The sequence below is a fragment of the Pygocentrus nattereri genome, chromosome 2, assembly GCF_015220715.1.
Source record: "Pygocentrus nattereri isolate fPygNat1 chromosome 2, fPygNat1.pri, whole genome shotgun sequence".
NCBI classification, from domain to species: domain Eukaryota; kingdom Metazoa; phylum Chordata; class Actinopteri; order Characiformes; family Serrasalmidae; genus Pygocentrus; species Pygocentrus nattereri.
In genome coordinates, this window is record NC_051212.1 from 33,146,594 (window position 1) to 33,216,925 (window position 70,332).

The 70,332-nt window shown below is 39.6% G+C and overlaps 8 protein-coding genes across 12 annotated transcripts in view; 7 read left to right on the plus strand and 1 right to left on the minus strand.

Annotated features, from left to right (window-relative positions):
• The window catches only part of LOC119264824, a 7,062-nt gene extending 4,420 nt beyond the window's left edge, over positions 1-2,642 (minus strand). Inside the window, exon 1 of the mRNA XM_037543858.1 lies at positions 2,600-2,642. Coding sequence (XP_037399755.1) covers positions 2,600-2,642 — 43 coding nt within the window. The remainder of the gene's footprint in view (positions 1-2,599) is intronic.
• An 8,721-nt stretch (positions 2,643-11,363) lies between these two features.
• LOC108411037 lies at positions 11,364-18,046 on the plus strand. Of its 3 annotated transcripts, none has more exons than XR_001856538.1 (8): positions 11,364-11,434; positions 11,526-11,867; positions 12,022-12,366; positions 12,500-12,601; positions 12,702-12,736; positions 12,916-13,039; positions 16,827-17,042; positions 17,394-18,046. XR_001856538.1 is itself a non-coding variant. In XM_017682397.1 (7 exons), exons 1-6 carry the CDS (start codon positions 11,395-11,397, stop codon positions 13,036-13,038), a joined length of 987 nt encoding a protein of 328 aa, XP_017537886.1. In that variant the 5' UTR covers positions 11,364-11,394; the 3' UTR covers position 13,039; positions 17,394-18,046. The 3 variants fall into 3 exon arrangements, 1 of the variants encoding a protein (XP_017537886.1); XR_001856539.1 differs by having other exon boundaries at positions 16,853-17,042; XM_017682397.1 differs by lacking the exon at positions 16,827-17,042.
• Positions 18,047-23,941: 5,895 nt separating this feature from the next.
• On the plus strand, positions 23,942-29,895 carry LOC108411021. The gene is made up of 8 exons (XM_037543864.1): positions 23,942-24,024; positions 24,127-24,468; positions 24,625-24,966; positions 25,113-25,217; positions 25,316-25,350; positions 25,518-25,631; positions 29,533-29,776; positions 29,876-29,895. Exons 1-8 carry the CDS (start codon positions 23,985-23,987, stop codon positions 29,893-29,895), a joined length of 1,242 nt encoding a protein of 413 aa, XP_037399761.1. The 5' UTR covers positions 23,942-23,984.
• Positions 29,896-35,120: 5,225 nt separating this feature from the next.
• On the plus strand, positions 35,121-37,399 carry LOC108411026. Its single transcript, XM_017682391.1, has 6 exons — positions 35,121-35,169; positions 35,618-35,947; positions 36,086-36,427; positions 36,576-36,677; positions 36,780-36,814; positions 36,985-37,399. Exons 1-6 carry the CDS (start codon positions 35,130-35,132, stop codon positions 37,204-37,206), a joined length of 1,071 nt encoding a protein of 356 aa, XP_017537880.1. The 5' UTR covers positions 35,121-35,129; the 3' UTR covers positions 37,207-37,399.
• Positions 37,400-44,080: 6,681 nt separating this feature from the next.
• Positions 44,081-45,944, plus strand: LOC108416293. Of its 2 annotated transcripts, none has more exons than XM_037535097.1 (6): positions 44,081-44,155; positions 44,241-44,582; positions 44,737-45,081; positions 45,207-45,308; positions 45,382-45,416; positions 45,592-45,944. In XM_037535097.1, exons 1-6 carry the CDS (start codon positions 44,116-44,118, stop codon positions 45,682-45,684), a joined length of 957 nt encoding a protein of 318 aa, XP_037390994.1. In that variant the 5' UTR covers positions 44,081-44,115; the 3' UTR covers positions 45,685-45,944. The 2 variants fall into 2 exon arrangements, with proteins under 2 accessions (XP_037390994.1, XP_037390999.1); XM_037535102.1 differs by having other exon boundaries at positions 45,395-45,416; positions 45,592-45,719.
• Positions 45,945-53,969: 8,025 nt separating this feature from the next.
• LOC108411022 lies at positions 53,970-59,641 on the plus strand. The gene is made up of 6 exons (XM_017682386.2): positions 53,970-54,018; positions 54,481-54,810; positions 58,328-58,669; positions 58,818-58,919; positions 59,022-59,056; positions 59,227-59,641. Exons 1-6 carry the CDS (start codon positions 53,979-53,981, stop codon positions 59,446-59,448), a joined length of 1,071 nt encoding a protein of 356 aa, XP_017537875.2. The 5' UTR covers positions 53,970-53,978; the 3' UTR covers positions 59,449-59,641.
• A 5,990-nt stretch (positions 59,642-65,631) lies between these two features.
• LOC119262576 lies at positions 65,632-67,480 on the plus strand. The gene is made up of 6 exons (XM_037535535.1): positions 65,632-65,704; positions 65,790-66,131; positions 66,286-66,630; positions 66,755-66,856; positions 66,930-66,964; positions 67,140-67,480. The coding sequence occupies exons 1-6, from the start codon at positions 65,665-65,667 to the stop codon at positions 67,230-67,232; spliced, it is 957 nt and encodes a 318-aa protein (XP_037391432.1). The 5' UTR covers positions 65,632-65,664; the 3' UTR covers positions 67,233-67,480.
• Positions 67,481-69,795: 2,315 nt separating this feature from the next.
• LOC108416294 overlaps positions 69,796-70,332 on the plus strand; it is a 12,002-nt gene continuing 11,465 nt past the window's right edge. For both annotated transcript variants that reach the window (XM_037534906.1, XM_037534902.1), the window contains exons 1-2: positions 69,796-69,868; positions 69,954-70,295. In XM_037534906.1, the coding sequence (XP_037390803.1) occupies positions 69,829-69,868; positions 69,954-70,295 (382 nt within the window). In that variant the 5' untranslated portion in view covers positions 69,796-69,828. The remainder of the gene's footprint in view (positions 69,869-69,953; positions 70,296-70,332) is intronic.

The following is a 70,332-nucleotide window of genomic DNA, read 5'->3' on the forward strand; positions in this document are numbered from 1 at the left end:
CCTCCTCTAGCTGCACAGTAGAGCAGCAATGCCTGCAAAACTGCCTGTTTTGACATTTGACTGAACACAGATGCTCGTTTTCTTCAGTAATCTGGGCACATGGATTGGAGAAGGTATTGCATCAGTGATCTGAGTTCGCTAACATTAATGTTAGGTTAGCTAGAATATTATTTCACAATATATTAACAACAATAACAATAATAATAATAATAAGTAGTAGTTGCCCATGAAGACATATAACAATAAAGAATAATGGTACATATGTACTTTTAAACTGTAAAATCTATCTAACTTATCATTAGCTAGCTGAATCTAACTTTCTCTTGTCTTGCTTCTCTTTGTATACACATTTGATCTTTTTTTTTGCTACATATATTTGACATTTTTCAAATAATCTGCAGTGAAAATTGGTCACTATGGGACAGAGACTCTTATGATCCCAATAAGTGTGTCCAGTTACATTTAACATGTACTGTTGAGTCTATGCTGTTTGCTGGGGGATGAATGACTAAACATTAGCAAATTCAACAAGCAAATTTGACACAGTCAGTTAAGAAACTGAAACTGAAAAGATACTGGCTTCTGCAACAAGACATTGATCCAGAACATACCTGAAAACCAAAAAAACTACTTTAAGAAATAAAAGCTTTTGGACTGGCCCACAGAGTAAACTTACTTGAATATCACTGAAAATATATGAGTACATCTTAAACAGGCTGTGTATGCAAGATGGCCTAAGAAAATAGTGTATAATGCTGTGCAAGAAAGAGTGAGCAAAAGGATAAAAAGGATAGAAAGACTCCTGGCTGGCCTCAAAAAGCATTTACAAGCTGGAATATTTGCCAACGGGAGAGCTACTGACTTACACTGTGTGCACAATTATTAGGCAAGTGAGTATTTTGACCATAATATGATTTTTAGGCATATTTTCTAACTCCAAGCTGGATAAACTTGAATGCTTAATGGATTTAAGCATAGCAGGTGATGTGTAACTGTGTAATGAGGGAGGCTGTGGCCTAAGGAGGTCAACAGCCTATATCATGGTGTGCATAATTATTAGGCAGCTTTTTTCTTTAGGCAAATTGGGCCAAAAAAGAGATTGACCTGACTGTGAAAAGTCAAAAATTACCAAAAGTCTCTCAGAGGAATGCAGAACTCATAAACATAAAATCAAGGATAAAAAAAAAAAGTTCATCAAATGTAAAGTAATTGTGCAATAACATTTGTGGAGAACATATATTTTTTTAAAAACTTTTGCTGCTCAAAACCCAAGAAAATACGTAATTTGTCCAGGGATGCCCAAATTTTTGCTTATAACCGTATCTATATGTGCCATTGTCATAATGTATTTTTAATCTATTTTTCTTTATTTTAGTTACTTCAGTTACTTCACCCCTACACAATCGCCATTAAAACTCTGAGTTCATCTGGACCTCAAAGCCTGACAGATAGAACCAAAATAATGAGAATAGCACTTGTGAAAGAAAGATTCTGTTTACTAAGGATTCTAGTATGACAATGTACAATATGGTGGAGCGACTGAGAGCGCGTCACTGCGGTAACGTTTTTTGTGCTATCAGTTTCTAAATCGACAAAAACGGTAAGTGGCTGAAATACCATGGCTTCTGCTAGTTGTTTCTTCTGCGCAGAGTGTGGCATGTTTAGCCCAACGCCCTTTTCCGCCTCTAGCGATAGCGATAGTGGCTGTGTTTGTGCTAAGTGCCAGCTAGTTAACTGTTTGGTGGAGAAGGTCGACCAGTTAGAAGTGTGTATCTGGGGATTATTAAGGGATAGGCATCCAGATGCAGCGTTAGCAGCTCCGGGTACCCTAGGGAGAGTTAGCACCCCCTCAACTCCGGCGTTAGAGCCCTCACTGCAGGGCGAATGGGTGACGACTCGGCGGTCTAGCCGGAAAGCTAAGGCTAATGCTAACGCTGAGGCCAAAGCTAGCCCACCGGAACACCACGCTCCTACGATTCGCGTGTCAAACAGGTTTGCCCCGCTCAGTGAAGCATCCACCGTAAAGCCTGTTAAAAGCACTCTGGTCATAGGAGACTCGATTGTTCGACACGTGAAGTTAGCTACTCCTTTAGGGGTGCCAGTGGTTACAGTTAGATGCTTATTGGGAGCCAGAGTGCCGGGCATTAGTGGCAATCTTAGATTAGCTGATAAGAGATATTCAAGGATAGTCATTCATGTAGGGGCCAATGATATCCGTCTGCGGCAGTCTGAGGTAACTAAGGCTAATATTAGAGAGGTGATTAAACAGGCCGAGACGATGTCCGATGCCGTAATCTGCTCTGGCCCCATCCCAATACGGTGCGGCGCATAAGCCTACAGCAGGTTTACTGCTAGGTTTTAAACTGCTGGATGTCCAAGTGGTGTTCCAAAAATCAAGTGGGCTTCATAGACAATTGGTTGTGTTTTGAGGGCAAGCCTGGTCTTATAGGTAGGGATGGTGTCCACCCCACGCGGGAGGGTGCTGCCTTACTTTCGTGCAGCATAGCACATAGTCTTTTAGTTAGTAAGCAGCGTAGTGTAAACAGCTGCTGACAGTCCAGAGCCGGGACCAGGCCGCAGACAGACAGGATAAACCGACCGTCTGCGATCCGCCTTGAGGCATCACCCAAGATCAGCTTCATAGAGACTGTGTTTTTGCCCCAAATTAAAACAAAATTTAATCATAGAAAAACTCAATCAGTCCGTTTAAATAACCTAACCAACATATATCCATGTAGATGAATATTTAGCTTTAAATGAAGCCACGCCTGTAGGCTATAATTATGCACATAGGCCAAGATTATCAGGCAAGGGAGGTGGAGTCTGTGTAATATACCAAAATACTCTCGATATCAGTCAGAAACAATGCGACACTTTTACTTCATTTGAGGTCCTCTCTATTCACGTCACAAATCCGGTCACAAAAAAGAACGCATTTTCATTATTTAACATTTACAGGCCACCAGGGTCATACTCCGAATTTATAAAAGAATTTAGTGACTTTGCTGCAAACCTGGCTGTGTGCAACGATAAAGTAATAATTGTAGGGGATTTTAATATTCACTTTGAGAAGGTAGACGACCCATTAAAAAGGGCATTTACCTCAATCCTAGACTCTGTTGGTTTTACCCAAAATGTAACAGGGCCTACACACTACTGTATACAGGGCCTACACACTACTGTATACGTTAGATACGTTAGATTTAGTTTTGACACTAGGTCTTAACATAGACAAGTTTAATATCTTACCGCAAACCACAGCGATCTCCGACCATTACTTAATTTCATATGAGCTACGACTTAGCCATAATATATATACGTCCCCTCGTTATTCAATAAAGCGCTCAATAAAACCTTCTACCGCCCTACAATTTATAGAAAATCTCCCAGAGTTATCAACCCCAGTCTACCACTGCATCAGACCCAATGGAACTAGATTTACTAACCGATTATTTAGAAAATACCTTACGATCTACTTTAGAAAATGTGGCCCCACTTAAAATAAAAAGAATAAGGCAGAAAAAGCTCGCCCCGTGGTACAACAATAAAACCCGGACCTTAAAACAAACAGCTCGGAAATTAGAGCGGAAATGGCGTCAAACCAAACTGGAAGTGTTCCACACTGCCTGGAAGGACGGCCTTATAGAGTATTGAAATGCTCTCACTGAAGCTCGCTCAGCATATCTGGCCTTGCTGATCGAGAACAATAAATATAATCCTAGAGTTCTGTTTAATGTGATTTCCCAAATCACACAAAATCAGGCAGGTACTGAACCAGAAATTCCAGCAACTCTCACTAGTGAGGTTTTTATGGACTTCTTTAATAATAAAATTGAAAATATCAGACAACAAATTCAACTCACAGTATCAAATTCAAATCCAGCCTGGCTGTCATCTGACTTGGCTGATATAGAACAAAACACAGCTGTAGAAAAGAGCCTGGAAACTTTTTACCCACTCCCACAGCTGGAGCTAGAGAACATTATCTCCTCTGCAAATTGCACAACCTGCATACTGTTATTATAAACCCTATTTCAACTATTGTAAACTTGTCCCTTAGTCTGGGCCATGTACCCAAAGCTTTTAAACTAGCAGTTATCAAACCTCTGATCAAGAAACCAAATCTTGATGTCGTTGTTTTGTCTAATTACAGGCCTGTTTCTAACTTACCGTTTATATCAAAGATCTTAGAAAAAGCTGTGGCCCTCCAACTTAGTTCATATCTACACAAGAACTATATATATGAAAAATTCCAATCTGGATTCAGGCCACACCACAGCACTGAGACGGCTCTAGTTAAGATAACTAATGATCTTCTTCTTGCCTCTGATCAAGGCTACATACTGTATCTCTCTTAGTGCTACTTGACCTTAGCGCGGCTTTCGATACAGTAGACCACAACACTCTCCTAGAAAGGTAAGAAAACATGGTTGGAGTCACAGGGACGGCCCAATCATGGTTCAGATCTTACCTATCAGAACGTTATCAGTTTGTTAGGGTAAACAATTTATCTTCCAATTATTCAAAAGTGAGATTTGGAATTCTGCAGGGGTCTATATTAGGACCATTACTATTTACACACTATACATGTTACTGTTAGGCACAGTTATAAGTAACCGTGGCGTAAACTTTCATTGTTATGCAGACGATACGCAACTGTACATATCAGCCAAACCTGATGACCAATACAGGTTAAAGAAAATGGAGGACGTGAAAGGCTGGATGTCACGCAACTTCCTCCTATTAAATAGTAACAAAACAGAGGTTCTCCTTCTGGGTCCAAAATTAGCAAGAAGTAAATTACCAGATTTAACCTTAAATCTCGCCGACTTTCCAGCCACACCTGGATCAGCAGCAAAAAATCTTGGCATTATAATAGATTCAGATTTATCATTCGATCAACACATAGGCAGCATCACTAGGACAGCTTTTCTACATCTTCACAACATTGCCAAGATCAGAAATGCCCTGTCCCTGCGTGATGCAGAAACACTAGTACACGCTTTTATTACTTCTAGGCTAGACTACTGTAACGCACTACTGTCAGGATGCACGAGCAGGAATTTAAACAAACTCCAACTAGTCCAAAACGCCGCAGCCAGGGTCCTCACTAAAACTAGAAAATTTGAGCATATCAGTCCAGTGCTATCATCACTTCATTGGCTGCCTATTAAACTCCGTATTGATTATAAAATCCTTTTATTGACTTATAAAGCCCTACATGGGCTCGCTCCCGAGTACTTACAAGACCTTGTTTCTCATTATGAGCCATCACGACCACTCAGATCACAGAGTGCTGGCTTATTAATAGTCCCCAGAATTCAGAAGGTTTCAGCTGGGGGAAGAGCTTTTTCTTGTAAAGCCCTTAAACTCTGGAATGATCTTCCAGAAACTGTTCAGGACTCAGACACAGTCTCAATCTTTAAGACTAGGCTGAAAACTCACTTGTTCAGTTTAGCTTTTGGTAGCTAATGTTCCCCCTTAGATAAAGGCAGCAGATCCAGGGGTCCATAGACACAGGGAATTATAGTAAACTGAGACGCCGTTGTTGTCGTCCCACTGCTCACACGCGGTCACTCAAATTTGTGGACGGTGGAGCGGAGGGATGCCAGACTGTTTCAGAGTGTTGCCTGTTTCTGGTTCTCTCCTTTTAGTTAAGCTGTCATAGTCAGATCTGCCGGAGTCATTAGCCACACTCTGGAAATGTTCACATTCTCTGTTTTACGTACAAACAGACAGAATAAAACTAATTCCCTCTCCCTGCATTTTTTTCCCCGAATATACAATCGCCCACATGTCTGGCTGGACACTGAAGGACGACCGACTGCCGAGCCCTCCTGCTATCCACTTCTGACCAGCTGCCCATGCCCCAGCTGCCACCTTTGCCTTGGACTAGCTGCCCTATTCCTATTACTAACACTACTGCTATTAACATTAGTAGTATAATCACTTGTAGGTAGTTTGACCAGAGGAGGATGGATCCCCCCTGGTGAGCCTGGTTCCTCCCAAGGTCGCTCTCAGGAGCTCAGTGAATTCCAGCATTTTACCATGAGAGGATAAATCCAGTTGTGAAATTTCCCTACCAAATATTCCACAGTCAACTGTCAATGGTATTATAACAAAGTCAGCAACTCATAAAATGACAGAGCGGGGTCAGCGGATGCTGAAGCACATAGTGCGCAGAGGCTGCTAAATTTCTGCAGAGTCAATCACTACAGACCTCCAAATTTCAGGTGGCCTTCAGATTAACTCAAGAGCAGTGTAGACAGCTTCATGGAATGGGTTTCCATGGCCGAGCAGCTGTATCCAAGCTTTACATCACCAAGTGCAATGAAAAGTGTCGAATGTAGTGAGGTAAATTGCCGCCACTGGACTAGATAGACTGGACTGGACTCCACTAGATAAGTGGAGACGTGTTCTCTGTAGTGACGAATCATGCTTCTCCATCTAGCAATCAGATGAATGAGTCTGGGTTTGCTGATTGCCAGGAGAACAGTACATGTCTGACTGCATTGTGCCACGTGTAAAGTTGGTGTAGGGGGGATTATGGTGTAGGGTTGTTTTTCAGGAGCTGGGTTCGGCCCCTTAGTTCCAGTGAGAGGAACTCTTAATGCTTCAGCAGACCAAGTGATTTTGGACAATTTCATGCTCCCAACTTTGTGGGAACAATTTGGGGACGGCCCCTTCCTGTTCCAACATGACTGCACACCAGTGCAAAAAGCAGGTCCATAAAGACATGGATGAGCGAGTTTGGTGTGGAAGAACTTGACTGGCCTGCACAAAGTCCTGACCTCAACCTGATAGAACACATTTGGGATGAATTAGAGTGGAGACTGAGAGAGCCAGGCCTTCTTGTGCAACATCAGTGTCTGACCTCACAAATGCGCTTCTGGAAGAACGGTCAAAAATTACCATAAACACATTCCTAAACCTTGTGGAAAGCCTTCCCAGAAGAGTTGAAGCTGTTGTAGCTGCAAAGGGTGGGCCGACATCATATTAAAACCTATAGATTAAGAATGGGATGTCACACAAGTTCATATGTGTGTGAAGGCAGACGAGTGAATACTTTTGGCAATATAGTGTACATGTCTATTAGGGACTAGACATTTTCTAAATGCTTTGCAAGAAATGTAGTTTGTAAATTAACAATGTAATATATAAAGACAACTGAAACACTTCACAGCTGTGATCTGTAGCTGTAAAAACAACATCCTGTTTTTTTTCTGTGAGTTATGACACACATTAAGTGCATGTGCAGCAATGACCATGGGCTAAATAACGCAGACACAGTGAGGTTCTGGCTAGATTGAAAATTATAATAGCATCAAAAACAATACATGCAGATCCAAGGGGCAGCACTTTTTAGCAATGTTTTATCACAATTCCATCCATTTTCTAAGCCGCTTCTCCGTCAGGGTCACGGGGGGGAGCTAGAGCCTATCCCAGCAGTCTTCGGGCGCAGTCCATCACAGGGCAGACACACAGACACAGACAGTCACTCACACCTAGGTACAATTTAGCATGTCCAATTGGCCTGACTGCATGTCTTTGGACTGTGGGAGGAAACCGGAGAACCCGGAGGAAACCCACGCAGACACGGGGAGAACATGCAAACTCCACACAGAGAGGACCCTGATCACCCGGCCGGGGAATCGAACCCAGGCCCTCCTCGCTGTGAGGCGACAGCGCTACCCACCACGCCAACGTGCCGCCCTATCACAATTCCATCATCGTATATATATAACAAAACAGCAATAGCACGTAACACTACATGATCCTAGCTCTGAACATTATAAGGTTAACAACAGGGAGTCTGCTTGTCCACAGCAGATGTTAGAAGGACTCTATCCAGAGTCAACCCATGCAATGGAGAGTATACCAAGCTCTGTGCTCAAGAAATGATTAGATATTTTCATTGACATCTTGAACATCTTTCTGATGCTTTACTTATTGACTATTGCCCCTGGCACTCAAGTAGTCATAGTACTTTGATAAGGTCACTTAAAAACCACATGGACCACCATCCCAACAGATACTCATGTATGAAGGCTGTTTATTGACTTTAGCTTGGTATTTAACAATAATTCCATTCCACATAAGTTGCAAAGAGTCTCCTGGGATTAGTGTGCTTAGCCTACTGCCGTTCACCTTGGTGACACATAACCGTACTTCCAAGCACAGCTGCAAATGCCTTAAGTTTGCTGATGACTGAGAAGTAGTGGGTCTCATCAGCAACAATGATAGGACAGCATGCTGAATGGAGGTGGAGCAGCTAGATTGTTGAAAAGGCAACTGTCTTATTATTGGAGTTTCCTTCAATGTGTGGCCTGCTTTAGTATTTCAATTTGAAGAGAATAACCAGCGTGGAAGCTAACCACATGGTTTATGTTTTCATTTTAGTAGACTTCAATTGAGCTTACCTTACTCACTAACAGTTGTCACGATTGGCCCCTCCCAGTCCTGTCCATGTGTTGTGTTTTGTTTTTTAGTCCAGCCCCCTCGTTTCATGACTCCGCCCCTGATTGTCTCCACCTGTTTCCTGCCTGTCCCTCGTTTACCCTGTGTTATTTAAGCACTGGTCCTTGTTCTGGTTATACTGTGTGTTATTTGATTGTGTTGTTTGTTTGAAGTACTTCGGATTTCTGTCCATTTCATCATGTCTGACTTCGGACCGTTATGACCCTGATTTTGTATTTGCCCACAATAAAAGTCGCTTATCTCAGCGTATGCGTCCACCTCCTCGCTCCCAACCATTGCAACAGTAGTAGACAGCAACTAAGTAAATGTAATTCATTACTGTATTTGAGTAGTTTTTTGGTGTTTCTGTAATTTACTGAAGTACTTTTATTTTGGGCAACTTTGTACTTTAACTCCACTACATTTCAAAGTCAAATATCTTACTTTTTACTCCACTACATTATCAGTCGTTTCTTTTTGTCTTATGTGTGCAAAAAAACGCAACATGTCAAAATGAAAGAACCATGAAGCAAGAACATCAATTAGGGCACAGTGCACGCTTTTTTTTTTAGCTTGTTTTGACCTGTTAGACATACCAACCCAGTGCAAGCACACAGTTCAGCTTCACTGCAGGAGCGTGTCTATTCAACCTAAATGATGGAACTAACCTAACTTTGTGTAAGTAGAGCACAATATAGAAATATGTACATATTTGCAGTTGTGACTGTAATATTTTGTAAGATTTTACCTTGAGTATCTCTACTTTAACTCAAGTACATGATTTGCATACTTTGTCCACCACTGCTCACAAACAGGCCAAACAGAGACAAAATGTTACTTAGTCACTTTAGGTAAAGTAACACATGCAGTGCTACCTTGCTTTAAAGAATGCATATTGCTGGTTGGCAGGACTCATGCAACTGCAGGTGTGAAAAGCAAACACCACAACCGTCTCCAGTTCTATTTCACACCCTTTTCAAACCACAGCACATCAGCACCTCTCCCGCCAAGCCCTGCACCGTGAAGAGAATGCGAGCTGACACTGATCAATTTACACAAGTCTTCATGCAGATTATTGGAGTTATGTGAGGTACATTACTGCTTCAAATGCTCCACAACATTACTCATCCCCAAAAACAGCCACCATCACAGGGTCGAACGACTCTAGGCCCATCTCTCTGACCTCGGTCTTCATGAAATCCTTTGAGAGACTGGTAGCAGCACACTTAAAGGAAATGACAACCCCCCTCTTGGACCTTCTGCTGTTTGCATATTTGCCAAAAATATCCACAGTGAACAGGGACCTTCCCCACCTTGACCAGCGAGGGCCTATGCAAGAACCCTGTTTTTACACTCCAGCTCATTAACATAATTCTTATTAACATAATTCTTCTGGAATTGTTCCACAATAAAGTCTCCCAATGTAGTGTGCCTACCTCCACCTGACAGTGGACCATTTATGAATGATTTTCACACATAAGCATGAGTTATACGACGCACTGTTTTTGTAATTAATGCTCATTTTATCTTATTTAGTATTGGTTCCACTTATTTGGCTGCTAAACAATGCACTTTAAATACTCATGAATCTGTGTGTGAATGTCTAAAGGAATGGATGTTTATGCTACTGTATCATTGTGATAAAACTGAGGTATGGATTTCTGTGTTACTATAAACATGCATAGAACTCAGGTATTGATGTTGATCTTACTATGTGTTGTAGTTCTTGGGTATGGATGTCTGTTGCCAAATTAGTGTGGTAAAACATGGATATAAACATCTATATTAGTGTATGACTGTCGAACTAAGTTCCAGTTTATAGTTAGATTTATTTTGATATTTGCATCTCTATTTTCATCCATGAACTTCCTTGTTGTGTTAACCTTGTGTTAAACAAGACTTTATGACCATGAAGTGCTTGTAATGATGTACATGCTGAGCTTGGTGAATGGACTGATATAAAAGCAATGTAGCTAATGATGAAATGAATAAAGTCAGTTGAAACACTACCATGAAGCTGCGTTACAACAGTAAAAAGAAATAGTTCTACTAAGAGGTATATTGATGATGCAATATGTCTTCGAGAAACAATGATAAGAATGTTTTGCATATTGAGTAACCGTTTATCCTATGCTACCCGCAGATGTGTGACTGGTACCTGACAAAAAAAAGCAATGAAAGAGGCTTTCAGTCACATGACTCTTCTTTTCAGTTAATTCTAATGTGTAATTTTCTGTTGGTGAGGCCTGTGTTCAAAGAGTTAAACAGGGACAGGTCAGAAACATCAGAAACATTTTCTCTTAACACCCCCCTCCCCCCTTACACCCACTAAAAGTTTCCGCTCTTCTACAAATTAGCATGAAATAAAACTAAAGATAGCAAATCATTACCAGTTGTGTTAATATTCATTGTTCTCATTTGATGTTTTTTAATATTCATGAGAACTGACAACTGTAACTTAAGCAGCCTTACCCTCAATTTTAACACTGTTTCTCTGGTGTGAAGCAATGCTGACCACAAGGCAGTGCATCACAATACCAGTGAAACACGTGCATGCATCAAGACACGACAGAAGTGTGTTTTATGCAAATAGTTTAAAGACTAAACCTGTCAGGTATTCAGAATAAACAACAATTTATTGCTAGCCTTCACTCCTCCACTGCATTAAACATTGCAGATTATGACATTTTAAGTCATTTAAGTCACCATCAAATCTACAATGTATATTTCTACTGAACATCAATATACAGTGAAAATGTAGCAGAGATATGTATTTTATTTGAAAGGAACTTGACACTGTTTTGGTGTTTCCTTACTAATATGGGACCAATGAAAGTAGCACGCACCTTTAAATCGTCCAATCAGGTATGACACAGGGCTGGAACTTCCACTGAATAGACCTCATTACTTCACTGCCTTGTTGTCGAAGCAGCGACAATGTTCACACTCATCATCACTCTCTGCCTATTTACAACAGGTAATTGAAATTTTAAATTTGTTTATATAAAATACTAAATATTGCACACTATATTTCTACTGCTAATGAAAGTATTGCACATTTTTTTCAGTGAACACTGACACCTCTGAGCTTCAGGTACAAACTGTGAGAAGTGGAAGTAACGTTACCATAAAATGTGGCCATAAAATGGACAGTGACAGTAAAACTGTGTTTTTAGCTTGGTATAAGCAGAGTTTAGGAAAAGTGCCAGAGTATGTTGTGAGATCGTTTGGGGATGAAAGGAAACCGAGATTTACACAAAGTTTTAGTAAAGAACGTTTTACTCTGGATGAAGAAGCATCTGGTCTCATTATTAATGGAATAAAGGAAGAGGATGCTGGAACTTATTTCTGTGGAAAAGTAAAGCAAAATTTTGTAGAGTTTGATTCTGGGACTCTTTTACTTTTTGAAGGTAAACTGCACTTTCTAACTTTACTGCAATATCTGTAACTTTTATTTCTGTTCATTTCATTCCACTTCAAGATTTTAAGTTTATTGTTTATTAAGTTTTCATGCCTTTGTTGTTCGTATTATTTCTGTTTTGTTTTTGTCAACTGATTTAAAAGCTGTGAAGACTGACCAACATCATGTGACTGAAATGGTGATCAAGACTGGAGACTCTGCTACTCTCCAGTGTTCAGTACAGTCTGTTAATTCAAACTGTTCAGGAGATCACAGTGTGTACTGGATCAGACATGGATCAGGAGAATCTCACCCAGGAATCATTTACACTCATGGAAACAGGAGTGATGAGTGTGAGAAAAGCTCTGAGACTGATTCTCCTACACAGAGCTGCGTCTACAAACTCCCCAAGAGAAACCTCAGCCTCTCTGATGCTGGAACTTACTACTGTGCTGTGGCTGCATGTGGACAGATACTGTTAGGAGATCAAACTAAAGTTACTCTACAAGGTGAGTCTAATGATAGAATAGAGCTTCTGTTCTATAATGGAATTTATCTGCATGCTAATGTTTTACAAGCAGCTCTTGTTAAAGAATACATCATCTGATACTAAAGCAAGGTATTTGTGTTCTATAATTTCAGAAAATAGCAGCTGGATTATCATCACCCTGTCAATATCAAATGTAATATCCATTATTATGATCATTGTTCTGATTGGGTTTCTACTTAAGAGTCAACAAAAAGGTTCGTTTTGGTTTTTACATTCACTATATAACTATTGTGCTCAAATTGAAATCACTTAATGCATGCAAACATTGCTTTTTTATGTTGTTGTTCTGTGAAGGTGCTACAAACACCCAGCAAAGCCACACTAATCAGGTAATCATGTCTATCATTAGTGTTCATGTTTCTTGAAATGAAGACAGATCTGTCTCTGAAACTGCAGTATGTTTATTGTTATATGTCAATATTTGCAGATTACACATTTCTTACTATATTTGCAACACTTGCTCTCCATATGGTCTGTAATGGTTTGTAATGATTCTTGTGAATCTCAGGCTGAGGATGCAAAGGTCGTAACCTATGCTGCCCTGAACTTTCCTATGAAACGTCCCTCCAGGAAGCAGATGGAAAGTCAACCCATAGCTGATGGGAGACAAGCACCGACAGCATCACAATAATGTAATTATTGCCACAGTGGAACATTTCTATTTCAAATACCACTCAGTCATGTTCAACAAGCAAATCTGTAAACAGGCATAGATTGGGATGGGGGTGGGAGGTTCATGTTTCTTCCCAATGTATCATTGTGAATTAGCTTTTTAAAAGCGTGTTGTCATTGCTTTTGGTAGAGTCTGTAACAAACAGAGCTAACTTCACTTTTAATGGAAAACATGTAACATGTAATCCAGATACAAAAATATAACTGTATTCCTTTGCACTTACAGAAAAAGTTCGATCACAGGGTATTATCACATTAGAAGGTAAAAGTGTAATTACCACCAGGATTACATTCAAACCCAAAGTCGTCTCCATTCACCAAAATTTGCTGTTTTAATGATGTCCCTTGAATTAGGCAGATTTTAAGAGCTGAATGGGAGGAGAAGGGCCCTGCTTTCAGGAGAGATTTGTGAAGAATACCCCTCAGAAGCAGCAGTTGACAATCTACAGAAATTTACCATTTTATTTTTATTGGCAGAACTATTATCTCTATTAGTTTTTTCTAAAGATATTTGAATCAGGCTTTTAACCAGGAGACCAGCCAACATCAAAGTACACTGATAAGATATGTCACCATAAACTACACAAAAAGCTGAACCTATGAGTTCAACTGTTCATGTGCAGTACTCAAATCTAACAGTAACAGGCAGCAGCATCTAGACTTCTGAAAAACAAAAGAAGATGAAGAGTTTAACAAATCAAGTTTTATCCCTCTCAATCTTTCTACTCACTTCATCTTACTTGCTCCACAAAGGAGGGTGGTGCTTTTAACTCCTCCTTTGCAAAGGACAACAGGCTGTAGTGGTTATGGAATATGAAACGTAAGTTAACGCAAACCTGCCAAACTTTTGGCTCAGGTTACTTTTTCCAATGTTATATCATTTTCAAGCTGGCTTGCTTGTTCACCAGGCATTTAAATTGCCAAAGTAACATTAGTTTATCTTGCCCATGTATCGCAGATTGTTAAACATGACTTTTTATAGAACCTTACAGTTCACCCCTTCAAGGCCAAAGTTTTATTACACACTTCTGTAACCTAAGAATACCTCAACTGCTTTGCATTGAACTTCCTGTAGTTACTGAATAATAAGCCTTAGTATGTAATAAGCCTGGTATTTAAGGGGTTACAGTAAATATGACATCAGATGATGAGGATACTGACAGGGAGAAAGAGAACAGCAGATCTAAAGATCCTAAAAAGAAGCTTAAGTCTATGCCCCCCAAAACTTCTTCACAAATTATCAGGAGCAATGGATGTGCCTATGTGATGTGTGTCTATAAAGGTTGGTTCAATTATTTAATTATTGAAGAAAATGTAAATCCTTAATAGCAACTTCGGTTTAATTCACAATTGACAGTGTTTTACATCATATTTTGCTTTTTTTGTAACAATACAACATACGGTATCTCACAAAAGTGAGTACACCCCTCACATTTCTGCAAATATTTTATTAGATCTTTTCATGTGACAACACCCTATAAATGAAACTTGGATATAACTTAAAGTAGTCAGTGTAGATTGACTCTGAAAATAACTCAACACACAACCATTAATGTGTAAAGAGAGGTCAGCCTGTCATCAACTCAGTCTGCATGGCCGTTGTTCCCAGAGGGAAGCATCTTCTGAAGCTGACACACAAGAAAGCCCGCAAACAGTTTGCTGAAGACAAGCAGTCCAAGAACATGGATTACTGGAACCATGTCCTGTGATCTGATGAGACCAAGATAAACTTGTTTGGCTCAGATGGTGTCCAGCATGTGTGGTGGCGCCCTGGTGAGGAGTACCAAGACAACTGTCTCTTGCCTACAGTAAAGCATGGTGGTGGTAGCATCATGGCCTGGAGCTGCATAAGTGCTGCCGGCACTGGGGAGCTGCGGTTCACTGAGGAAAACATGAATTCCAACATGTACTGTGACATTCTGAAGCAGAGCATGATCCCCTCTCTTCAGAAACTGCACCGCATGACAGTTTTCCAACACGATAACAACCCCAATCACACCTCCAAGGTGACAACTGCCTTGCTGAATGTTAAAGGTGAAGGACTGGCCAAGTATTTCTCCAGACTTAAACCCAATTGAGCACCTGTGAGGCATCCTCAAGAGGTGTCTGAGATCCACCAGCTCCGTGATGTCATCAGCGACCTGTGCAGCTCTGGTGAATTCCATGGCCTAGAGGTTTAAGGCAGTGCTAGATAATAATGGTGGTCACACAAAACATTGACACTTTGAGCACAGTTTGGACACGTTCACTGTGAGATGTACTCACTAATATTGTCAGCTATTTAGGCATTAATTGCTGTGTGTTGAGTTATTTTCAGCGGACAGTAAATCTATACAGTTGTACATGCTGTATACGGGCTAGTTATATCCAAGTTTCAGTTCTTCAGTGTTATTTAAAACATTTGCAGAAATGTGAGGGGTGTATTCACTTTTGTGAGATATGGTGAGTTAAATACTTGAAAAGGAAAATATATGTTGAAATATACAAAGTAAATAATTTCCATTTTTGTTAAATAAAGTAAGTAAAATAAGTAATCTCTTTTGGTTGTCAGTCTGTAGAAACACATATCATATAGTTATATATTAATCAGGATTTGTAAAAAATGGTTTTAATCAGGTGTACCGAAACTTTTGACTTACACTGAATATTATAGCCCAGTGCAGTAGCACAAGTAATATTGTAGAATCAGATCAAATGTTGACCCGTCACTTCAACAGTTAAAATTACAATTATGAAGAAATGCCACATGAAGGGGACAAAAACATTTAAAAATGATGGTTGTTACAGATTCAGTCCCTAGAATGAACTCATTCTTCCTACAAGCACATGATTTGAGACCAATTCAGGCAGATATCTCAGTCTGACTACACTCACTATAAAACACAACTTGCCATTAGCTGCTCCAGACCATGCCGGACCACTGTTTAGGAAGATGTTTCCTATTAGTGAGATACCGAAACAGTATGGCTGTGTCACAACCAAGACAGTCTGTATGGTAAAAACACTGGCCAGGAATGATAATAAGTGCATTGCAAAAGCAGTGAAACAGATCTCCATACAGCCTTGCTACAGATGGGAGCCCAGATATAGTATGGAGGACATAAAAATGTACCCCTCTAGTTGTGCCTGCCATCTAAAACCCCCAGCTTAGTTTGAACATTCAAGACTTTTTTTCATGATTTAATAATATCTGGACAAAAGCAGCAAGAGAAAGTCAAGTCTTCTAGCCATACAGATCATGTGTTATGCAGAGTTGAGGAAGATCCTCAAGCTGGCCTCCACATGATGGCTGTCTCTGGGCCAGTGACTGCAACAGTGAGATCTTCTTACTGTTTTCTTTGAAAATGAGGTGGATGCAGGAAGAAAAAAGGCTGAGCCCTCGGGTGCTCCTGCACACTTTGCTGCAGTTTGACTTGAACAGACTTCTCTTTAAGCAAAATGAAAATGGAAAAAAGAAGAAAAAAAAATACAAAAGAACCAACAAAGAAGTCGGTGTAGGTATCAAGCCAACCAGCACAAGGGAAAAATCAGCTACCTCGTGAGGATCCCTCAACTGTCCATGACAACCTTTATCCAGTCATGGTAACTTAGAGGCAGAGCTGTTTTTCAAAGATACGAGGAAGTTCTTTTCATCTGCAGCTGACATGATTACCAAATTTTCATTTGGGGATGGGCTGCTTATGCATGCTATTGTGGCAGACAGCTAAGAGGCAGTCTGAAATTCTATTCTCTCTGGTTCTTTATCAGCCTCTTTCTTTCTATTCTGCCTGAAGAGGTCACAGTGGATCAAGTGGAAGATGAGTTCAGGATATATCAAACGACCAGCTGACAAGATAAGTGCCTTGGTGACAAGAAATGTGAACACGGCTGCAATTGGCAATGTGTGTCACATGGAAAGCGTCAGTGATGCTCAGATGGATCAGAAGCGTTACACTATTGTGCTGCCTAAAATATTTTCTCAAGGTTGGCAAGTATGAACTTGGTTTTCCATAATACTACAGCAGCATGTTGACCTGATCTGGCAGTAACTCTTTTTGTTCTCATTTGTTGCTACATAAAATTCTACAGTTTGAGTAGCTATAAGATGTAATACTGACGTGGGCTAACATTAATTACCAATTCAGAAACATGGAAAGAGTCTCCTGAGCAGAAAAGTTGGTTTCATTTTCACACGTATGGTTTCTTTCTTCAATAGTTTTTAAACGATGTGCACAAAATGTTAATATTTGTGAATTATCATTTGTAACCAAGACAATCAACTCCTACTTATCTTTCCTGTAAAGGTAATGCATTATGATCCCATTAATTTCATAGGACATGCTGATTTCTGCCCGCACCCTGACGGAGAAGCGGCTTTGAAAATGGATGGATGGATGCTGATTTCTGCGTACGGAAGGAGCCATTGAGAGTTGAGGGAGCATCTATAAATTACGACCATGAAAGTCCACGCAAGCAACATCGATATAAAACCTTATGAACTGGTAGATTTGTGTTCAGATAGAACACAAATGATGGGCAGTGAGTTTTTAGAATGCTCTTTATTTATAATAATTGCTTTTGAAGGGTCTCAAAGTAAGATGTAGAGCAGAGTGGTCTTTATCCTGTTGTAAACAATGTTGTTGTCTTTTGTTTGTTTGTTTGTTTGTTTGTTTTACCAAATAAGGCAAATAAGGAAGATATGGGGGCACGTAAGTCCCAGGAGAGCAGTATAGTTTTTAGCTATATTGCATTTGATCCAAAGTACTCGATCATTCTACAGTAATCATTTGTTTCTATGTTTTAGTATCAGAGCTTTTCGTCTCAGTTTAACAAATAATTATTATTGTCCTGTTAAAGTTTTTTTTTTTTTTTCTGGGCAGCTGCTTTGATTTATGAAGATGTCACCTTCTTGTCACCGTTAACCATTTCTGTAAATGTGAGTGATTGTTTCTTTGAGGCTCAATATTAAAGTCACCTATGATCTATCATTGTATTTTATAAAACAGCACCGTTTTTGTGGTTGTCTTCAGTTAAACTCTTGTTGGAAAAAGTCTTGCTGAAATAATTTTTGACTTGTCTTTATTTAATTACTCAGATATAAAAAGACAAGCAATCCAAAACTAGTAGGAAATAATTAGATTACATTACTTTTTAGAGTAATCCTTTAGATCATGTTACAAATACTACCATTTTAACAGGTAAACCGTATCTGCAATGGAACAATTTTAAAGTTACCCTTCCAACCCTGATGAGAAGAACTTTGCAACCAACCAGTGGTAATGTAAGAAAATGTAAAACATTGCCAGTTTGTTGCCTACTGCAGGTTTGAGACCTCAGGATTAAAGGAGACCAATTCTGTAGCTGTTAGCAACAGCTAACTAGCTAATTTAGTAGGTCTAGCAGACTTCTCATCTAAAAGATTGCTGTTAATTTTAGAGCAAAGCTTCTACATCTAAATGTATATGTGTGTCTATGTGACACCCATGGCAATGTAGACAAAAACCCTGACATTAGAACTTCATAGTGAGAGTATGATGATAAGCTTTTAACATGGAGAAAATCAATCTGACATTTCACTGTTCTTGGTTAACCAATTGCAGTCTTAATAGGCTTGAATATAAACGCAGCTGAATGAACTCAAAATATACAGTAGATTATTCTGTACAGTATATGCTTACATGTTGAAACTATTTAGTAGTTCTTTAGTAGATCTAGACTCTAGCTTCTATCAGTTTTCTCTCTTTTGTCCATGAGCTCACATGAAAAAGCAAATAGCTTATTGATTGGAAGTATACCGTAATAAAGGCTTTATAATAGTAAAGTGCATGTAATAACACCTTAGTCTCCATTGCAGGGGTTGGTGAGCCATCTTATACAAATGTTAACGTTAACGAACTTAATAAAGTAGCCCATTAGAGCACTGCTGTTACGTAGTGACAGCAACCCAGACGCTTACAGATGAAAGATGGTATGGTTTAATAGTAAACCCAGCACCCAAAGCCAAAATGGACAAAACACAAAAGAGTAGTCAGAGTTCAGTCAAAACAACCAGCAGAAGTACCAAAAGGGAAAGGCAAAAGACGTAGTCAAAACACAAAGCAACAAGTTCATAAACACGGTCAAACAAATAATCATACAGTTAAAATTCTGGAGACTGTAAGCGCTGATAGGAGCGCAAGCTGGAGTCCAGAGTCACGTGATCTCCCAGTGCATTCTGGGCGTTGGAGTTCGAATCCGATTGAGTCAAATGTGTGACAACTGCATTATAAATGTGAAAAGTTTTGCTCAGAGAGAGATTTAAAGTGCAACATGTCTCCATAATATATTCTGTATATCCTCTGAATATTTGAGATTAATTTCATCTATAAATTGAGTACAGACTCATTTGTATATTAATTGCAAATATCTTTTTGTGAACTGTGAATTTGGGACTGTTTTTTGTGAACGATTTTTCCAATAAAATCATGGATGGATGACACAGAAAAATGAAATCTGTATTGTGTTTAATTAAAAGACAGATTAAAACTCAGATTAACTTCCATGAATCTTGTCTTTATTAATTCTATGCATATATTATTTATAAACATAGTACCAGATTCTCTGTTCTCTGTGCTCACTGAAAGACAACTGTAGAGTAAAAAAACAAATAACACTTTAATTACATTTTTTTTTACAGACATTCACATCTTTGTGAATAAAAGGCCATTTTCTCAGTGATGATTTTTAATCTTATAATCTCTCATCATCTGTCTTGATGGAGGGGGCAGGGTAGGGGTGTGGCCATGGTGTCATGTTGGAGAGCTCAACAATGGCAGAGGATAATATAAAGAAATTATACATGTTGGACTTTTTAATTATTTACATTAAAATACAGTTTAGTGCCCAATACAGTGACTAAACCATGAACATGTGACAGCCAAGTATATCATAACACAGCTTAATGTTGTTTAACACAGAAACACTGTAAGTGAAGTTGTAAATAGTTTGTTTTTTCTTTTCTTTTTTTTACCCATTGCCACTGTTAAGAGTTCATAAGCATCTTAACTGAAATTTCACTGCATCGAGCTAAAAAAGTGGGGTAAAATACTGCTCTCTTTCCACTAATGGGCAGAGTAGAGCAGGGGTGCACAACTCTGATCCTGAAGGTCCAGTGTCCAAAGGATTCTGGTCATTTCTCTGCTCAAGCACACCTGATTACACTCATCCATTAACTGCCAGGTTTAGTTCGTGTGTTTGAGCAGGAGAACTACCAAACTGTGCTGGATACTGGCCCCCTAGGACTGGAGTTGTGCACCACTGCAGTTGAGGGGGCCTGATAAATTGCGCAGAATCACATGAGCTATGATCAGAAATGATAAACCTACAGAGTGCACTGTTATGGTAGGTGTGAATGAAAACTATTTGGAGATCAACAACAACTATTACTCAATTTGAATCACTGTTAACATGGTACGATGATCCATGCTCTAAATGTTTTTGATGCCTACCACAGAGCCAAGTGGGTCTGAGATATTAAAAGTAGTACAGGGTGATTCAAAAAGATTCATACGATTTCAAAGTGCCATATTTTTACAACCATGAGGCGCCTAGGAACCAATCACATACTAATTGAAAGAGGAGGTCATACAGTTTCTGACTGTTACCAGAAGATGGTTCCCTTGAAAAAGTGTTTGGCATTCTCCACTTCAATAAGAGTGAATCCATCATAACTGTGCAACGTGATTTTCATTGGCAGTGAACCTCCAACAGCTCAGAGCATTGGTTTTTGGTTCTACAACACTGGATGATCTCCAAAATCACTTTGAAAGAGCCAAGAGTACAGTGACACCCAACATGATCGAGTATGGTAGAATTTGATTATGGTGTTGGTGATTATGGTTTTTCTGTAATGTTTTACAAGTGAAATAAATAATTTTGAATCACCCTGTGTTTCACAACTAAAATAGTTATACACAACGAGGGCTGTGCTACATAGACAAGTTAACAAGTCAGGCCAAACGTCTGTTGTGTATATGACAAACTACAAAAAACTAGGTTTCAGTGTTAATTCTGTATAGCAACTCAGATTCACAGAGCTGTTATTCTAAAGAAATACAACCCCAATTCCAATGAAGTTGGGATGTTGTGTAAAACATAAATAAAAACAGAATACGATGATTTGCAAGTCCTTTTCAACCTACGTTCAATTGAATACACTATAAAGACAAGATATTTAATGTTCACACGGATAAATTTTAATGTTTTTTGCAAATATTCACTCATTTTGAATTTGATGCCTGCAACACATTCCAAAGAAGTCAGGACAGGAGCAACAAAAGACTGGGAAAGTTGAGGAATGCTCAAAAAACAGGTTGGGAACAGGTGAGTGTCATGACTGGGTAAAGGGAGCATCCCTGAAAGGCTCAGTCACTGACAAGCAATGATGAGGCGAGGTTCACCACTTCACAACTGTGAGCAACTGCATGAGCAACGTGTAACGTGGACTGAGGAGGTGGACGCACGTGCTGGGATAAGCAAGATTTATTAAGGGCAAATCCAAAATCACAGTCAAGACAGTCAAGGGTCATAGAGCCAATACGGATACATCAGGGGGCAGACATGACAAATCAGAATCAAACAAAAAGTACAAACTGAACATCCAACATAGCATACAACACCAACAAAGATTCAAACACCAATAAGGACCAGCAAACACAAGGGGCAAACACAGGGCTTAAATACACAGGGAAAACGAGGGACAGGTGGAAAACAGGTGGAGAAAATCAGGGGTGGATTCATGAAATGAGGGGGCTAAACCAAAACAAACGCACATGGGCTAAACAAAAACACGAACACATGGACAGGACTGGGAGGGGCCAATCATGACACAAATAGTCCAACCGTTTAAGAACAACTTTTCTCAACATGCAATTGCAAGGAATTTAGGGATTTCATCCTCTACAGTCCATAATATCATCAAAAGATTCAGAGAATCTGGAGAAATCTCTGCAAGTAAGCGGCAAGGCAGAAAACCAACATTGAATGCCCGTGACCTTCGATCCCTCAGGCAGCACTGCATTAAAAACTGACATCACTCTGTAATGGATATTACCACAGGGGCTCAGGAACACTTCAGAAAACCACTGTCAGTGAACACAGTTCGTCGCTCCATCTACAAGTGCAAGTTAAAACTCTGCCATGCAAAGCGAACGCCGTATATCAAAGCCGTAACAAAAAAAAGCCGTAAACAGCGCCGGCTTCTCTGGGCCCGAGCTCATCTGAGATGGACTGATGTAAAATGAGAAGTGTCTTGTGGTCTGACGAGTCCACATTTCAAATTGTTCACATTTCAAACTGTTTTTGGAAATCATGGACGTCGTGTCCTCTGGGCGAAAAGAGGAAAAGGACTGTCTGGACTGTTATCAGTGCAAAGTTCAAAAGCCAGCATCTCTGATGGTCTGGGGGTGTGTTAGTGCCCATGGGTAACTTGCACATCTGTGAAGGCACCATTAATGCTGAAAGGTACATACAGGTTTTGGAGCAACATATGTTGCCATCCAAGCAACGTCTTTTTCAGGGACGTCCTGCTTATTTCAGCAAGACAATGCCAAGCCACATTCTGCACGTGTTACAACAGCATGGCTTCGTAGTAAAAGAGTGCGGGTACTAGACTGGCCTGCCTGCAGTCCAGACCTGTCTCCCATTGAAAATGTGTGGCTCATTATGAAGCACAAAATACAACAACGGAGGCCCCGGACTGTTGAGCAACTGAAGTTGTACATCAAGCAAGAATGGGAAAGAATTCCACCTACAAAGCTCAAACAATTAGTGTCCTCAGTTCCCAAACACTTATTGGGTGTTGTTAAAAGGAAAGGTGATGTAACACAGTGGTAAACATGCCCCTGTCCCAACTTCTTTGGAACATGTTGCAGGCATCAAATTCAAAATGAGTGAATATTTGAAAAAAAAAACAGAATCCTTAACTGTGACTTTACAATGCACTTCTGTAGCATGGTTGATAGTGTACAAGTGTAACGGATTGAAGCGGAACCAGCAGTGCTGTAAATCTCCATCAGTGTATCTACTATTTTGGCATATTTCCTTTTACAGAAAGTATGTCATACTACAGGCTGCTGGGATGCTGTTTGCTGTTTTATTAGATTGAGGGAAACATCCTGCCTCACTGAACAGCCACTTCCACTCATACAGCCTTCATACTTTTACGAGCACAGCCACCTTGTCACGTAAAGATGCTGCTGATGAACAGGAGAGCACAAAGCTAACTCACCCAGCCCTCATACATTTACTACCACAACTTCTTTTAAAGAAACAGACGTATCTGTTGAAAAGCTATAAAGGAGAAAGTTAATGTCATATATATCTTTCGGGGAGTTAACAACCAATCTTAGTTTAATGATAACATATCACTGAGATCCTCATAACAGGGCTAGCAGAAATCAGCATTACCTTAGTGGCAGAAAAAGGGGTAAACAAAAGCTAAAACAGCTCAGGCAGTTTTATTTTATTGAGGTCCATGTAGTTTCTGAATAATAAGCCTTAGTATGTAATAAAACAGGGATTTAAAATGGTCAAAAAGCTGAGCATCCATGCTAAAATGCTTGTGATAAAAAGGTTTAGTTTTTGATAACTTGAAGTTACATATCAATCAAAATAAACATGTAACTACTGTCATTTTGTTAACATACCGCCACAGATTCTACCTTAGAGAACATTACTATGAAGTAAAGATGCAGGAGAGATATGTGGTTATGAAAAGGCCTGTTTGATGTTTCTGCATTTCCTTACAACTACTGGACCAATAACTGTAGTGCCCACCTTCAAAATGTCCAATCAGATATGACACAGGGCTGGTGTTTCCACTGAACTTCAGTTCAAGTACTTCAACAGATCTCAGTACCTCACTGTCTCATTCCCTAAACTGGAACAATGATCGCACTCATCACCACTCTTTGCCTGCTTAATACAGGTGAGTGACATTTTGAATCTGTTTATATAAAATACTGGTACTCTATACTCTACATAACTAATGTATTGAACTAGTTCACTGAAAATATTGACCTTTTTTTAGTGAAAACTGACGTCTCTGGGCTTCATGTAAAAACTGTGAGGAGTGGAAACAATGTCATCATAAAATGTGATGAAAACATTACCGGATACATCAAAACTCATGATTTAGCTTGGTATAAGCAGAGTTTAGGAAAAGTGCCAGAGCTTGTGATGAGATTGCTTGGAAAAGAAAGAACGCCCAGATTTACTTCACATTTTAATGACGGCCGCTTCACTGTGGCTGAAGAAGTATTTGATCTCAGTATTAAAGGAATAAAGGAAGAAGATGCTGGAACATATTTCTGTGGAAAAGTAAAGGCGAATGTTATAGAGTTTGGATCTGGGACTCTTTTGTTTTTTCAAGGTAAACAGCTCTTTCTAACTTTACTGCAATGCCTATACTTTTAGGTCCATTTATTTTATTTAAGAATTTACATTAATTTGTGTTTAGTGTTTTAAATAGTTTGTCATTTTTAGTAATATTTCTGTCTGTTTTATTGTTTTACTCATTATTTTAAAGCTGAGGAGATCCATCATCCTGCGACTGAAATGGTGATCAAGACTGGAGAGTCTGTTACTCTCCAGTGTTCAGTAGAGTCTCTCACTCCAGACTGTTCAGGAGATCACAGTGTGTACTGGTTCAGACATGGATCAGGAGAATCTCATCCAGGAGTCATTTACACCCATGGAAACAGGAGTGATGAGTGTAAGAAAAGCTCTGAGACTGATTCTCCTACACAGAGCTGCGTCTACAAACTCCCCAAGAGAAACCTCAGCCTCTCTGATGCTGGAACTTACTACTGTGCTGTGGCTGCATGTGGGCGGATAGTGTTCGGAAAACAAACTAAAGTTAATGTACAAGGTGAGTCTAATGATAGAATAGAGCTTCTGTTGTGTAATGGAATTTCTTTGCATTTAAAAATTTGACATTTTTTTACTAGCAACAACTCTTGTTTATGAACACATGAACTGTTACTAATCCAAAGCACAACGTTTATATCATTTCAGAAAATAATAATAGTTGGATTGTTATCACATTGACAATACTGAACGTGATATCTGTTATGGTGATCATGGTTTTGATTGGATTTCTACTTAGGAGTCAACGAAATGGTTAGTTTTGGTTTTTAGAGTCGCTGTATAACTTTTCCATTAATATTTACATTGCTTTACTACATGCAAACAATACTTAAGGTTATTTTTCTGTACAGGTGCTACAAACGACCATCCAAGCCACACTGATCAGGTAATCATGAATGTTATCAGTGTTCATGTTTCTGCACATAAGCACAGATCTGTCCTAGAATCTGCAGTATATTTATTGTTTTTTGATTACAAAATTTGCATTGTAATTGTAACACCTGCTCTCCATGTGGTCTGTAATGGATTGTAATGACTGTTCTTGTAACTTAGGCTGAGGACACAGAAGTCTTAAACTATGCTGCCCTGGATTTTGCGAAGAAACCTCCCTCCTCCAGAAAGCAGAAGCAAAGCACGAACGCAGAAAATCAAAGCATGTATTCCCAGGTCAAACACAGCTGATGGAAAATGGGTAAATCACATTTGTGCTTGCACTGTAAATGCAATCAGTAATCAACTGAGCTAACTCCAGTAGTAATGGACCACATGTTTTATTTTTGCTTTTTTTTGTTTGTTTGTTTATTTATTTTTAGGATTAAAAATAAAAACCTGTGTTTCAATGCAGACAGACAGTAATCAGATTACAAGTACATTATAAAAGTAGGGTGATTACCGGTGGTATTATATTTAAACCCAAACTTGTCCCCTTTCAACAAAATTCAGCAGTTCACTGTGTTTTATTAAGACAATCCATAGAAATGTTAGTGGTTTATTTTTATTGGTAGAACTGATATCTGCAGTGCCTTCCCAAAGAAATTTGAATCAGGTGTTTAACTTGGTTTCCCATAATGTCTGATTCTACAGCAGCAAACTGATCTCATCTGGCAGTCAGGTATTTTATTGCCTTACATAAAATGCTACACTTTTAGTAGCTATAAAATATAATGCTATAGTGGCCTTAACATTTCAGAAACTAACAGTTCAGAAACATGACTATTGTGAAAACATGAGTCTTGTGACCAGTAAGGTTGATTTCATTTTCACATGTATGATCTGTTACTTCAATAGGTATCAAATGATGTGTGCTAATATGTGTAAATTATCATTAGTTTTAATGTAAAAGTAATACATTGTGATCTCATAGTACACACCGATTGAGGTGAACTGCTCAAACCACTGAGAGATGAGCATCTACAAATTATCATCATGAAAAACTAAGCAAAAAGCACCAATATAAACCTTATAAACTAGTATAGGCATTTCAGCATACATGACTGACAGTCAAAGTTTTTAGAATGCTCTGTGTTTATAACTGTAAATAAGGGATCTCAAAAGAGTTTTTCTCTATATACGTCTAAATTGTTTAGTATCTCTTTCAGATCTACACTCTACATTTATCAATGATCTCTCTTTTATCTATGAACTCACAGGGAAAAAATAAATAGCTTGTTGATTAGAAGCATATTGTAATTTCTTTGATAGTAAAGTGTGTATAATAACATCTGTGTACAAACTTTCTATATTAACTGCAAATGTTTTATTTTTAAGTGAAATATTCAATAAAATTGTTCATGGATCATGTTGAAAAATGAAACATGAATTGTGTGCATGTTTAATTATGAGATACATTCAAAATACTTTCAACTTTGATTAGTCTTGTCTTTGAAAAATATGTAAAAGCAAAAAGTAAAAAGCAAAACTTTTGCCCCTGAGAATGCATCCTGTCTATTTGTAATATTTTCTCTTGACATATGGATACAGTTACTGCATTTATAAGTCATCATTACATTTGAGCATTCCATCCATCCATCCATTTTCTAAGCTGCTTCTCCGTCAGGGTCGCGGGGGGGTGAGCATTCCATTTATGCATTTCTATTTTTGTATATTCCATTCCTAAATCATTTATAAACATAGTGCCAGACTTTCTATTTATGTAATTTCTGAGATGCTGGATTTAGTGTATAATGTGTGATCTCAATATTGTGATTCTGCAGGTAGCAAAACAAAAGATCACTCTTTTCAATAGACATATTTTACTCACTTTATTCACTTTATTATATTCCTCTTTGCTCACTAAGGACAACAGTAGAAAACAAAGAAAACCTTAATTCAGACTCTGAATGGTGTGATTTTTACATTTACTACTCTGTGAATAAAATGTCATTTTCTGGGTGTTGAATTTTAAGTTAATGATCTCTCACTGGTTGCCTGGGAGGAGGGTGTGGCAATGGTGCCATTTTTGAGAGTTCAACTGGCTGCAGTGGAGGACAGTATGAACAGATAATACATGGTGCACTTTTTGCTTATTCACACCGAGATACAGTTTACTGCCTAATACAGTGACTAAATCATGAGCATGTGACAGCCAAGCAAGTCATTACCCAGCTTAATGTTGATTAATACAGAAACCATGTAGAAGAATTTTTCTACTCATTTCCACTGCTAAGGTAAGAGTTTTGTAGGCATCTTACCTCTGTCTGCCTATTATGGGTCAGTGTTAAAAGCCATATTGTAGCATTTCCTGTTGGTGAGGCCTGCAGTTCAAACAGCCTAATAGGAACAGATTGTAAACTTTCAGATCAGAACCACTTTTTCTATCCCTGTTCTTTTCTCCTACACCCACTATAAGTTTTAGCTCATTACTTGCATTCAGTCTTCAACTTACATCTCCTTGAGAGAGAGTTTTTTTCTGTTTGAATAAACAATTACACAACTTCTTAAGTTTATTATGGTTGCATATTGCTTTTATGCAATGTTTCTTTGTCGCGTAACTCGTCAGTTTTTGAGATATCAACACCATTCCAATTCCAGATTGCCCAGCCTGACTGTGTGATGCGTTCCTGTATACAGCTTTTTGATCGGATGCACAGATGTCGTGTAGCAATGGAATTTTGTGGAATTTTTTCCCTTAAAGAATGAATGGCGGGCAAAATTGCATGCCAATCTATGGTACTTCTGCTGGCCAGAATGACACCATTTCATGACTATCTCAGGGCAGGCCCCCAAGCATGAATTCAGTGTTATTCTGACCTGCACTCATCCATTTGTCGTTTTATTCCATCCCTCATTTCTCTCATAGAGTCCCATTCATTTTTGCCACCACTCAAACTCTATTACTTCTTTGCCCACCAAAATTTGTCACCAAAATATGTCTACTCATTCAGGGCAGGTCCCCAAGATCTAATCCATAGCCATCCTGTCCCGCACTTCTCTTTTTGTCATTTTTTCATCCCTCATTTCTCTCATAGAATCCCATTCATTTTTGCCACCTCTCAAACTCTATTACTTCTTTGCCTGACAGTCACCAAAATGTGTGTAATCATTCAGGGCAGGTCCCCAAGTTCTAATCCATAGCCACCATGACCTGCACTCCTTTATGTGTTATTTTATCATCCTTCGTTCCTCCCATAGGGTCCCATTTATTTTCTAACCCAACAAAGCCTCAACCTGTCTTTTTCCCGACAGCCATCAAACTACATGTACTCACTCAGGGCTGGTCCATAAAATCTAATCCACAGCCACACTGACCTGCACTTCTCTATTTGTCATTTTTTCATCACTTGTTCCTCCCATGTCACCATTCATTTTTGTCACCATTCAAACCGTAATACTTTTTTACCCGACAGGCACAAAAAATGTGTGTACTCATTCAGGGCAGGTCCTCAAGCTCTAATTCACAGCCATCCTGGCCCGCACTCCTTTATGTGTTATTTTATCATCCTTCGTTCCTCCCATAGGGTCCCATTTATTTTCCTTCACCAAAATAGCCCTAATCTGTCTTTTTCCAAGCAGCCACCAAAGTACATGTATTCACTCAGGTTGGGTCTCTAATTCATTGCCTTACTGACGAGCACTCCTCTTTGTCTAGTTTTTTCATCCCTCATTCATCCTATAGACTCCATAGTAACTGTTGCGCAACCATTCCATGTTTCCTTCAGGAAATGCACTTTTCTAGTTTAATATAAAATCAACAAATATAAAATAAGTAAAGGCAACAAGATGCCTTATGTTCATTTTAATTGTTCTCATCTGACATTTTTGGTCATTTTAACTGACTTGTAAATTACAGCATTTTCCTGCCACTTCACATACCTTACTTGTTAATGTATCCATCATCCAAGAAACTGTAAAATGTGTAGTCTCCACCATTTGACACATTTACCTTTACAGAAACTATGTGAGGATTTGCTGTTTCATGAGATCAAACAGAATCAGAACAGCAGACAGAATCCACATTTTTCCTCCTCAATCTGAGGAGTAATTTGACACAAACTTTCCTGGGGAGGCTGAGCAGTGTGATACCCTGGTAATTGGCACACGATCTGTGTTCCCCATTTTAAAAAAATAGGGACCACCATCCCAGTCTTCCAGTCCCAGTGGTACTATTCCGAAGGTCCATGCGACATTGCAGAGGCATGTCAGCCATGCCACCCCAACAACATCCAAAGACTTGGCAATTGGCAATTCCAGGCAAATCTTGTTCACCCCTGGAGCCTTGCCACCAAGGACCTTGCCAACTACCTCAGAGACCTCCACTGGAGAAAAGGAGTCTTACACCCCAGATGCCTCTTGCCCTGACTCCCATGAGGGAGGTAAGTCTTTTAGGTTTAGGAGTTCCTCGATGAGCTCCTTCCAACAGCCAACAATATCCTTATTTAGAGTCAGAGTTTCTCCATCCCTGCTGTGTACAGACTCAGCGAAGTCACTCTAACAACTCCTAAGTCACCAGACAGTTGTCCAGAAGCCAACCAAAAGTATTCTTCCATGACCTCTCCAAATTGTTCCCATGTTCTTTATTATGCGTCTGCTACCACCTCCACTGCACTACAGAGTTGGATGTTTTCTGGGCCAGCCAGTCCCTAAACACCTCGTTCTTCAGCTTGATGGCCTTCATCACCACCAGTGTCCACCAGTGTGTTCTTGAGTTGCTGCCTTGTCAAGCACCAACAAGATTTGGCCACAGCTACATCTGGTGGCTCCCACAATGGACGTTTTGGTCCATTTAGACTCCATGTCCCCTGTTTTGTCTGGCACAAGAGAAAAGCTCTCCCAGAGATAGGAGTTTCAGTCATTCCAAACAGGGGCCTCTGCCTCTCATTCACAGCACACCCTCACTATTCACTTGGGTCTACCAGGTCTGACTTGTTTTCTGCTATCTGATGCAACTCACAAAAAGATAGTGATTGGTTAACAGCTCAGCACCTCTCTTCACTCAAGTGCCCAGAACATATGGCCCCAACTCAGATGAAAAGACACCAAAGTCGATCATTGATCTTTGACCCAAGATGCTCTAGTAAAGGGTATACTTATGAATATCCTTGTGTTCAAACTTGGTGTTCGTTATGGACAATCTATGACTAGTGCAGAAGTCCAGCAACAATTCACCATTCAGGTTTAGATCAGGCAGGCTGTTCTTCTCATTCAGTGCCCTTTATGTTTCCCAGTCATTGCCAACATGAGCATTGAAATCTCCCAGCAAGACTTGAGTCTGTAGGTGGTGTCTTTTCCGGACCCTCTCTCCACTCACTCCAAGAGGGTTGAATGTTCTGGACTGTTGTTTGGTACATAAGCACATACAACAGTTGGAGTGTTCCTCCCTGCAGTTTTAATTTGCAATATATTGTGTTCATTGATCATAAGCGATGTTGGATGGTGTTAATCTCAGTCTTCACACTGGACCTTTTTGCCTTGGTAGACCCTACCAGGAACCTACAGCTCTGGAACACTTAGCTCTGAAGATCCCTAGACCACACAAGCCTTTCTGCCATGTCAAGGCCCTGATTCAGGAAGGGCCTATAGCCAAACCACTCTGGGAATGCACAGTCATATATAGAGTTTGAGTTTAAATCTGTGGAGGAGTCAACCCCACCCCACCCCATCCCCGCCCCAGTAACATCCAAAGTAAAGTATATGTTACTTGAATGTGTGTTACCAGTTTCAAATGTCTTTGTTTAAACTCAACAGCTGCTATGAAATGCAAATATTAATCAATGTGTGACGGTCAGACAGATTCGCAGACGCTTGCACATAAGATGCGGTGATTTTAATGATCCACTCAGTCCAAAGGGTAAAACACAACTCGCAGTGAAAGGTCCAGTCCAGTAATCGAAAACATGAAACCATCCAAAAAAGGGCAACAGTATCCAAGGGGCAAAACACAAATCATACACGGGTAAACTCGTCCAAGGGTCGATACACGAAATACACAAAACCACAGAATCAGGGAACGCTCAGTGATTGTCTAAACAATACTTTAGAAAGTTCTCAACCTGATTCCCTGGTTAAATATTAGTAGAGGACGAGCATCAGGTGAAAGGAGTTCAATAATCAGGCGACTGAGAGCGCTGATAGGTGCATGGGGAAACCACGTGATCAGTCTGTGAATCCTGGGGGTTGGAGTTTTCAAAGACCGAGTCCCCTAGCACGTGATCGATCACGTTGTCTCCCCTAGCACTCTGGGAGATGAAGTCCAGCTCCTTTGCCGAATGCGTGACAAAATGTTATTTTAATGCTAACATAACATTGAGGTCCTCATTACAAGACTGGCCGAAATTAGCATCACCTTTGCATTGAAAAAAGGGATAAACAATAGCTACTTACAACTTGAATTACAACGTTTTTACATATATTGCTGTGTAATGACATGTTTGGCTGGTATGTGCTGATGATTTTGTGACTGTATCTGATTTTTATGGTAACACTTCAACATGTTGACATGCTTGTGATAAAAAGGTTCAGTGCTTGATAGCTTGAAGTATATTGCATGTTTGTAGTTGAAAAGCCACACTTTTCACTTGTCACACAATCAGAATAAATGTCTAACTACTATTATTTTACAATTTACAACAGTTATTTGCACATACAGGTTTGCAGATAAAGATATTTTGGAATTTAACAGTGGGCATGGTAAACTAAAGAAGTAAGGGGAGAGTACATGAATTTATTAAAAAAAGGGGGGGGGGGGGGGGTGAGAGAAGATTGAATAATTCATTCCGTGCCTCAAGATAGGACATTAGCAATTGCCAAATTTGCCAGAACTTATGCATTTTCTGATTTGAGTTGTAGGTCAGCTGCTCTAATGGAAGTACTGTTGTAACCTGGGAAAACCATAGATCAACAGATGGAGCATGAGGAGTTGACCACAAAAGCAAAATACATTTCTTGGCCAAAGACACCAATATGAAAAACAGATGCTTTGTCCTATAATCAAGTACAGATTCCATATCAAGGTTTGAAAGAAACATAGCAGGAGAGAAGACCAAGCGAATCCTCAGTATTTTTTCCAGTTCACAGTGAATCCCCTTCCTATAAAATTGTATCTTGTCACATGACCAAAAACAGTGCATATATGTACCTCTTTCCTGTTTACATTTGAAACAAAGATTTGAGCAATCTGAGGAAATCCTATGGAGGCGAACTGGCGTAAGATAAGTCTTATTTATAAACTAATTTCTTGAAGGGATGTCGAGCATACTCTAGGTTGTAGGCCTTCCCAAACAAATTTCCAATTATTGTCACTTATGTTCATGCCCAGATCTTGTTCCCACATACCTCTCAAATAGGGTAGAAGGGATGTACATACACCAGACAATAAGTTATATATTTTTGAGATGAGTCCTTTCAGGTCACAGTGCCCATTCAGAAGCTCCTCTATCTCAGTCAGGTCTATTCTTAGTTTACCCGCATCTTACAGGGATTTAAGAAAATGTCAAATTTGTAGGTATTTTAAAAACTCTGATTTTGAAATACCAAACTGCTCCTGAATCTGTGAGAAAGATTTCAGAACACTGCCTGAAAATAAATTCAATATTTGGACGATTCCGGAGCAACACCATCTAGAGAGTCCTACATTCAAGAGCTGATGAAAAAGGTCAGGATTACAAGCAATTGGCGATAACAGTGAAAGATGCAGGGGGATTTTAAGATATAACTTAATGTTTCTCCAGGCTAAAAGTGTATTGGGCATTGCAAAACTCTCTGAGAGGCACTGTAGCCTGCGGAAATCATGTATAAATGGCAGGAATTTAATTGGTAAAGGCAAACAAAGAGACTCAACATTTAGCCATAAAGATGCCCTCCTATCATTACACCAAGTGAACATATTCTTTACCTGAGCAGCCCAATAATATATCTGAAAGTTAGGTATCCCAGCTCCACCTCTGTCTCTAGGTTTCATTAAATTTGCAAATTTGACTCTGGGTCTCTTATGGTTCCAGATAAACCTGGAGAATAATTTATTGAGATCTGTAAAAAAAGAAGCATCTACATAGCTTGGTATAGATTGGAACAAAAGGTAACTAACCTTTTAGTCATTGGGGACTAACCCTAACAAAAGCACATAGAGGAGTGGAAGGGGCCAATTGTGACAGCGGACAAATACGTAAAACCAAACATAGTGAACAACATTGCATCTTCTTTGCCAATTCACAGTATCTACCATTCCAAAAAATTGTAAAATGTGAAGTCTCTGAAGGCTGAAGGATTTGCTTCTCAATGAGATCAGGACACTTCCTGTCCCACTAACTCACACTCACCCAGCCTTTATACTTTCACCATTACAGCTGCAGTTTCACATACAGCCATCTCTGATAAGCAAGAGTGTATATCAGTCAAGTAATAAGAAGTGGCTTAACTGGACCATATTCTGTCATCATTAGAGTAAATTGGGCATAAAGTTAAAGGGAATCAACATCATTCAGAGACAGGCTTTGAATTCAAATCTTTACTGAAGGAATGAACATCCAAACTATAATATCCAGAGTAAAAACATGTGTTATGAGACTTATGTACTGAGAGCAAAACAGGCCAACACTAATTTAGTGTGCAACACTATATAGTGAAAATATAATAAAGTTAATGAATTTAATAAAGAAGCCAGTTACAACACTGCATTGTAATTGATACCATTCTAGTACTATTATAGACGCTAATAGTAGTATTAATATATGAACATTGTATTATATTTATTATAGTTATATAAAATTATATGATTATGTGACTAGTTTTCAAAGTAAGCAGACTTTGCATAGTGAATAACTGTTTATTGGCCTGTGTGTTCTGCAATGGACCTTTCTAACAACAAACCCTTACACACTATGAAGAACCAGGTTATAGATCAGTGATCAGTGAGTTAAAGGAGTATTTCCTGTTGGTGAGGCCTGCTGCTCAAACAGCCAAGTAGATACAGGTCAGAAACTTTGAGACATTCACTTTTATCAACACTCCCCTCCCTCTTACACCCACTATAAGTTTCAGCTCGTTACTTGCATTCAGTCTTCAAACTTAAACCAACCCAGAGCTAATTACATACAAAGAAATGATCTTTTGAATTAATCATCAGTGGATTAAATATTCAAATTAGTTTTTGCTGTACCTGCTTAACAACACAAGATGTTGCTTAATTATCACTTGTAAAGTTATTTGGCATGTGGTAGCATGTTTGTGAGTGAGCAAGTAGAATAGTGGCAAAAAAACAGCTACTGTACTATAAATTCCCTTGAACAAGTTCTGTTTGAACTGTTAGTCTATGCACACCTTTAGGAGTTTAGTTGGTATAGAAAATAAAATGAGTTAAATATATTCAAGTAAATCAAATACAAATATCATTTTAATAATATAAGTCAAGGTAGCAAAGCAATTCCAGTTGTTCACATCTGACATTTTTAAAATGTTCACTTGAACTGACAAGTAAGTTAAAGCAGCCTTAACTTCAGCCTTTGACGCAACATCTATTCAAGCATACATCACTCTAGAGTGAGAAAGTAGGAGAGCTATGTGGTCATGGGTGAAAAGAACTGGACTGGTGTTTTTGAGTTTCCTTACAGCTACTGGACCAATAACAGCAGTGCACACCTTCAAAATGTCCAATCAGGTATGACACAGGGCTGGTGTTTCCACTGTATGAAGAAGTTGCTCATTACTTCACTGTCTCAGTGTCTGGCAACAATGATTACACTCCTCACCACTCTCTGCCTATTTACTACAGGTGAGTGACATTTTGAACCTGTTTTTATAAAATACCAGTACTATGTATACATATATATATATATATATATATATATATATATATATATAAATAGAAACATATAAATGTATATACAGTCCCATGCAAATAAAAAATGGGCCAAACCCAACATTTAACGGTCTTAACAACAGATGATTTGAAAAATAGATGAAGTAACTTAGTATAGAGTCATTAATGTTCCACTGAGCTTTGATGACTTCACAGTTGAAAACCATTACAGAGCGAGTCTGAGTGTAATCTGAAACCAAATATTGTGTACATATTCTGTTTGGTTAAAAGATTTAAATCTGGACTGTGACCAGGCCAAAAACATCAGTAAAACCTTTAGTGTTTTGGGCTTGGCCCTTTTTTGCACTTACACTGTGTATTGTTAAAGCCAATTAAAGCATTGCACACTTTTTGTTTTCAGTGAACACTGAAATGTCTGAGCTTCACGTACGAACTGTGAGGAGTGGAAGTAATGTTACCATAAAATGTGACCAGAACATGGACAATGACAACAAAAAATATTTATCTTGGTATAAGCAGAGTTCAGGAAAAGTGCCAGAGTATGTTGTGAGATCGTTTCAGGGGATAAGATATGCTTCAGGTTCTAATGATGGACGTTTCACTGTGGACGAAGAAACATTTGATCTCACTATTAACGCAAAGAATGAAGAGGATGCTGGACTATATTTCTGTGGAAAAGTAAAGGCAAATGTTGTAGAGTTTGGATCTGGGACTCACTTGCTTTATCAAGGTCTGCATCACCTTCTAACTTTACTGTAACACTTCTTAACTTTTAATCCCATTTATTTTATTTTATGTTCATTTGCGCTCCACACCACTCACTGTTAGCATTATTTCTGTCTGTTATTCTTATTAATTCATTTCAAAGGTGAGAAGATCCATCATCCTGTGACTGAAATGGTGATCAAGACTGGAGACTCTGCTACTCTCCAGTGTTCAGTACAGTCTCTTAATTCAAACTGTTCAGGAGATCACAGTGTGTACTGGTTCAGACATGGATCAGGAGAATCTCATCCAGGAATCATTTACACTCATGGAAACAGGAGTGATGAGTGTGAGAAAAGCTCTGAGACTGATTCTCCTACACAGAGCTGCGTCTACAAACTCCCCAAGAGAAACCTCAGCCTCTCTGATGCTGGAACTTACTACTGCGCTGTGGCTGCATGTGGGCGGATAGTGTTCGGAAATCAAACTAAAGTTAATGTACAAGGTGAGACTTTAGATAGAATAGAGCTTCTGTTCTGTAATGGAATTTTTTTAGCATGCTAAAGTTTTTACATCTTTTTAATAGAAGCAGCTCTTGTTTACAAATACAGTATCTGATACTAATACAAGGTATACCTTTTTTATCATTACAGAAAATAACAGCTGGATTGTTATCACCTTGACAATACTGAATGTAATATTTGCTATTGTGATCATACTTCTGATTGGAGTTCTACTAAAGAATCATCGGAATGGTTAGTTTTTGTTATTAGATCCACGGTAAATTATATTCGCCAAAATTGATTTCACTTATTACATGTGAACGTTATTACATTACTTACTTATTTTTCATAAAGGTACTTTCAACAGCCATCTAAGCTACACTGACCAGGTAATCGTGTCCATCATATACATTCATTTACATCACATGAATACAGATCTGTCCTAGAATCTGCAGTAAACATATTGTTATAATTGTTTATATAATGTCTGAATATTTGCTGGTTACATTTTTTTCCATGTGGTCTGTAATGGACTGTAATGACTCTTGTTGTATCTCAGGCTGAAGACACAAAAGTCTTAAACTATGCTGCCCTGAATTTTGCTATGAAGCCTTCCTCCTCGAGACCACCCAGAGTCAAGACAACTCAAGACATGAAATATATCTCTCCTCCAGAACACAGGACGAAAAACAAGACGTGTATTCACAGGTCAAACATAGCTGATGGGAAATGGGCACAGACAGCATCACCAAAATTGAATATTCACCACATTGGAACATGATTTGCTGATTTGTAAGCACTGATTGGCTGTCTTTGTGGAGGGGGTGGAGTAGGGAAGTGGTCATTGTGCCTTGTTGGAGAGCTCAACAGTAGTTCCAACAAAACACAAAAGAGAGAGATGTTCAAATTTATGCTTGTTTATGATGAGATATTGTTTATTGCCAGATACAGTGAATAAATCCTTACACATGTTTTGCCCTGGTCTGTTCTTTTTTCTTGTGTAATCTAAGAGCTTCTATATTTTCAGTCTATGATTCAACTGCCAAATGCTCACCGTCACAAACAGAAGAGTCATGACACTACTGAAACTTTACCAAATGTTTCTGTAGTGACTGTTTTGGTAGTGACAATTTTAGCATATTTTGAGCTAAAAAACAATAACAAGCCAGAACATGTCTAACAGACACTGCTTTTAACAGTAGTACCCATGAATTCATAATATTTTTTCATTAAAACACACAAAGTTTACTTATTTGCAGAAAACAGTGTTTTGGTGGTGAACATTTTTAATGTTACACACTAATTTTCAGACTTTGGGACACATTTCCTTCAAAACAGTGGGATCTAACTGCTCACCATGTGGCCATTCAAGTCATCTTGATCACTTTCTACCATATCCACAAAAATGAGCTGAAAAAATGACCTGTTGCAATAAGAATCAACGGAACAAATGTTTACATTGTTGTCGTTACTTGTAATGCTGATTAACTTGAGATGCAGATGCTGTATTTTAACCTCACATTTCTACAGTGCTGTAAATCTCCTTGAACAAGTTTCTGTTTGAATTAACTCTCTGAAAACTCTCTGGGATTTGAGGGCAGTTTCTTGATTTTTGCATATGTTCTTAAATTTGCATTTAAAGGCACCTGCATACGGGCAGCACGATGGCGTGGTGGGTAGCGCTGTCGCCTCACAGCAAGGAGGGCCTGGGTTCGATTCCCCAGGTGGGTGATCAGGGTCCTCTCTGTGTGGAGTTTGCATGTTCTCCCCGTGTCTGCGTGGGTTTCCTCCGGTTTCCTCCCACAGTCCAAAGACATGCAGTCAGGCCAATTGGACATGCTAGATTGCCCCTGGGTGTGAGTGTGTGAGTGTCTGTCTGTCTGTGTCTGTGTGTCTGCCCTGCGATGGACTGGCGCCCCATCCAGGGTGTATCCTGCCTTCCGCCCGAAGACTGCTGGGATAGGCTCCAGCACCCCCCGCGACCCTGACGGAGAAGCGGCTTAGAAAATGGATGGATGGATGGGCACCTGCATACAACTTGATACTCATATATCAAATGCTCAGAAGAATCTCAGCTCTCTCTGTAACAAGGCCCTTTTGACCCGGGGCACCGTTTAAATAGATAATCGGGCCAGAATAGTGAAAAATGAAATCTGGTTTTAGAAATTCTCAATATCACTTGTGAATACACAGTTTTACTCTTAAGGATGAATTGTTTAGGCACTTGAAATGGATTTGTCAAAGTTTTTGGTTCACAAAAGTGGTGGAATGTATGAATAAAATAGTAGATAAGTGTTTTGCTCATTTATACTTTCCAAAACTGCTGCAGCAGCTTCAACGTCTGAGGACACTCTTACCTGTGTCTGAGGCCACTGATTGAAAAATGAAGTGGTTTCAATGTGATGGATACGTCCTTAATGATTTCCTGAGTGTCCATTTACATGCAAGATATAGACAGACGCACAAATCCACAAATTACAGGCGAGAGGCAGATGGCAGACACAAGACTCTACCAGTTAGACACAGTGAGAGGCAGATGGCATGTGTGTCAACATGTTTTCATTGGCTAATAACTCCAGGTGTGAGTCATGTATGATCTCGTGATGTGATGGAGTGGAAAAGGAAGACTACAGATTTGGGAACCATATATCTGTGCAGTATTATCACAAAGATGTTACTAAAACACAGAGAAACAGTTAATTTGATAATGCAGCACATTTGAACTGACAAGTTGAAGGATATGTAGAAAACAAAACCAACATTTTACATGTTTCTTTTCATTTTATCATCCCTTAAAATGTGAAGTCTCACTTATTTTGGTGTATTTACTTAGTGTGATTCTACAGGCTGTTTCTTGTTCAGTAAGATGAAGGTAAACATCCAGCCCCTCCACTGGGCATCCACTCACACCCAACCAGCCTTCCTACCTTTACCGTCTCAGCTGCCATTTTACACACAGATGTCCCTAAAGAACAAAGAGGAAAACAGTGAAGATGTTTTACATGTGGAAAACGTCATATTTCTGTCAATGTCTGATTCAGCCAGCTCTTTGCGTAACAGGCTTTTTTATTGTTAATTGGACCATATATTGTAATCACTGTAGTAGGTTGTGCACATAGTTAAGGCGATAGTCATTATAATTATTATTATTATTATTATTATTATTATTAATAATAATAATAATAATAATAACGTGGATTTTAATCCTTACTGATGGAATCAGAAAAAAATATTCCTTGAATGTATTTTAAGCTTCAAATATCTTCCTAAATCTCAAGAGCTGTTACAAAACACAATGTTAACTGCTGTCAGCTTGATGCTAACACAACACTGAAAAATCACTACAGGCTAGCAGAAATTAGCATTACCATTAAGTTCAACTTATTATTACCATAGTGGAGCTACATACAAAGCATATTCCAAGTTTTCTACAAATATTGCTGTGTAATGGCAAGTTTTGTTGGGAAGTGCTCATGATTTTTTGACTATATCTGGTTCTCATCAAAACAATGCTGAAAACATGGGGAGTAAAGAGTACTGAAAATCCCTACTCAAGTTCAAGTACTGTTCTTGTAGTTTACATTTACGGCATTTGGCTGACACTCTTATCCAGAGCGACTTACAATTTGATCATTTTACACAGGTATGCCAAGGCGGTGTTAGGAGTCTTGCCCAAGGACTCTTATTGGTATAGTGTTGGGTGTTTTACCCAGTTGGGGATTGAATCCCACTCTACAGTGTAGAAGGCAGAGGTGTTAACCACTACACTAACCAATCACCATGTGGTAGTGATAATTTACTCAAGTACAAGTAAAAGTATTAGTAAATAAAATTACTCAAGCAAGAGTAAATGAGTAGTTCATTAAAAACGACTTAAGTTCTCAAATTATTTAGTTACTTTTTCACATTTCCGCTGTCACAACCTGAACATATTTCTAAGCTGACTCGGCTACATCATTGGCCATAATCTAGTACAGAGAAACACTAAAGAAAAACATGATAATATGTGGGGGAAAACGTTCTGAGAGCTGAGACCCCACCTGAGATCACAGTATGCTGTGCTAGTGCGCATCCACAACACCTTTCTGTGAGCTGTGTGAGGAACAAGGTTTACATTAAACTGCAAGCATTTCACGCTTAGTTGATTACATAAGGCTTCCTAGTTCATCTGTTTACAGTAAAGTACTTTACTATTTAAAGTTAATTTAAGAGAATTAAAATTATGGGTAGGTTGCTTCATTTTAGAGAGAGAGAGAGAGAGAGAGAGAGAGAGAGAGAGAGGACAGGAACAGAGAGAGAGAGAGAGAGAGAGAGAGAGAGAGAGAGAGAGAGAGAGAGAGAGAGAGAGAGAGAGAGAGAGAGAGAGAGAGAGGACAGGAACAGAGAGAAGAAGAAGGGAGGGGCAGTGAGAGGAAGAGAGTCAGACAGACAGACAGAGAGAGAGAGAGAGAGAGAGACAGAGTGAGAGAAGAAGAAAGGGGGAGGCAGTGAGAGGAAGAGAGTCAGACAGACAGACAGACAGACAGACAGAGAGAGAGAGAGAGAGATAGAGAAAGAGAGACAGACAGAGAGAGAGAGAGAGACAGAGAGAGAGACAGAGAGAGAGAAGAAGAAAGGGGGGGCAGTGAGAGGAAGAGAGTCAGACAGAGAAAGAGAGAGAGAGAGAGAGAGAGAGAGAGAGAGAGACAGAGTGAGAGAGAAAGAGAGAGAGAGAGAGAGAGAGAACAGGGAGGTGGAGAAGGATCAGTTAAGGCCAATCAGCCTAAATAATGACAGTGTGACTGAATCACTGTCCAGAGCTGATGAAGAACCTGTATTAGGCTAGATTTTTTATCACAGCCATTCAAAACTAGGCTGTACTTTAAACAGGTAAACTGTGGGCGACACCTGTTAACTAAAGTAGCTGACAGACACTTGTAATGGGATTAGCTAGCTCGGCTAATGCTCCCTCAGACTGGAGTTGAGCCGTTTTCTTTAGTTCATGTTAAATAAATGCCCAAAACATAGCACTGAGACAGCTCTTCTGAGAGCCTTAAATGATCTTTTAATGCATGCTGATGCTGGTGAGGTATCACTTTTACTTCTTTTGGACATTAGCACAGCTTTTGATACCATTGATCATGGTATTTTATTGGAAAGGTTGAGTCAATGGGCTGGAGTTTCTGGGACGGCACTAAAATGGTTTTATTCCTACTGATCAAACAGGTCATTTTTGGTGTCTGTGGGTGACAGGATGTCTGCCCCTGCATCTCTCAGCAGTGGGGTGCCACAAGGGTCTATCTTGGGTCCACTTTTATTTTCTTTATATATGCTCCCTTTAGGGGACCTTATTCAAAGATTTAATGTTTCTTTTCATTTTTATGCTGATGATACAGAGATATATCTATCTGTCAAACGAAATGACACTGGTAGATTGGCTAATCTTACCAACTGTCTGATGTCTCAAAATTTTCTTAAACTAAATGATGAAAAGACAGAGGTTTTAATTGTGGGCTCTGAGGAAATGTCCAAAAAGGTGCAGTTAGCTATTGATTGTGCTGGTTTAAAGGCAAAGCCCTTTGTGAGAAATATCAGTGTGACTTTTGACTCCCACCTCAGTTTCTCCTTTCACATCAAGAAGCTTCTTCAATCCTGTTTTTTTCAACTTAGAAATATTAGTCAAGTTCGAAATTTCCTGCCCTTTTCTGACATTGATAAAAATATTCATGCTTTTGTCTCCACCCGTTGGTCCACTTCAATGCCTTATTTACTTGTCTACAGCTTGGTCAATATGCAGCTGCTCGTCTTCTCACTAGGACAAAGCATAGGGAACATATTACACCAGTATTGGCTTCTCTACACTGGTTGCCTGTAAGCTACAGAACTAATTTTAAAATTTTAATGCTTACTTATCAGGCTGTTCATAACGAGGCTCCAGCATACATTACTGAGCTCCTACGTCCTCTTCATAGTGCGAGAACTTTAAGGTCTTCGAATCAGGGCTTCCACGTTCCACGTTCTAACTAAAAATCAAAGGGGGAACGGGCTTTTGCAGTTTATGGCCCAAAATTGTGGAATAATCTTCCTACTGATGTCAGACTCTGAATCAATTGAGTTTTTTTTTAAATGTTTAAAGACTTATTTTTATTCTCTTGCTTTTAACAGCTTTTGATCAATATGCTTTATAAGTCGGTGTGCATTTGAGTATTTAATCTGTGTGTATTACTTATTTGAGTATATGATCATAATGATCTTAATTGTCTTGTATTTTATTTGTAAGTATTTTGTAAAGCACTTTGTGAGCCACTCTGGAAAAGTGCTATATAAATAAAGTTTTACTTACTTACTAACCTACTTAAATGAATACAGATGGCCATTTGGACACAGTTTGTTCCTCGTATGAGCTAGTTCAGTTCTCCTCTGTCCTTCTTCACTAAACTGGACACCTCTGTGGTGCTTTTTCCTTTTTGTTGAATCTTTTAAATTTAATTGCACTTTGTTATTATTAGTTTAAGAGCTGATACACCCATCATTTATGTTTAATCTGTGCCACTGTGAAAATTAAAGTAGCAAAGTAAAAGTATGTCATTAAATAAGAACTCAAGTAAAAGTACTGTAAACTAATCCTACTCCAAAAAGTACTGTTACAGGGAAAACTGTACTCGATTACAGTAAAGACAGTAAATGTAATTTGTTGCCTACACGTCTGAAAACATGTATGTGATCTCTCTATACCATGTGTCAGGCTCCAGTCCTCGCAGGCCAAAACACATCAGTCTTCAGCACACTCAGAGTCTTAGATGAGGGTAAATGGTAATCTCCACAGGCCTGGAAAGTGCAGCCACTGTTAAGCTCTCCTACATGGAAATGAACAGCATCCTTTACCCCACCCCCTTCTACTGAGACTGACAATCAGAACAGAGGTCATTATCAAACATAAGGACCAAGCAAAAACTGACCTTTTATTCACAGTGGAGTAAATGACAGAGTAAAACACATCTTGTAAAAACCTGAATGAAAGTATTATTGGTTTTATAGAAGAATAAAGATGAATGTTCTCACACTCTTTTAACAAAGCTTCCTCATTTGTTATAGTAATGTTTCAACCACTGCAGTCCTTATCAGGTAGCTATGTTTTATAATCTATTCAGGTGTCCTTCAAACAGCAGTGGGAGCTGTATTTAACTGAAAAAATAGACCTCCTTAAAGTCAGCAAACTTAACAGTCTTTCTCTGGTGTAAAGCGATACTGACCACTTCCCAGTGTAGGTCAATACCAATGAAACACACATCCGCAAGCGTTTCAGATAAAAGATGTGCACGCAAAAAGGCTTCACAGAAGTGTGTGACATGCTTGTAGTTTTAAAGGCTGAACCTGTTACCCAGAATAAACAGCAACTTCCTGCTAGCCCTCACTTCTCCACTGCAAAGGTTTACAACTATTGTCATTTTGTTAACATACCCCCTTATTATGTAACTCCATCTATTGTGAGTGAAAATCACTCTATAGTTAAGATATAAAGATGTACGAGAGACATGTGGCTTTGTGTGGAAAGAACCTGATGATGTTTTTATATTTCCGCACGACTATTAGACCAATGAAAACAGAGCTCACTTGTCCAATGTCTAATCAGGTGTGACACGGGGCTGGTGTTTCCACTAAACTTCAACAGAGCTCAGTATTTCTCTGTCTCATTGTCTGAGCAGCAGCAATGATCACACTCATCACTGCTCTTTGCCTATTCACTACAGGTGAGTGACATTTTCTAACACTATATTTCTACAGTTATAATACTATATTTCTACTGCTAATGAGAGTACTGCACATTTTTTTCAGTGAACACTGACACCTCTGAGCTTCAGGTACAAACTGTGAGGAGTGGAAGTAACGTTACCATAAAATGTGGCCATAAAATGGACAGTGACAGTAAAACTGTGTTTTTAGCTTGGTATAAGCAGAGTTTAGGAAAAGTGCCAGAGTATGTTGTGAGATTGTTTGGGGATGAAAGGAAACCGAGATTTACACAAAGTTTTAGTAAAGAACGTTTTACTCTGGATGAAGAGGAATTTGGTCTCATTATTAATGGAATAAAGGAAGAGGATGCTGGAACTTATTTCTGTGGAAAAGTAAAGCATAATGTTATAGAGTTTGATTCTGGGACTCTTTTACTTTTTGAAGGTAAACTGCACTTTCTAACTTTACTGCAATATCTGTAACTTTTATTTCTGTTCATTTCATTCCACTTCAAGATTTTAAGTTTATTGTGTATTAAGTTTTCATTCCTTTGTTGTTCGTATTATTTCTGTTTTGTTTTTGTCAATTGATTTAAAAGCTGTGAAGACTGACCAACATCCTGTGACTGAAATGGTGATCAAGACTGGAGACTCTGTTACTCTCCAGTGTTCAGTAGAGTCTCTCACTCCAGACTGTGCAGGAGATCACAGTGTGTACTGGATCAGACATGGATCAGGAGAATCTCATCCAGGAATCATTTACACTCATGGAAACAGGAGTGATGAGTGTAAGAAAAGCTCTGAGACAGATTCTCCTACACAGAGCTGTGTCTACAAACTCCCCAAGAGAAACCTCAGCCTCTCTGATGCTGGAACTTACTACTGTGCTGTGGCTGCATGTGGACAGATACTGTTTGGAAAACCAGCCATAATTAATGTAAAAGGTACGACTTTTGAGAGAACAGAGCTTCTGTTCTGTGATGAAATTTCTCTGGGTGGTGATTTTGTTGAAGCAATTTTTGTTTATCATCTGATACCAATGTAGCGCTTATATTTTCTGTCATTTCAGAAAATAACAGTTGGAGCTTCATCATCTCAATAACACTGAATGTAATATTTGTCATTGTGATCGTGGCTCTGATTGGAGTTCTACATAAGAGTCGACTAAACGGTCAGTTTTTTTCTTTCTAGAGTTGATTTACAATCATTTCACCAAAATGAAATCACATTATTTCTCTTTAAAGGTGCTTCCAACAGCCGTTCAAGACACACTGATCAGGTAATCATATCTACTATCTCTGATCTTATTACTTCACTTAACGCATTTGTTCCAGAATCTGTACAGCTGCTGTTATAACTGCAAATTACGACAGTGATATTGTTTTTACTCTTCCTGTAACATCTGCTCTCTGTGTGGCCAGTAATGGACTGTAATGGCTCCTGTTTTCTCTCAGGCTGATCACACAGGTCTCTTCAATGCTGTCCTGAGTTTTGCTAAGAGAGTGAAGGAAAGTCAAGACCTGTATTCACAGGTGGAATATAGCTGAGGGGAAACGGTGCAGACAGCATCACCACAATGGAGTCATCCTCAGATTTAGCAGAACATTTGTGTTCTAATACAAGTTAGATCATGTTCATCAATCAAAGCTGATAGTTAAAGAGATCCACCTACAAAGAAAGAACTGCTGTGGGTCACAGCTTCTTCAGTCAGGCACGGCTACAAGTAACCAATGTATTGTAATTAAGACTCATTTAATCTGTGTACTGGATCATTTGTACATCAACTGCAAAATCCTGTCTCTTTTATTTTGTGTGACTATGTTCAATAAAATAATTTATGTTTCTTAAAAAAATGAAAAATGTATTGTGTTTATGTTTAATTGAGTTGAATTAAGTAATACACAATACTTATTCTGTTTGAAGTTCATTAGCACTGGATGTCAGTGTAAAGTATGTAAAAGTCCTGTGATTAAAGTTTTCCCACTGAGAATATTTATAATATTGTAGCTTTGGCACAAAAACACCAGAAGATGCCATTTTTCTGCTCAAGGAAAATGCTCTTTTATTGAACAAAGCACCCAAGGTCTCTGAATAGCAGGGAAACTAGCAGTGAAGGTCACCTATGGCCATACCACAACCGCCCACAGTGACCACCGCTCAACCACACACGGCTTAATTTGCATAAATCACCATTAGAGCTCCCCTTGAAAAGCTTGTGGCGGATGCCATGATAATTTTCTCTTGAAATATGGAGACTTTTATCTACTACCTTTAAAGACTTTTGTATATTATGTGACGTGGAGCGAGGAGGTGGAAGCATTCGCTGACAGAGGTGGACGAAGTACACAAATCATGTACTGGAGTTAAAGTAGAGATTCCCAAGGTAAAATATTCCTCCAGTAAAAGTAGAAGTCTTTACTCTAGACCTCAACTTGAGTAAAAGTACAAAAGTATTTGGCTTCAAATGTAATTAAGTGTCAAAAGTAAAAGTACTAAAAGAGTAATTATGGCTCTGATGTCCTGTTATCATTTTTATAACAAGACTCGCTTCATGAACTCATTTTAGGTGAAAATCCTCCAGTGTCTCTCTTGGTAAACCAGTCTTTTAATAGAATGTCATTAATTAGTGACGCTGACGTCTATTAAAATGATCATAAGCACAGAACACTGGAGGTAAACAGTTTCCATTAGGGAGAACCGAGTGGCTCTGAAATCACTTTTACAAACAAGCAAAGTTTCAGTTTAAGATTACTTTGTAAATTAGTTACAAGTTGAAAGAAAAACTTGCTTTAAACTCAATTTCACAAATGAGTTTTCCTTTACTGTATTGATCTGTAGGGTCTCTGTTCATAAACATAAACTAACCCCAACTAATTTACTATAAAATGAAAGTGTTTGTTTGAATTCAGAAAAAAGACACATCAGTCACGACTGCATATGTGGACATATTTCTATATTGTGGTCCATTTACACAAAGTTAGGTTAGTTCATCATTTATGTGACGTATGTGCTCAGAAATTTTTACGCTGCTGCGCTGATGTTGAACCGTGTGGGTTGCACTGGGTTGGTATGACCAAAAGGTCAAAACAAGTTCAGAACAAAGTGACCGCTGTGCCCTGATTGGTGTTCTTGCTTTGCGCTTCTTTTGTTTTGACATGTTACGTTTTTATACACACAAAAACCAAAAGGACCGACAGATTTCTCAAAGTGTAGCGGAGTAAAAAGTCAGATATTTGACTTTGAAATGTAGCAGAGTGAAAGTAAAAAGTCGCTCAAAATGGAAAAACTTAAGTAAAGTACAGATACATAAAAAACTACTTAAGTACAGTAACTAATTACATTAACTTAGTTACTGTCCACCACTGTACACTGAGATAAGTGACTTTTATTATGGGCAAATCCAGGGTCATAGTCACAACTGTCGAGGGTTAAACAACCAGCACGGAGAGAAGGAGGGACAGACATGACAAAATGAATAGGATCAACAAACAACAGAGGCCGGAAGAAACAAACACCAAACGATTCCAAACACTTCAAACAGTACAAAGACCAGCAACCAGACGGGAAAACACAGGGCTTAAATACATAAGGGAAAACGAGGCACAGGTGGAAACACAGGTGCAGACGATCAGGGGTGGAGTAACCAAACAACACGAACACATGGACAGGACTGGGAGGGGCCAATCATGACACATTTCATGCCTGTATCATTCACAAACGTGGTCCCTGACTCTGCTGAGATGTTAGAATGAGTCTTATCTATAGAGTCTTGTGGGTAATGATGTTGCAGGAGGATATTAATCTAAATTCAAAGACAACAGATCGTTATTTTTAAAGAGGTTGTACTTTACTGGTTTTATTTTACTGGTTTTGTTCACTTTATGTCTGAGTGGAGGGGGTGGAGAAATGGGTGTGGCCATTGTGCTGTGTGAAAGAGCTCTACAGTGGAGCAAAGACCAGAGACTTGTTAACCCTTTACTATCTGAGGAAATGTTTCAGCTTTGACACTAGTGCACAGTGACGCAGTAAACATCTTGATATTATACACTCCATTTTGCTGCATAACTCTGGTGATGTTTTTTTCTTATCATTCTATTTGTATTTTCAAAACCAGTTTAACACGTGTGCTTAACTATAATAGACTAGTCAGCTACAGTACTGAGTAAAATGACTTGCTGTCTGACACGCTTTGTAAATATGAGGAGAAGAGACGATCAGAGCTAAATGTTATCAGTTTCTGTTTAAACTGAAAAGGAGATAATTTATAATAGAAAAAAACATATGTCATAGTTGTACATCTTTGTATACTTTATACCTTCTTGCAGGTTCCCTTTGCCAAAATACCAGCACTGTGTCTTCTCTTATAGCACTGGATGAGATAAAACACAAGGGACCACAGGACATTCCTCCATTCAAAGTCTCCCAAAGTTGGAATGTTAACCTCCTGGCACAGTCGGGCAGATTTTGATGTAAAATAACCCACTAATGGATCATATATTCTAACAAGGCTGCCAGGGTCTCAGGGTCCCATAAGAAGGCACTGGAGGTTTTATGTGCATGTCTTTTTTTTGCCGAACCCACTTTTGTTACATTGCTGTGAGAAAGTATTTGCCTATTTGTGCATATTTGTCATGCTAAGTGGCGTCGGCTCCTCATATAAAAAGAAAAAGAGCAGGTTTCCACTGTGAATCAGTCCATTTCACATCAGCTTGTACCCAGACATTGTTAGCATATGACTTTCACTGTGCATTGTACAGTCTTCACTAAAGCTCATGCAGTGATCATCACAGAAACAGAATGGTTTCAGTCCCTTAACATCCCAGTCTTATGACATACTCGGGCTTATTATTGAGTAACTACATAGACGATAATGCAAACTGGTGGAGTTTTTGTTAGCTATAGAGGTGTTTAGTGAAACTTTGGACTTGCAAAGCGTTTTGTCTGCAAAGAACTGTATGATATTTCCTTACAACTGCTGGACCAGTGAAAACATTGCTCATTTTCAAAATGAATGAAGGAGTTCAACAGACATTACCGTCACTGTCTCATTGTCTGAATAGCAACAGGGATCACACTCATCACCACTTGTTGGCTATTTAGTATTATTATTACTATTCTTTGGCAGATTTCTTTTTTTTTTTTTTTTTTTGTTTGTGCCTGTCTTGTCTGGCAGATTTGCAATCAGAATTATGGTCAGACTGCATTACTGTGCCAAACAAATTTACTTTTCCAAAGTGAGCACTATAGATTATTGGGGGGGGGGGGGGGGGGTAAGAAAGGGAAATAACAAAAGGGCAGAAAGAACACAGCACAAATACAAATGCCACGGCGATGGTTCACCAACTGCTGCTCCTGAGAAAAGAGAAGAAAGTGTACCTGAGACGTACAGCACTTGGAAAGACTGCACAAATGACTGTGATGTATGTGTATGTGTATGTGGGTGTGTGTGTGTGTGTGTGTGTGTTTGTGAGTGCAGTACAGTATAAATTTGTCACAAGATGCACTTAATTGCGAGGGCAGAAAGCTGCGACAACATCCCCCCAGAGGCCAGAGAGACCAGGGAATCCCGCCCGCCGCGGCCCCCCCAGGAGCAGTGGAGACCCTGGGCCGCACCTCCCAGTGACCCCTGCATGCCCATCCCAGCGGAAGAGAGAGGGGGACTCCGGACAGCACCCCCCCCCCAGCAGGTCCAGGGGAACCAGAGGAACCAGAGCCGCCCCCAGGATGCCCCCCATCACGAGGTAGCAGCAAAGACCCAGCGCCTCATACGCCCGAGAGCCACCCACCACCCAGGGGGCGAAAGGAAAGCCCACCCAGTACCGGCTTGTATATGGATGCATACATGGGACGAACATGCACATGTGCGGGAGGGCACACAGAAGGGAAGAATGCGCGCGGGCGCACAGACGCCCACACCCACCCAAACATACAATACCGCACGACCGGCACCGCCGTGGGGGCCCGGGCAGCAACCCCAGGATGCCAGGACGCCCCCGGCCCAGCCCCCGCACCGGGGTACAACCCCCCGCCCTGGCAGGGAGCAGGACACGGGTGAGGGATGACCTTCCCACCCTTCCACCCCCAGTGAAGTGTTGAGTGCAGGAGTTGAATGTGGGGTAGTGTGTGATACTGTGGTGTAGTTAAAATTGGGGTGCCAGGTGTGGGGGCAAACATGGGCAGAGCCCCGGGCCACTGGTCTGCGGTGTCCATCTACACCGTCCCCTCAAAAACCCTAAATGTCTAAAGTGCAGTAAAAACTGAGGGACAGACAGTCGTCAGGAGACGAGTGAGGCCATGACAGCGGGTCGATTCGCCATTAATTAATCCTTACATCACATTACTTCAGCATTCATTGCTACTTTAAATGTCTGTCCAAGTAACATCATGATACTATGAATTCATGATTAAGAACAGCCTATGCACACTTCATGATAAATCACAGCAGAAACTTAAGTGGGCATATTGGTTAGGCCTAAAACCAAGGCTGCTTATTCAAAGACATGTGTAGACAGTTCCTATAAACAACAGAACATAATATGTGCATATTAAGAGTGTCTGTCTTATTGTTATATTATTATACTACATTTTAAGGTGCCAAAATGGTTCTTTGTGGAGCAGTGCCATGGAAACCCACTCTTAAATCTCAAAACAACCAGCAGGTAAGGTGCAAGTGTGTAAGACTTAGTTTAGTTGAATAAAAACTGATTTGTTCTTGAAAATGTTTCCGAAGGACAATCAAAGGGAACTGAGCCATTCAGACGTTTAAATTCTATGCAGCCTAAACATTCACTGGTAAAAGTAACTAAACTTGGTGACACTTTATTTAGAGTGGTCCTGTTTAGATGAAACAAACACTCAACGGAATCTCCGTAACATGCCAAAAACATATAAGGGTTAGGATTAGGTTTTGGGTTGAGTTTAAGGTTAGGGTTAGGATTAGGGCCAGGGATAGGCTTAGGTTTTGGGTTCAGGTTAAGGTTGGGTAAGGTTAGGTTTTGTGTAATGGAAATAACATATCAATACATCTACTTAATGTAAGTAATGTATCAACAAAATATCTACAAAATATTTACTTCATTCTATTCAGATGCTTCACTACTGCTACTTCACTGATATGTTGTTGGTGTGCTACTGATACCCTGTTTGTTAAGCATCTACAAAGGACCACTCCAAAGTGTTACATATACTTTTATTGAGCAGGTAATTAACCCCTATATCATGACAGGAATTAGCTGTTCTGTAATGATCAAATAGCAACACTAGACATGATATGACTGATAACCACTGTAGTACAGCTCTAACATAATAGCTAATTAGTCGACCAAGTAAACCATGAACGTCTTGGACTTTGTTTCTGTGGTCTTATTAACTTCTGTCAATGACTTTCCATCACAGATATTGATGAAAGTGCACCGTTTAATGTAAAATATTACCGAAAATAAACAATACCTTCACTCACTCTTTGTAAAATGTGTTTAACAGTCATCTACTTATGAAATAATGATCATTTCACAGGGTAACAGGATGCCATGACTAGATCATGAGACATATGACAGCCTAGCTTGTCGTTAAACAGCAGTGTTGTGGTTGCAAGTATCTTTTTTGTTTACTCCCTTTTTAAGATGCTTGCCACACACAGGAAGCAGCAGTATTCCATGATAGCAAAGTGAAGTTTACCTTTGGAATAGAATGTTTTTGGGTTTTTTTTGTTTGTTTTTTTTTTTGCCTTTTGCTACAAATAGCATGCAGGATGTTTCTTGTTAGAAACACCACAAAATGCAACATTCCTCCTGTACTGTGCAGTGTATAGGTACATAATCTAAACAGCACAGAAAACTACTTGAGGTTTACTTGCTTTTATTCAACACAAATAAATACCATACATGCCAAGCAAATCTTTAGTTTAGATGAACAAAAGCAACATTTTCCATGAATTCAAACCTCAAAAACACTTCAAATAAACGTTTGCCCTCTTTTTATTTTGGCTTTGAAATGAACTGAAGTAGCTACGCTATGCTAGTTTAGGCTGTGCTACCTAAGAGCTACACAGAATTAGAGCTCAGCATAACAACACTGTCAGGCCAAACATCAATTGTGTGACTGGTTGCTGATTAAAATCAATTAATGTGGCTTTCAGTCACACAAACCAAATGACTTTACAGTACATTTCTTTAGCATGTGGCTGCATGTTTATCAATCTGCAAGTGCAATGGATGATAAGGACTGAGCTACAGTTCTGAAAATCTCTTCCAATGAGTTCTATACAAATCTTCAGAAGCTGACTTAATATAAAATATTAATAATAGGAAATATCATTTTTTAAATCTTAATATGATCGGACAAATAAGTAAAACCAGACACAGTGAACAAAACTGCATCTTCACAATACCTACCACTACCACACTTCCTGTCCCACTAACTCACACTAACCCAGCCTTCATACTTTCACCATTACAGCTGCAGTTTCACATACAGCCATCTCTGATAAGCAAGAGTGTATATCAGTCAAGTAATAAGAAGTGGCTTAACTGGACCATATTCTGTCATCATTAGAGTAAATTGGGCATAAAGTTAAAGGGAATCAACATCATTCAGAGACAGGCTTTGAATTAAAATCTTTACTGAAGGAATGAACATCCAAACTATAATATCCAGAGTAAAAAAATGTGTTATGAGACTTATGTACTGAGAGCAAAACAGGCCAACACTACTTTAGTGTGCAACACTATATAGTGAAAATATAATAAAGTTAATGAATTTAATAAAGAAGCCAGTTACAACACTGCATTGTAATTGAGACCATTCTAGTACTATTATAGACGCTAATAGTAGTATTAATATATAAACCTTGTATTATATTTATTATAGTTATATAAAATTATATGATTATGTGACTAGTTTTCAAAGTAAGCAGACTTTGCATAGTGAATAACTGTTTATTGGCCTGTGTGTTCTGCAATGGACCTTTCTAACAACAAACCCTTACACACTATGAAGAACCAGGTTATAGATCAGTGATCAGTGAGTTAAAGGAGTATTTCCTGTTGGTGAGGCCTGCTGCTCAAACAGCCAAGTAGATACAGGTCAGAAACTTTGAGACATTCACTTTTATCAACACTCCCCTCCCTCTTACACCCACTATAAGTTTCAGCTCGTTACTTGCATTCAGTCTTCAAACTTAAACCAACCCAGAGCTAATTACATACAAAGAAATGATCTTTTGAATTAATCATCAGTGGATTAAATATTCAAATTAGTTTTTGCTGTACCTGCTTAACAACACAAGATGTTGCTTAATTATCACTTGTAAAGTTATTTGGCATGTGGCAGCATGTTTGTGAGTGAGCAAGTAGAATAGTGGCAAAAAAACAGCTACTGTACTATAAATTCCCTTGAACAAGTTCTGTTTGAACTGTTAGTCTATGCACACCTTTAGGAGTTTAGTTGGTATAGAAAATAAAATGAGTTAAATATATTCAAGTAAATCAAATACAAATATCATTTTAATAATATAAGTCAAGGTAGCAAAGCAATTCCAGTTGTTCACATCTGACATTTTTAAAATGTTCACTTGAACTGACAAGTAAGTTAAAGCAGCCTTAACTTCAGCCTTTGACGCAACATCTATTCAAGCATACATCACTCTAGAGTGAGAAAGTAGGAGAGCTATGTGGTCATGGGTGAAAAGAACTGGACTGGTGTTTTTGAGTTTCCTTACAGCTACTGGACCAATAACAGCAGTGCACACCTTCAAAATGTCCAATCAGGTATGACACAGGGCTGGTGTTTCCACTGAATGAAGAAGTTGCTCATTACTTCACCGTCTCAGTGTCTGGCAACAATGATTACACTCCTCACCACTCTCTGCCTATTTACTACAGGTGAGTGACATTTTGAACCTGTTTTTATAAAATACCAGTACTATGTATACATATATATATATATATATATATATATATATATATATATATATATATATATATAAATAGAAACATATAAATGTATATACAGTCCCATGCAAATAAAAAATGGGCCAAACCCAACATTTAACGGTCTTAACAACAGATGATTTGAAAAATAGATGAAGTAACTTAGTATAGAGTCATTAATGTTCCACTGAGCTTTGATGACTTCACAGTTGAAAACCATCAGCGAGTGAGTCTGAGTGTAATCTGAAACCAAATATTGTGTACATATTCTGTTTGGTTAAAAGATTTAAATCTGGACTGTGACCAGGCCAAAAACATCAGTAAAACCTTTAGTGTTTTGGGCTTGGCCCTTTTTTGCACTTACACTGTGTATTGTTAAAGCCAATTAAAGCATTGCACACTTTTTGTTTTCAGTGAACACTGAAATGTCTGAGCTTCACGTACGAACTGTGAGGAGTGGAAGTAATGTTACCATAAAATGTGACCAGAACATGGACAATGACAACAAAAAATATTTATCTTGGTATAAGCAGAGTTCAGGAAAAGTGCCAGAGTATGTTGTGAGATCGTTTCAGGGGATAAGATATGCTTCAGGTTCTAATGATGGACGTTTCACTGTGGACAAAGAAACATTTGATCTCACTATTAACGCAAAGAATGAAGAGGATGCTGGACTATATTTCTGTGGAAAAGTAAAGGCAAATGTTGTAGAGTTTGGATCTGGGACTCACTTGCTTTATCAAGGTCTGCATCACCTTCTAACTTTACTGTAACACTTCTTAACTTTTAATCCCATTTATTTTATTTTATGTTCATTTGCGCTCCACACCACTCACTGTTAGCATTATTTCTGTCTGTTCCATCCATCCATCCATTATCTTCCGCTTGTCCGGGGTTCGGGTCGCGGGGGCAGCATCCTAAGCAATGAAGCCCAGACCTCCCTTTCCCCAGCCACTTCCACCAGCTCTCCAAGGGGGATTCCGAGGCGCTCCCAGGCCAGCTGGGCGATATAGTCGCGCCAGCGTGTCCTGGGTCTTCCCCGGGGTCTCCTCCCAGGTGGACTCGCCTGTGACACCTCCCGAGGGAGGCGTCCAGGAGGCATCCTAACCAGATGCCCGAACCACCTCAGCTGGCTCCTCTCGACGTGAAGAAGCAGCGGCTCTACTCCGAGTCCTTCCCGGATGACTGAACTTCTCACCCTATATCTAAGGGAGAGTCCAGACACCCTGCGGAGGAAACTCATTTCGGCCGCTTGTATTCGCGATCTTATTCTTTCGGTCATTACCCAAAGCTCATGACCATAGGTGAGGGTGGGAACGTAGATCGACCGGTAAATCGAGAGCCTTGCCTTATGGCTCAGCTCTTTCTTTACCACAACAGACCGGTAAAGAGCCCGCATCACTGCTGACCCAGCACCAATCCGCCTGTCAATCTCCCGCTCCCTTGTACCATCACTCGTGAACAAGACCCCGAGATACTTGAACTCCTCCACTTGAGGTAAGAGCCTATCCCCGACCCAGAGAGGGCTCTCCACCCTTTTCCGCCTGAGAACCATGGTCTCGGATTTAGAGGTACTGATTCTCATCCCAGCCGCTTCACACTCGGCTGCAAACCGATCCAGCGAAAGCTGAAGTTCGCGGCCTGATGTCCCCAATAGGACCACATCATCTGCAAACAGCAGTGATGTGACCCTGAGGTCACCAAACCGGACACCCTCCATCCCTTGACTGCGCCTAGAAATTCTATCCATAAAAATTATGAATAGAATCGGTGACAAAGGGCAGCCCTGACGGAGTCCAACTCTCACTGGGAACGAGTCTGACTTATTGCCGGCTATGCGAACCAAACTCCAGCTTTGTTTGTACAGGGCCTGAATGGCTCGTAGCAAAGAGCCATGTACCCCGTACTCCCGAAGCACCTCCCACAGAATACCCCGGGGAACACAGTCGAATGCCTTCTCCAGATCCACAAAGCACATGTGGACTGGTTGGGCAAACTCCCATGAACCCTCCAGAATCCTGGAGAGGGTGAAGAGTTGGTCCAGTGTTCCACGACCAGGGCGGAACCCGCACTGTTCCTCCTGGATCCGAGGTTCGACTATAAGCCGGACTCTCTTCTCCAGTACCCCTGCATAGACCTTGCCAGGGAGGCTGAGGAGTGTGATTCCCCTGTAGTTGGAACACACCCTCCGGTCCCCTTTTTTAAAAAGAGGCACCACCACCCCAGTCTGCCAATCCAGTGGCACCGCCCCCGATGTCCACGCAATGTTGAAAAGACGTGTCAGCCAAGACAGCCCCACAACATCCAGAGCCTTGAGGAACTCAGGGCGGATCTCATCCACCCCTGGAGCCTTGCCACCAAGGAGCTTCTTAACTACCTTAGCGACTTCGGCCTCAGTAATGGACAAGTCTATTCCTATGTCCCCAGACTCAGCCTCCTCACTGGAGAACATGTCGGTGGGATTGAGAAGGTCCTCAAAGTATTCCTTCCACCGCCCAATGACGTCTTCAGTCGAAGTCAGCAGCACACCATCTCCACTATATACAGTGCTAGTGGCACACTGCTTTCCCCTTCTGAGTCGCCTGACGGTTTGCCAGAATCTTTTCGGAGCCGACTTAAAGTCAGTTTCCAAGGCCTCACCAAACTCCTCCCATACACGGGTTTTTGCCTTGGCAACAACTGAAGCCGTAGATCGCTTGGCCTGTCGATACCTGCCAGCTGCCTTTGGTGTCCCACAGGCCAACCATGCCCGGTAGGACTCCTTCTTCAGCTTGACGGCATCTCTCACCTGGGGTGTCCACCACCGGGTTCGAGGATTACCGCCCCGACAGGCACCAACTACCTTACGGCCACAGCTACAGTCAGCCGCTTCAGCAATGGAGGAACGGAACATGGCCCATTCTGAGTCAATGTCCCCCACCTCCCCCGATATCTGGTCAAAGTTCTGACGGAGGTGTGAGTTGAAGATCAATCTGACAGGTTCTTCTGCTAGACGTTCCCAGCAAACCCTCACTATGCGTTTGGGCTTGCCTGGTCTGACCGGCATCTTCCCCCACCACCTGATCCAACTCACCACCAGGTGGTGATCAGTTGACAGCTCAGCTCCTCTCTTTACCCGAGTGTCCAAAACACATGGCCGCAAGTCCGATGACACGACTACAAAGTCAATCATTGAACTGCGGCCTAGGGTGTCCTGGTGCCATGTGTACTTATGGACATCCTTGTGTTCAAACATGGTGTTCGTGATGGACAAACTGTGGTTTGCACAGAAGTCCAAAAACTGAACACCACTCGGGTTCAGATCAGAGAGGCCATTCCTCCCAATCACACCCCTCCAGGTCTCACTGTCATTGCCCACGTGAGCGTTGAAGTCCCCCAGTAGGACAATAGAGTCTCCAGGAGGAGCACTTTCAAGCACCCTTCCCAAGGACTCTAAGAAGGCTGGGTACTCTGAACTGCTGTTCGGTGCATAAGCACAGACAACAGTCAGGACCCGTTCCCCAACCCGAAGGCGTAGGGAAGCTACCCTCTCGTCCACCGGAGAAAACCCCAACATACAGGCACCGAGTCGAGGGGCTATGAGAAAGCCCACACCTGCCCGCCGCCTCTCACCATGGGCAACTCCAGAAAAGAATAAAGTCCAGCCCCTCTCAAGGAGATTGGACCCAGAGCCCAAGCTGTGTGTTGAGGTGAGCCCGACTATATCTAGCCGGTATCTCTCAACCTCGCGCACCAACTCAGGCTCCTTCCCCGCCAGTGAGGTAACGTTCCAAGTTCCAAAAGCCAGTTTCAGCAACCGAGGATCAGAACGCCAAGGCCCACGCCTTCGGACACTGCCCGATCCACAACGCACCGAACCCCTACTACTGCCCCTCCCATTGGTGGTGGGTCGATGGGAGGGGGGACTCATGTAACTCCTTCGGGCTGGGCCCGGCCGGGCACCATGAGTAAATGCCCGGCCACCAGACGCTCGCTGGCGAGCCCCTCCCCCAGGCCTGGCTCCAGGGTGGGGCCCCGGTAACCCTGTTCCGGGCAGGGTACACAAGTCCTGTTTTTCTGTCTTCATAGGGGTTATTATGGATCACACTTTGTCTGACCTGTCACCTAGGACCAGTTTGCCATGGGAGACCCTACCAGGAGCTTTTGCTCCAGACAACATAGCTCCTAAGATCATTCAAGCACGCAAACCCCTCCACCACGATAAGGTGGTGATCCAAGGAGAGGTATTTCTGTCTGTTATTCTTATTAATTCATTTCAAAGGTGAGAAGATCCATCATCCTGTGACTGAAATGGTGATCAAGACTGGAGACTCTGCTACTCTCCAGTGTTCAGTACAGTCTCTTAATTCAAACTGTTCAGGAGATCACAGTGTGTACTGGTTCAGACATGGATCAGGAGAATCTCATCCAGGAATCATTTACACTCATGGGAACAGGAGTGATGAGTGTGAGAAAAGCTCTGAGACTGATTCTCCTACACAGAGCTGCGTCTACAAACTCCCCAAGAGAAACCTCAGCCTCTCTGATGCTGGAACTTACTACTGCGCTGTGGCTGCATGTGGGCGGATAGTGTTCGGAAATCAAACTAAAGTTAATGTACAAGGTGAGACTTTAGATAGAATAGAGCTTCTGTTCTGTAATGGAATTTTTTTAGCATGCTAAAGTTTTTACATCTTTTTAATAGAAGCAGCTCTTGTTTACAAATACAGTATCTGATACTAATACAAGGTATAACTGTTTTATCATTACAGAAAATAACAGCTGGATTGTTATCACCTTGACAATACTGAATGTAATATTTGCTATTGTGATCATACTTCTGATTGGAGTTCTACTAAAGAATCATCGGAATGGTTAGTTTTTGTTATTAGATCCACGGTAAATTATATTCGCCAAAATTGATTTCACTTATTACATGTGAACGTTATTACATTACTTACTTATTTTTCATAAAGGTACTTTCAACAGCCATCTAAGCTACACTGATCAGGTAATCGTGTCCATCATATACATTCATTTACATCACATGAATACAGATCTGTCCTAGAATCTGCAGTAAACATATTGTTATAATTGTTTATATAATGTCTGAATATTTGCTGGTTACATTCTTTTCCATGTGGTCTGTAATGGACTGTAATGACTCTTGTTGTATCTCAGGCTGAAGACACAAAAGTCTTAAACTATGCTGCCCTGAATTTTGCTATGAAGCCTTCCTCCTCGAGACCACCCAGAGTCAAGACAACTCAAGACATGAAATATATCTCTCCTCCAGAACACAGGACGAAAAACAAGACGTGTATTCACAGGTCAAACATAGCTGATGGGAAATGGGCACAGACAGCATCACCAAAATTGAATATTCACCACATTGGAACATGATTTGCTGATTTGTACGCACTGATTGGCTGTCTTTGTGGAGGGGGTGGAGTAGGGAAGTGGTCATTGTGCCTTGTTGGAGAGCTCAACAGTAGTTCCAACAAAACACAAAAGAGAGAGATGTTCAAATTTATGCTTGTTTATGATGAGATATTGTTTATTGCCAGATACAGTGAATAAATCCTTACACATGTTTTGCCCTGGTCTGTTCTTTTTTCTTGTGTAATCTAAGAGCTTCTATATTTTCAGTCTATGATTCAACTGCCAAATGCTCACCGTCACAAACAGAAGAGTCATGACACTACTGAAACTTTACCAAATGTTTCTGTAGTGACTGTTTTGGTAGTGACAATTTTAGCATATTTTGAGCTAAAAAACAATAACAAGCCAGAACATGTCTAACAGACACTGCTTTTAAGAGTAGTACCCATGAATTCATAATATTTTTTCATTAAAACACACAAAGTTTACTTATTTGCAGAAAACAGTGTTTTGGTGGTGAACATTTTTAATGTTACACACTAATTTTCAGACTTTGGGACACATTTCCTTCAAAACAATGGGATCTAACTGCTCACCATGTGGCCATTCAAGTCATCTTGATCACTTTCTACCATCTCCACAAAAATGAGCTGAAAAAATGACCTGTTGCAATAAGAATCAACGGAACAAATGTTTACATTGTTGTCGTTACTTGTAATGCTGATTAACTTGAGATGCAGATGCTGTATTTTAACCTCACATTTCTACAGTGCTGTAAATCTCCTTGAACAAGTTTCTGTTTGAATTAACTCTCTGAAAACTCTCTGGGATTTGAGGGCAGTTTCTTGATTTTTGCATATGTTCTTAAATTTGCATTTAAAGGCACCTGCATACAACGTGATACTCATATATCAAATGCTCAGAAGAATCTCAGCACCGTTTAAATAGATAATCGGGCCAGAATAGTGAAAAATGAAATCTGGTTTTAGAAATTCTCAATATCACTTGTGAATACACAGTTTTACTCTTAAGGATGAATTGTTTAGGCACTTGAAATGGATTTGTCAAAGTTTTTGGTTCACAAAAGTGGTGGAATGTATGAATAAAATAGTAGATAAGTGTTTTGCTTATTTATACTTTCCAAAACTGGTGCAGCAGCTTCAGCGTCTGAGGACTTTCTACACACCACTCTTACCTGTGTCTGAGGCCACTGATTGAAAAATGAAGTGGTTTCAATGTGATGGATAAGTCCTTAATGATTTCCTGAGTGTCCATTTACATGCAAAATATAGACAGACGCACAAATCCACAAATTACAGGCGAGAGGCAGATGGCAGACACAAGACTCTACCAGTTAGACACAGTGAGAGGCAGATGGCATGTGTGTCAACATGTTTTCATTGGCTAATAACTCCAGGTGTGAGTCATGTATGATCTCGTGATGTGATGGAGTGGAAAAGGAAGACTACAGATTTGGGAACCATATATCTGTGCAGTATTATCACAAAGATGTTACTAAAACACAGAAAAACATTTAATTTGATAATCCAGTACATTTGAACTGACAAGTTGAAGGATATGTAGAAAACAAAACCAACATTTTACATGTTTCTTTTCATTTTATCATCCCTTAAAATGTGAAGTCTCACTTATTTTGGTGTATTTACTTAGTGTGATTCTACAGGCTGTTTCTTGTTCAGTAAGATGAAGGTAAACATCCAGCCCCTCCACTGGGCATCCACTCACACCCAACCAGCCTTCCTACCTTTACCGTCTCAGCTGCCATTTTACACACAGATGTCCCTAAAGAACAAAGAGGAAAACAGTGAAGATGTTTTACATGTGGAAAACGTCATATTTCTGTCAATGTCTGATTCAGCCAGCTCTTTGCGTAACAGGCTTTTTTATTGTTAATTGGACCATATATTGTAATCACTGTAGTAGGTTGTGCACATAGTTAAGGCGATAGTCATTATAATTATTATTATTATTATTATTATTATTATTAATAATAATAATAATAATAATAACGTGGATTTTAATCCTTACTGATGGAATCAGAAAAAAATATTCCTTGAATGTATTTTAAGCTTCAAATATCTTCCTAAATCTCAAGAGCTGTTACAAAACACAATGTTAACTGCTGTCAGCTTGATGCTAACACAACACTGAAAAATCACTACAGGCTAACAGAAATTAGCATTACCATTAAGTTCAACTTATTATTACTATAGTGGAGCTACATACAAAGCATATTCCAAGTTTTCTACAAATATTGCTTTGTAATGGCAAGTTTGGTTGGGAAGTGCTCATGATTTTTTGACTATATCTGGTTCTCATCAAAACAATGCTAAAAACATGGGGAGTAAAGAGTACTGAAAATCCCTACTCAAGTTCAAGTACTGTTCTTGTAGTTTACATTTACGGCATTTGGCTGACGCTCTTATCCAGAGCGACTTACAATTTGATCATTTTACACAGGTAGGCCAAGGCGGTGTTAGGAGTCTTGCCCAAGGACTCTTATTGGTATAGTGTTGGGTGTTTTACCCAGGTGGGGATTGAACCCCACTCTACAGTGTAGAAGGCAGAGGTGTTAACCACTACACTAACCAACCACCATGTGGTAGTGATAATTTACTCAAGTACAAGTAAAAGTATTAGTAAATAAAATTACTCAAGCAAGAGTAAATGAGTAGTTCATTAAAAACGACTTAAGTTCTCAAATTATTTAGTTACTTTTTCACATTTCCGCTGTCACAACCTGAACATATTTCTAAGCTGACTCGGCTACATCATTGGCCATAATCTAGTACAGAGAAACACTAAAGAAAAACATGATAATATGTGGGGGAAAACGTTCTGAGAGCTGAGACCCCACCTGAGATCACAGTATGCTGTGCTAGTGCGCATCCACAACACCTTTCTGTGAGCTGTGTGAGGAACAAGGTTTACATTAAACTGCAAGCATTTCACGCTTAGTTGATTACATAAGGCTTCCTAGTTCATCTGTTTACAGTAAAGTACTTTACTATTTAAAGTTAATTTAAGAGAATTAAAATTATGGGTAGGTTGCTTCATTTTAGAGAGAGAGAGAGAGAGAGAGAGAGCGAGCAAGAGAGAGAGAGAGAGAGAGAGAGAGAGAGAGAGAGAGAGGACAGGAACAGAGAGAAGAAGAAGGGAGGGGCAGTGAGAGGAAGAGAGTCAGACAGACAGACAGAGAGAGAGAGAGAGAGAGACAGAGTGAGAGAAGAAGAAAGGGAGAGGCAGTGAGAGGAAGAGAGTCAGACAGACAGACAGACAGACAGACAGAGAGAGAGAGAGAGAGAGAGAGAGAGAGAGAGAAAGAGAGAGAGACAGAGTGAGAGAGAAAGAGAGAGAGAGAGAGAAAACAGGGAGGTGGAGAAGGATCAGTTAAGGCCAATCAGCCTAAATAATGACAGTGTGACTGAATCACTGTCCAGAGCTGATGAAGAACCTGTATTAGGCTAGAATTTTTATCACAGCCATTCAAAACTAGGCTGTACTTTAAACAGGTAAACTGTGGGCGACACCTGTTAACTAAAGTAGCTGACAGACACTTGTAATGGGATTAGCTAGCTCGGCTAATGCTCCCTCAGACTGGAGTTGAGCCGTTTTCTTTAGTTCATGTTAAATAAATGCCCAAAACATAGCACTGAGACAGCTCTTCTGAGAGCCTTAATGATCTTTTAATGTATGCTGATGCTGGTGAGGTATCACTTTTACTTCTTTTGGACATTAGCACAGCTTTTGATACCATTGATCATGGTATTTTATTGGAAAGGTTGAGTCAATGGGCTGGAATTTCTGGGACGGCACTAAAATGGTTTTATTCCTACTGATCAAACAGGTCATTTTTGGTGTCTGTGGGTGACAGGATGTCTGCCCCTGCTTCTCTCAGCAGTGGGGTGCCGCAAGGGTCTAGCTTGGGTCCACTTTTATTTTCTTTATATATGCTCCCTTTAGGGGACCTTATTCAAAGATTTAATGTTTCTTTTCATTTTTATGCTGATGATACACAGATATATCTATCTGTCAAACGAAATGACACTTGTAGATTTGCTAATCTTACCAACTGTCTGATGTCTCAAAATTTTCTTAAACTAAATGATGAAAAGACAGAGGTTTTAATTGTGGGCTCTGAGGAAATGTCCAAAAAGGTGCAGTGAGCTATTGATTGTGCTGGTTTAAAGGCAAAGCCCTTTGTGAGAAATCTCGGTGTGACTTTTGACTCCCACCTCAGTTTCTCCTTTCACATCAAGAAGCTTCTTCAATCCTGTTTTTTTCAACTTAGAAATATTAGTCAAGTTCGAAATTTCCTGCCCTTTTCTGACATTGAAAAAAATATTCATGCTTTTGTCTCCACCCATTTGGACTACTTCAATGCCTTATTTACTTGTCTACAGCTTGGTGAATATGCAGCTGCTCGTCTTCTCACTAGGACAAAGCGTAGGGAACATATTACACCAGTATTGGCTTCTCTACACTGGTTGCCTGTAAGCTACAGAACTAATTTTAAAATTTTAATGCTTACTTATCAGGCTGTTCATAGCGAGACTCCAGCATACATTACTGAGCTCCTACGTCCTCTTCATAGTGCGAGAACTTTAAGGTCTTTAAATCAGGGGTTATTAACTGTTCCACGTTCTAACTAAAAATCAAAGGGGGAACGGGCTTTTGCAGTTTATGGCCCAAAATTGTGGAATAATCTTCCTACTGATGTCAGACTCTGAATCACTTGAGTTTTTAAAAAAATGTTTAAAGACTTATTTTTATTCTCTTGCTTTTAACAGCTTTTGATCAATGTGCTTTATAATTTCGTGTGCATTTGAGTATTTAATCTGTGTGTTAAATGAATACAGATGGCCATTTGGACACAGTTTGTTCCTCGTATGAGCTAGTTCAGTTCTCCTCTGTCCTTCACTAAACTGGACACCTCTGTGGTGCTTTTTCCTGCTGGAGCTGCTGTTTTTTGATTGTTGAATCTTTTAAATTTAATTGCACTTTGTTATTATTAGTTTAAGAGCTGATACACCCATCATTTATTTTTAACCTGTGCCACTGTGAAAATTAAAGTAGCGAAGTAAAAGTATTTCATTAAATAAGAACTCAAGTAAAAGTACTGTAAACTAATCCTACTCCAAAAAGTACTGTTACAGGGAAAACTGTACTCGATTACAGTAAAGAGAGTAAATGTAATTTGTTGCCTACACCTCTGAAAACATGTATGTGATCTCTCTATACCATGTGTCAGGCTCCAGTCCTCGCAGGCCAAAACACATCAGTCTTCAGCACACTCAGAGTCTTAGATGAGGGTAAATGGTAATCTCCACAGGCCTGGAAAGTGCAGCCACTGTTAAGCTCTCCTACATGGAAATGAACAGCATCCTTTACCCCACCCCCTTCTACTGAGACTGACAATCAGAACAGAGGTCATTATCAAACATAAGGACCAAGCAAAAACTGACCTTTTATTCACAGTGGAGTAAATGACAGAGTAAAACACATCTTGTAAAAACCTGAATGAAAGTATTATTGGTTTTATAGAAGAATAAAGATGAATGTTCTCCCCCTCTTTTAACAAAGCTTCCTCATTTGTTATAGTAATGTTTCAACCACTGCAGTCCTTATCAGGTAGCTATGTTTTATAATCTATTCAGGTGTCCTTCAAACAGCAGTGGGAGCTGTATTTAACTGAAAAATAGACCTCCTTAAAGTCAGCAAACTTAACAGTCTTTCTCTGGTGTAAAGCGATACTGACCACTTCCCAGTGTAGGTCAATACCAATGAAACACACATCCGCAAGCGTTTCAGATAAAAGATGTACACGCAAAAAGGCTTCACAGAAGTGTGTGACATGCTTGTAGTTTTAAAGGCTGAACCTGTTACCCAGAATAAACAGCAACTTCCTGCTAGCCCTCACTTCTCCACTGCAAAGGTTTACAACTATTGTCATTTTGTTAACATACCCCCTTATTATGTAACTCCATCTATTGTGAGTGAAAATCACTCTATAGTTAAGATATAAAGATGTACGAGAGACATGTGGCTTTGTGTGGAAAGAACCTGATGATGTTTTTATATTTCCGCACGACTATTAGACCAATGAAAACAGAGCTCACTTGTCCAATGTCCAATCAGGTGTGACACGGGGCTGGTGTTTCCACTAAACTTCAACAGAGCTCAGTATTTCTCTGTCTCGTTGTCTGAGCAGCAGCAATGATCACACTCATCACTGCTCTTTGCCTATTCACTACAGGTGAGTGACATTTTCTAACGCTATATTTCTACAGTTATAATACTATATTTCTACTGCTAATGAGAGTACTGCACATTTTTTTCAGTGAACACTGACACCTCTGAGCTTCAGGTACAAACTGTGAGGAGTGGAAGTAACGTTACCATAAAATGTGGCCATAAAATGGACAGTGACAGTAAAAGTGTGTTTTTAGCTTGGTATAAGCAGAGTTTAGGAAAAGTGCCAGAGTATGTTGTGAGATTGTTTGGGGATGAAAAGAACCCGAGATTTACACAAAGTTTTAGCAATGAACGTTTTACTCTGGATGAAGAATCATTTGGTCTCAGTATTAATGGAATAAAGGAAGAGGATGCTGGAACTTATTTCTGTGGAAAAGTAAAGCAAAATGCTGTAGAGTTTGAATCTGGGACTCTTTTACTTTTTCAAGGTAAACTGCACTTTCTAACTTTACTGCAATATCTGTAACTTTTATTTCTGTTCATTTCATTCCACTTCAAGATTTTAAGTTTATTGTGTATTAAGTTTTCATGCCATTGTTGTTCGTATTATTTCTGTTTTGTTTTTGTCAATTGATTTAAAAGCTGTGAAGACTGACCAACATCCTGTGACTGAAATGGTGATCAAGACTGGAGACTCTGCTACTCTCCAGTGTTCAGTAGAGTCTCTCACTCCAGACTGTTCAGGAGATCACAGTGTGTACTGGCTCAGACATGGATCAGGAGAATCTCATCCAGGAATCATTTACACTCATGGAAACAGGAGTGATGAGTGTGAGAAAAGCTCTGAGACTGATTCTCCTACACAGAGCTGCGTCTACAAACTCCCCACGAGAAACCTCAGCCTCTCTGATGCTGGAACTCACTACTGTGCTGTGGCTGCATGTGAGCGGATTCTGTTTGGAAAACCAGCCATAATTAATGTAAAAGGTAAGACTTTTGAAAGAATAGAGCTTCTGTTCTGTGATGAAATTTCTCTGTGTGGTGATTTTTTTGAACAATTTTTGTTTATCATCTGATACCAATGTAGCACTTATATTTTCTGTCATTTCAGAAAATAACGGTTGGAGCTTCATCATCTCAATAACACTGAATGTAATATTTGTCATTGTGATCGTGGCTCTGATTGGAGTTCTACATAAGAGTCGACTAAACGGTTAGTTTTTTTCTTTCTAGAGTTGATTTACAATCATTTCACCAAAATGAAATCACATTATTTCTCTTTAAAGGTGCTTCCAACAGCCGTTCAAGACACACTGATCAGGTAATCATATCTACTATCTCTGATCTTATTACTTCACTTAACGCGTTTGTTCCAGAATCTGTACAGCTGCTGTTATAACTGCAAATTACGACAGTGATATTGTTTTTACTCTTCCTGTAACATCTGCTCTCTGTGTGGCCAGTAATGGACTGTAATGGCTCCTGTTTTCTCTCAGGCTGATCACACAGGTCTCTTCAATGCTGTCCTGAGTTTTGCTAAGAGAGTGAAGGAAAGTCAAGACCTGTATTCACAGGTGGAATATAGCTGAGGGGAAACGGTGCAGACAGCATCACCACAATGGAGTCATCCTCAGATTTAGCAGAACATTTGTGTTCTAATACAATTTAGATCATGTTCATCAATCAAAGCTGATAGTTAAAGAGATCCACCTACAAAGAAAGAACTGCTGTGGGTCACAGCTTCTTCAGTCAGGCACGGCTACATGTAACCAATGTAGTGTAATTAAGACTCATTTAATCTGTGTACTGGATCATTTGTACATCAACTGCAAAATGTTGTCCCTTTTTTATTTTTTTATGCTCAATAAAATCATTTATGTTTCTTAAAAAAAATGAAAAATGTATTGTGTTTATGTTTAATTGAGTTGAATTGAGTAATACACAATACTTATTCTGTTTGAAGTTCATTAGCACTGGATGTCAGTGTAAAGTATGTAAAAGTCCTGTGATTAAAGTTTTCCCACTGAGAATATTTATAATATTGTAACTTTGGCACAAAAGCACCAGAAGATGCCATTTTTCTGCTCAAGGAAAATGCTCTTTTATTGAACAAAGCACCCAAGGTCTCTGAAAAGCAGGGAAACTAGCAGTGAAGGTCACCTATGGCCATACCACACCCACTTACAGTGACCACCGCTCAACCATACATGGCTTAATTTGCAAAAATCACCATTAGAGCTCCCCTTGAAAAGCTTGTGGCGGATGCCATGATAATTTTCTCTTGAAATATGGAGACTTTTATCTACTACCTTTAAAGACTTTTGTATATTATGTGACGTGGAGCGAGGAGGCGGAAGCATTCGCTGACAGAGGTGGACGAAGTACACAAATCATGTACTGGAGTTAAAGTAGAGATTCCCAAGGTAAAATATTCCTCCAGTAAAAGTAGAAGTCCTTACTCTAGACCTCAACTTGAGTAAAAGTATCAAGTATTTGGCTTCAAATGTAATTAAGTGTCAAAAGTAAAAGTGCTAAAAGATTAATTATGGCTCTGATGTCCTGTTATCATTTTTATAACAAGACTCGCTTCATGAACTCATTTAGGTGAAAATCCTCCAGTGTCTCTCTTGGTAAACCAGTCTTTTAATAGAACGTCATTAATTAGTGATATTGTGTGTATTACTTATTTGAGTATATGATCATAATGATCTTAATTGTCTTGTATTTTATTTGTAAGTATTTTGTAAAGCACTTTGTGAGCCACTCTGGAAAAGTGCTATATAAATAAAGTTTTACTTACTTACTAACCTACTTAAATGAATACAGATGGCCATTTGGACACAGTTTGTTCCTTGTATGAGCTAGTTCAGTTCTCCTCTGTCCTTCTTCACTAAACTGGACACCTCTGTGGTGCTTTTTCCTGCTGGAGCTGCTGTTTTTTGATTGTTGAATCTTTTAAATTTAAGTGCACTTTGTTATTATTAGTTTAAGAGCTGATACACCCATCATTTATTTTTAACCTGTGCCACTGTGAAAATTAAAGTAGCGAAGTAAAAGTATTTCATTAAATAAGAACTCAAGTAAAAGTTCTGTAAACTAATCCTACTCCAAAAAGTACTGTTACAGGGAAAACTGTACTCGATTACAGTAAAGAGAGTAAATGTAATTTGTTGCCTACACCTCTGAAAACATGTATGTGATCTCTCTATACCATGTGTCAGGCTCCAGTCCTCGCAGGCCAAAACACATCAGTCTTCAGCACACTCAGAGTCTTAGATGAGGGTAAATGGTAATCTCCACAGGCCTGGAAAGTGCAGCCACTGTTAAGCTCTCCTACATGGAAATGAACAGCATCCTTTACCCCACCCCTTCTACTGAGACTGACAATCAGAACAGAGGTCATTATCAAACATAAGGACCAAGCAAAAACTGACCTTTTATTCACAGTGGAGTAAATGACAGAGTAAAACACATCTTGTAAAAACCTGAATGAAAGTATTATTGGTTTTATAGAAGAATAAAGATGAATGTTCTCCCCCTCTTTTAACAAAGCTTCCTCATTTGTTATAGTAATGTTTCAACCACTGCAGTCCTTATCAGGTAGCTATGTTTTATAATCTATTCAGGTGTCCTTCAAACAGCAGTGGGAGCTGTATTTAACTGAAAAAATAGACCTCCTTAAAGTCAGCAAACTTAACAGTCTTTCTCTGGTGTAAAGCGATACTGACCACTTCCCAGTGTAGGTCAATACCAATGAAACACACATCCGCAAGCGTTTCAGATAAAAGATGTACACGCAAAAAGGCTTCACAGAAGTGTGTGACATGCTTGTAGTTTTAAAGGCTGAACCTGTTACCCAGAATAAACAGCAACTTCCTGCTAGCCCTCACTTCTCCACTGCAAAGGTTTACAACTATTGTCATTTTGTTAACATACCCCCTTATTATGTAACTCCATCTATTGTGAGTGAAAATCACTCTATAGTTAAGATATAAAGATGTACGAGAGACATGTGGCTTTGTGTGGAAAGAACCTGATGATGTTTTTATATTTCCGCACGACTATTAGACCAATGAAAACAGAGCTCACTTGTCCAATGTCCAATCAGGTGTGACACGGGCTGGTGTTTCCGCTAAAATTCAACAGAGCTCAGTATTTCTCTGTCTCGTTGTCTGAGCAGCAGCAATGATCACACTCATCACTGCTCTTTGCCTATTCACTACAGGTGAGTGACATTTTCTAACACTATATTTCTACAGTTATAATACTATATTTCTACTGCTAATGAGAGTACTGCACATTTTTTTCAGTGAACACTGACACCTCTGAGCTTCAGGTACAAACTGTGAGGAGTGGAAGTAACGTTACCATAAAATGTGGCCATAAAATGGACAGTGACAGTAAAACTGTGTTTTTAGCTTGGTATAAGCAGAGTTTAGGAAAAGTGCCAGAGTATGTTGTGAGATTGTTTGGGGATGAAAGGAAACCGAGATTTATACAAAGTTTTAGCAATGAACGTTTTACTCTGGATGAAGAGGAATTTGGTCTCATTATTAATGGAATAAAGGAAGAGGATGCTGGAACTTATTTCTGTGGAAAAGTAAAGCAAAATGCTGTAGAGTTTGAATCTGGGACTCTTTTACTTTTTCAAGGTAAACTGCACTTTCTAACTTTACTGCAATATCTGTA

Coding starts and splice junctions, on each gene's coding strand:
- LOC108411037 (XM_017682397.1), top strand. CDS start 11,395: ATGTTCACACTCATCATCACTCTCTGCCTATTTACAACAG. Junction 11,435..11,525: donor TCTCTGCCTATTTACAACAG/GTAATTGAAATT, acceptor CATTTTTTTCAG/TGAACACTGACACCTCTGAG. Junction 12,737..12,915: donor AGCAAAGCCACACTAATCAG/GTAATCATGTCT, acceptor TGTGAATCTCAG/GCTGAGGATGCAAAGGTCGT.
- LOC108411021 (XM_037543864.1), top strand. CDS start 23,985: ATGATCGCACTCATCACCACTCTTTGCCTGCTTAATACAG. Junction 24,967..25,112: donor AACTAAAGTTAATGTACAAG/GTGAGTCTAATG, acceptor ATATCATTTCAG/AAAATAATAATAGTTGGATT. Junction 25,218..25,315: donor ACTTAGGAGTCAACGAAATG/GTTAGTTTTGGT, acceptor TTTTCTGTACAG/GTGCTACAAACGACCATCCA.
- LOC108411026 (XM_017682391.1), top strand. CDS start 35,130: ATGATTACACTCCTCACCACTCTCTGCCTATTTACTACAG. Junction 35,170..35,617: donor TCTCTGCCTATTTACTACAG/GTGAGTGACATT, acceptor TTTTGTTTTCAG/TGAACACTGAAATGTCTGAG. Junction 36,678..36,779: donor ACTAAAGAATCATCGGAATG/GTTAGTTTTTGT, acceptor TTTTTCATAAAG/GTACTTTCAACAGCCATCTA.
- LOC108416293 (XM_037535097.1), top strand. CDS start 44,116: ATGATCACACTCATCACTGCTCTTTGCCTATTCACTACAG. Junction 44,156..44,240: donor TCTTTGCCTATTCACTACAG/GTGAGTGACATT, acceptor CATTTTTTTCAG/TGAACACTGACACCTCTGAG. Junction 45,417..45,591: donor GTTCAAGACACACTGATCAG/GTAATCATATCT, acceptor GTTTTCTCTCAG/GCTGATCACACAGGTCTCTT.
- LOC108411022 (XM_017682386.2), top strand. CDS start 53,979: ATGATTACACTCCTCACCACTCTCTGCCTATTTACTACAG. Junction 54,019..54,480: donor TCTCTGCCTATTTACTACAG/GTGAGTGACATT, acceptor TTTTGTTTTCAG/TGAACACTGAAATGTCTGAG. Junction 58,670..58,817: donor AACTAAAGTTAATGTACAAG/GTGAGACTTTAG, acceptor TTATCATTACAG/AAAATAACAGCTGGATTGTT.
- LOC119262576 (XM_037535535.1), top strand. CDS start 65,665: ATGATCACACTCATCACTGCTCTTTGCCTATTCACTACAG. Junction 65,705..65,789: donor TCTTTGCCTATTCACTACAG/GTGAGTGACATT, acceptor CATTTTTTTCAG/TGAACACTGACACCTCTGAG. Junction 66,132..66,285: donor GACTCTTTTACTTTTTCAAG/GTAAACTGCACT, acceptor TTGATTTAAAAG/CTGTGAAGACTGACCAACAT.